We start from the raw sequence: 71,814 nt of genomic DNA, 5'->3' as shown, positions 1-71,814 counted from the left end.
AACATGTAAGTTGTTGTTTTTTTGAGGCCCACCTAGACTTAAACCTTGTTTATTTGGCCCTTGTTAGCATTTGAGTTTGACATGCTTGAGCTACAGTAATGCCGTCTGTGACCAGAGTGAAGAGGGGAGATGTATACACTGAAACAAAAAGAGACAGAAAAGAGGACGTAGCATGTCCACTGTTTATTTCACAATATAGCAAATCCAGCAGTCAAATAAATAAGATTGTGAATAAGCACTGGGAATTGTTACGGATGGATCCAATCTTAAAGAAATATACAGATAAGGGTCCAAAATTTGTCTACAGAAGAGCTAAGACATTGGCTACCTTTTTATCACCAAGTGTAGTATCAACATCAGTAAAGAGCTCAGAACATTTTGTGACAAAGGGATCTTTTAGATGTAATCAGTGCAACATGTGTCAGTTCATGAAACCAGCTCGGCATGTCTTTTCCCACAGTCCACATAAACGCTATACCATACATAATTTTATCAATTGTAACACTACATTTGTAGTGTATTTGATCACGTGTGGCTGTGGGAAGAGATATGTCGGTAGGACCACAAGGGCATTAAAAGTAAGGATGCAGGAACACTGCAGGTTGATACGCAAAAATGATAGGGAACACCCTGTTTCCAAACATTTTTCGGAATGTGGGCAGGGAGGCATCAGTAATTTCTCATTTGTAGGCATTGAAAAGATAATCAGAAAAGAAAGAGGGGGTAACACCGTGAAAACATTAGACTGTAGAGAATCCTATTGGATATTTACATTAAGAACAAGGTTCCCTGACGGAATAAATATAGAATGGAATAGTAACCATTTTCTCAAATGAGTATTATGTATTTTGGAACAATAATGTATACAGTATATTATATGCTATTTATAGAAATATACCAAAAGGTTTTATACATTGTGAATATGTCTACATAACATATAGTATGACTAGAGCATATGAATACGTATTTATATGAGAATATATATCAATGCTCTATTTTTACTCTTCAGTAAACGTAAAACAAGTAGACGTCATTTTTTCTATTTTTTGCATTCTTTGCATTTTTTTGAATTAACGAGATAACTAAAACAGTGGGTCTAACTTTCATTATGGTCACGACCTATTGTTAAAATTATCCTGATTTGATATATTACACTGATAACTGGAAGTCTCCATTATTCAGGTCAAGGTATTCCAAAATGAATGTATACATGCATGTAACTCCACATTAGATAGATGTTTATTATTTACATGATTATTATTCTCATCCAGCGGGGCATGCAATTTGCTGTAAAGTAGGGCACGAGACACATTTGTTGCTTTTTTTAAAAAGAATGTTTTTATTTATTTTTTGTATTTATCATTTAATCCTTTTTTGGATAAATACATATTTTTTAACAATAAACTGTCTTGTTTTATATGTTTTTTATATGTTTTTTCTGTTTAAGATATGCATATTATATCACTTGTTTATTATAAGTATTTGAGTCACTGTGTAATTATATACATATATCGCCTATAGGTTTTTATGTATACAGCTTACTGCCTATATACAATTTTACTCCTTTCATTGTTCCCCCAAATGATCCCCTATAACCCAATGTGGCAGGGATGTGATATATTATTTTACCCATCACAATAGGATACCTCACCGCTTGCGCGGAACATGGAGGAAGGGGGTGTTATCCTGCATGGGTCAGAGGCGTCCATTGCACTTAGAAGCGCCCCAAGGGGCGTTATATGCTGCATTACATGGCTGACAGCAGCAGTGTGCTCCCTGATACCTTGGCGCCGCGCGCATGCGCGGAGGTTTCATAATACACATAGAGCACCAACATGGAGGAAGGGGGCGTATTCTGTCTGGGTCAGAGGCATGCATTGCGCTTAGGACCGCCCCTAGGGGCGTATACATGCTGCAAACACATGGCTGACACCAGCATTATGCTCCCTGACACCCTGGCGCCGCGCGCATGCGCGGAGGTCTCAGAAAACCATAGAGACTATGATAGAGGAGCTGGCGCCGCGCGCATGCGCGAGTACAGCGATTTTTAGTGGTTTAGACACCATCCATGACGTCACGTTTGGCGCGAAAATAGGGCAGTCAGCTGTATATAAATTGTAGTTTTTAACCTAAACAGCACTTCTTGATAAAGTTCCTTGAACGAAACGCGTTGAAGGTTTGCTGTTGTCCCACACCATGAATTAAATAAAGGACTATTTTTTCTGCAAGACCTGCTCCTCCTTATTGCTGTGCGCTGCACACCCTGGCTTTGGATCTACACTCTAATACAGCTGCACGCTCTGGAGGGGAGACTGGGGAAGAAAGAAGACTCAGTGAGTACTTAACCTGGGGCTACCTAATGAGGAAAGAGAGGGCTGTCTTTGGCAACCCACTCCTACCTTCAGGGTACCTTATGCCCATTTAAAGGCACAGTACTATTGCAAAATACAATTATCACCCAGCACACTCCCCTCCTTTCACATAGTCCCAGCACTATTGAGCACCATTACAAATACACTATCACATCCACCACCAGTTTAAGTTCTTTCAAAACTAAGGCTGTCTCACATTTTAATCTAGTCTGTAACTGCTACATACGCCTATAATATACATCTCCTCTAGCTGTGCATGCAATGTATTGTATATAATGTATACCCTGTTCATTTATGTAACTGTATTTGTAGCCATGTATTATTTGTCATTAACTATGTCCAGGACCTACTTGAAAACGAGAGGTAACTCTCAATGTATTACTTCCTGGTAAAACATTTTTATAAATAAATAAACAAGGTGGCCAATTGGGCTGTTTCAGATGAAATTCCACAATTGCTTCAAATGGGAATTTTGACCAAAAACGGCCCAATTGGCTGCTTTAGCAGATATAGAACAAGACCCTAACTTACTCTGCTCCAATGATTTTCTATTCAAGACACCACAAACTTACAACCTCTGCACGTAGCAGCAAAGCTTAGTGTGGCCAGCCTCCTAGTAACTTTTTTTTTGTAAATTCCTCTTATGTTTTCTGTTCCTGTCTGTATGTGATTGTTTTGTTGTTTTGGCGCAGTCAGCTTTGGATTCCCTTGTGGTACGATGGTCAATGCGCAATCCCTGCTGGTGGAGTCCCTGTTAGGACATCGGACACCGGCCATCTGCTTGATTTATCTCTGTCCATGTTTATTGTGTTTGCACACGGTGCCTAGTTCATTCAGTGATTTTTGTTATGACCTTGTTTTTCATTTAAGTAAATATCTTATTTTGGCATATCTATTTTACATTGGCTCATGATTAACCCTTGAGTGCTGGGAATCTAGTTGGGTTTTTGATCAAATGGTATTTCTACCATCATGCAGTATCTAGCCCAGTATACCTTCAACTTCCTGCTAGTGCCTTACGGGTGAATCTTTTTTTGACCTGTCATTGTTTGCAAACTCACATAGATACGAGCAAACACGAGTTCTTAGATAATGAGTAGTTTATTGCCTTACAGCATAGGGTATGTTCATAAACGAAAGTCAAACAGTGACTCTGCAAGGGGAGGTCCCAAGCAGGCATTATCAATAACCACTTATCAATTTCATTGTCTGACATAGGTTGCTAGGCAGAATATAATAATACTCCGTTTTCTAAACCTATCATCGTAAAGGTCAGTAAAATAAGTAAAAAAATCTTAGTACAACAAGGTATGTTAGGATACATTTTATCTATAATTTTGTATAACTGAAGAATTGGTTATTATCACTATACTTTTGGACGTTGAGCCATAAGCCCTGGCCTTGAGTGTCTACTGCCAGTGAAACTCAACTTGCAACATGCATATTCTTTCTCACTGAAATGAATTCAGGAACACAGCATGAGACATAATAGGACAGACATGACAAGACAGACAAAAGGGATTTCTGAATACTGCTAACAATTAATCTCCAGAGACTCCCCCCCCCCAGTCCATTTAAGTAGTACTGTATATTCATTTCAGCATTATTATTTCAACAGCCCGTAGACCCTATACAGTACGTGGACTTATGCAGAATATGTTCAAGACTTGTGAAAAGTGTATCTCTCTCACCCAAGCTCTATATCTCTCTCAATCCAAATTAAGTTTGTTTCAATTGCTATTTTAGAGAATCGTGAGATAAACGAAGGCTTTTAAAGTGTCTTATATGAATCAACTCAAGAAACCTCAATCATTTCTATGTCTTGTCATTTTGTTCACACCGAAACACTACTTTATCTCTCAGTATCTGTAACACACACACACTTACTTCCTTCCTTAAAAATTTCTGTAGCACATTACACTAGGTTAACCAATAATTACTGTATGTCTTTTAAAGCAGTCATAATCAAAAGCATTTTTTCCTTCCCACACTAGAACAAAACATCTCTTTAAAGCATGATTGTCCTGGTTTGATCTCCAAAAAAAAATCTAGTTCTTAAGTCTTAAAACTTATTTGTATGACTTTACGGAGGATTAAAATGGCCAGCGACAACTTGCAGATGAGCCCCTCAAAACTGTTAACATCAAGGAGGGTGTGACAGGATGACCGTGGTTACTGAGGAGGCAACACAGTTCTTCTAGTGAAATGATCTGCTGGTGGTTTTATTTGTCCATAAACATAACAATGGGTGTGCTGTCCCTTTAAGTGAAACAAAAACATAAAAATACAAAAGCCTATCCCCGTTAGGGAAGCTAACTAAATAAGGGTAAGCCTATCTACCCGGCTGGTTTGCTAAACTAGACAGACTAACAATATTTGGTGATACCACTTGGCTCCTTACCTGGGAGCTTTATTCCATTTGGGACAGCATAAGTCTGAGCAACCTGAGTCTGTCTGTCCTCTCTCAGTGTCTGAGAGAGACTACTGCCCCAGAGGCATTTCCTCTTCCCCTTTTTAAAGCAGGTGAGTTCACTTAATTAGGATCACCTGTGGCCTGTCTAACTAGTGAAGTTAACTCATCACATACTGGAAAGCAGGCATAATGCAACCTCCTACTAACATATACAGAGTCTATGACTCTGTCACAAGGGGAACACATCATTTTTAAAAAGCAGTATAACAGTTGTCTGCTCTAAAACAAGAATTGCATCAGTCACTAACGCTTGTTAAAAAATGTTACCACTATTAGTTCACTTTGGTAAGGGAATGCACCTAATCTTTATTTACATGGGATCTCACAATGTTTAGTTAAATAAACCATTTTTTTTACACCATGGAACGTTTAGATAAACTAGTAACCCATATTATTTCAGTCACTCAATGTGCAATAGCAGCATGTTGGAAACATTGTGCACAAAAAGCAAATAATAAGACACTGGCCCATATATATAAACTTTGTTGTGAGCTCTTAACTATTCTCAGAATAATTGATCAACTCACAGTGGGCTACTGTTAGCATTCTTCCTGTAGGATAACCTTCTACAACTACTCATACTACAGTTCAAATGGTGGGACACAGAAGAAAACTGAAGATTAGGTTATTGCAGTGCTGTATCTCACATCTGTCTGACATTGTTAATTATTCTATGCACAATGTTTTTCTATCCTAAATAAATCCTGAACTAAAGATTTATCAGTCTGCATTTTAAAACTGCAATTTTTCTGTATTGCTGGTATGAAACTAACACTTCAGTTCAGATTCCAGTCAGTGAATATTATTAGTTAGAACCACAGATAAAATAGTGTAGCCAAGGTCCCCCCCGGTCCTCCGTTCCCCCCCCTTAGCTCCGCTGCCGTGGGGGGTGTTGCGAGGAGGCGACGGGCTCACCGGCGGCTCCCTCCACAGGGCGCCGCCATGCACAAGTGCTCGCGCATGCGCGGAGGCTCCCGCATGCGCAGAGCAGTCGCGGCGGCCATATTGAAATTGGCGCGGGAGGTCGCGCATGCGCAGTGGAGTGCCAGAAATGTGGCAGCCATTACAAAGTTGCGCATGCGCATCATGCTAGGCGCACGCGGTGCCAATGTTAATGACCCTAGCCGAGGACTACAAGACCCAGCAGCACCTGGGGCCACTTTATCACTTGACGCCAGGGAGCCAAGAGGGCTGCAGGATTCTCTGGAAGGAGAGATAAATTTGGTGTGCTGAGGAGAGTCAGTGAGGAGTTGAAGCTGGGACACAGACAGGGGAGGTTTTTTGTGCATGGGTCAGGGACCCAGAGCACTAGGTCCGTAATCCCTTAGGCCGCCAGCTAGGCCCCACTCATTGAAAAGTTGGAGCTGCTACAGGGATGTCCTAGCTAGGGAACGGGTCCTCTTATCAGTCAGGTGTATTCTAATATAGTCAGGGACACAGCTGTGTGCACGTGGCCTGAGAAGTTTGGTCTGGGAATAGACCTCTTCAGGAAAGAGACTGTCTTCATGGTGGGAGCATCCTGCGGGACATCACCCCACGCGGAGGTGGTTTCATCGTGGGATCAGCGGATCCTTTGTGAAGACTCATCATACCGGGTGTGGACACACCCGGCAGGTACCGTCACCAAGTGCACCACCATTACCGGTATCAAACAGACACTGATCACGCCTAAGGGGTGGGTTGCAGAACACTTGGGACTCTGGGAATAAGGTGTGGGGTACAGGGTGTGGGGTTATAGCCCTGTGAGGTGTGTGGGTAGTTGTGCCTTACGTTGGTAGAGTCAGAGTCATAAGATATTACAGTAGAGTTATAAGATGTTACATTAGAGATATGTTATACCACCCATTGTGGCCAAGCACACCAATCTACAGCACTTATTCCCTCACCTGCTGTCTCTAAGTTTCCCCTCAAACCTCTTAGATTGTAAGCTCTTCGGGCAGGGATTTCCTTTCCTATTGTCTGATTTTTGCTGCACTTATTGTATTTTTAAAATTCCCTGTACTGTATTCTTTGTGAAGCGCTGAGTACACTTTTGGCGCTATATAAATAAAGACATACAATACAATGTTCCAGTAAATCCCTTTCCTATTTTACCACACTGTGTGGTTCATTGTAAGAGTGTCCTGTGAGGGGCTGCTCCCACTCTGCTGGGATCTCTCACAGGTGGAGGCGCTGCTCCATATAGTAGTAAGTGGTAAGATTAATTCACCCCAGGCTCTCAGTGGCAGAGGCTTAGGCTCCTGTGAGCCAACGGGTAAAGGGCAGCACAGTAGCTATTTACAGTCACCCCTCCTGATCTCACTTAGGGGTGGGGGAAACAGGGCTACATTTGGAGGCGCTGCTGAGATTCAGACCTGGGGTGCCCGAATTCAGTTAAAGTATGTCGCTCACGCTATCATTACCGTCGCGCCAAGAGGTTTACAAATGGGCACTGGAGATGCAAGTACCGCCTTTCCACACGCTGGTTGTTGGGCAGGCTCCTGCTAACACCCCCTCCCGTTATATATACTTGATCATGAGTCAGTATCCACGACTAAAGGGTGCAGTAAAGGTTCTAGGCCGCAGCATAGATGCGGATGGACTATGGTGCTCCGTGTTAGTGAGTGTAGAACACGAGGTACCAGAAGGAGAAGGTCCATCCACCCTATTCGAATATGCAGAGCCCATTCCAGGAAGTCCAATTATTTACCCTGCTTTAGCAGTTTCTTCATGCCCCTAATCTTCTCAGTGTTCATCAATGATCTTCCCACAGGTTGTAAGGAAGCTTCAATACACATGTATGCAGATGACACAATCCTATATGCACACAGCCATAGCCTCTCTGACCTTCAACACATACTTCAGTCTGATTTTGAGACTCGAAAACTGGATTTCCCAAAACAAACTGTTTTTAAACAGTGACAAGACTGTAACAAGGGTATTTGGGACCAAGACTAAATTTTTAAAGCTTCCAGTGACTGAGCTCCAGATCAGAACCATCGCTAACACCACCCTAACTCCTGTTACTAGTTTTAAATACCTGGGCATATGACTTGACTCCCACTTAACATTCGGAATGCACATTGATACCCTGACATCCAAAACCTATGCCAAACTAGGTGCACTAAGAACTAGATTGGTCATCACTCGAGTCTAGGCGCAAAGTTCACCTTTCCTGTCTTGCCTTTAAATACTTTCTGGACAAGCTACCCACCTATTTGAACAAGCTCCTCACCCCTACCACATGCAGCACTTATCATCTGAGATCTGACTCCAAAAGACTGTTCATGGTCCCAAGGCTCAACAAAGTATCTGGCCGCTCCTCCTCTTACCGTGCACCCCAAAACTGGAACAACCTACCGGAGACTCTCACACCCACCACCAATTTAAGTTCTTTCAAATCTAAGGCTATCTCACATTTTAATCTGTTCTGTAACTGTTACATAAGCCTATAATATACATCTTCTTTAACTGTGCATGCAATGTCTTGTATATAATGTATACCCTGTTCATTTATGTAACTGTATTTGTAACCATGTATTATTTGTCATTTTAACTCTATGCCCAGGACATACTTGAAAACGAGAGGTAACTCAATGTATTACTTCCTGGTAAAACATTTTATAAATAAATAAATAAATAAATAATTATCTCAGGACATGCTTGTTATTTAAGTGTAGCAGTGTTTCCCCCACAGTATGGGAGATTCCCCGGCTACCAGGTGTGTAGTGATGCTGCATACCTGTGGCTCACAGAAGTCCTTAGATCCCGATGATGCTGGTGGGGAAACATGACAGGATTTAGGGGGTGATAGCTGGTTCCCCTGCATTCTGGTGTCAGCGCCTCCATCTGCTGCAGGCTCCAGGAGTGCTGGAAGGAGTCCTGCGGAAGAACTCTCACGTACTCCCCCAGATAGACTGCAAGCCCAGGCAAGAGTATATTTGATAACAGGAACATGTTTATTCTTCTCCATCATAGAGTACAGCACAGGTAGCACTGCATACTATAGCACTGGTCTCCAGCCTCAGGATTGTCCCTGAACTCAAACCACTAGCCATGGGCACCAAGGGCAATCCTAGCTCTTCCCCGACTCCCTGGTGGAGCAGAGGGTATGGTTCTCACTCCCACTCCCCTAGGGGAGGGAATAGAAGGTGACAGAGCCCTGTACACCTCTTCCGCGAGACCAGTCTCTCTCAGGGGAGAGACACACTGAAACAATTTGGGTGTGCAGCCCCTTAAGTACCCTGGGGGAGGATTCAAGGTCTGATACACTTATTGGGCAGAACACAGGCCTTAGCCTGCCTCCCCCCTTGTCACTCAATGGAGCTGCTTGCTGGTGGTGAAAACCCTGGATTGGGCCTAACACTGCCTGCACTGTACCAGGACTTACATGTCAGGCAGGGTAGATTAGTAGCCAAGCCAGGCATGGCTACATAAATAGAGATGGTACATACAGCAGAAATAGATGTGTCTGCGGTATTTAGACCTAGTAGCTATAATTCCCCTTGTTCACAAAACACAGTGGCCCTTATTGAGGGTGAGCTACTGTTAGTTGTAAATGATAGCACAACTTTAGGATAAGTTATCAAAATGCTAGCATGGAGGGAGGTCAGATACAAGTAAACTGAAGTAGTCAGCTTATTCCAAACAGTTTCTTATGAATGAGCAATATAATTGCAGACATATAGCTAATATGTAGCAATGACTTAGCATAACATCATCCTCTTTTATCATCTGGGTGCTAGTATGGCAACTGAACAGACCCTATGAGGCAGCTACCTTACAGTTAAAAAAGTAATGATGTAGCTCCAGCTAAATATAACTAGAATCATTATGAAGATAATTCAGGGCTAATTAAAACTTTATCAGCAGTCCTATCTCCGTACCTCATTGGAGCATCGGCTCTGGACTCATACCCACTGCCAAGTTATCCCTGATCATTAGCAGAGTTCTTTCATAAATTTTAGACAATGTGGAAATATGAAAAGAGAGCTTGTGTATCTGAAGATGAAGAGAAGAGTGCCGGTAATAATGTTGAAAGTGAGGGTAGTAAGAATATTGATCAGCCAAGTTCAATTACCGAAGGCCGGGAAAATACAAATACAAAGAAATATCGTCTCTATAGTGAAAGTTATATAGCAATGGGTTTTACATGGACTGGAGATGGCCACTATCTCACTCCGTTGTGTATTGTTTATGGGAAAAAGCTAACAAATACTGCTACATATGGCCCCGGCTAAATTAAATCGACATTTTTCTACTAATCGCAGTAATTTGTCAAATAGATCTGCTGACTACTTTAAATGGCTTTTGGACTCACAAGGAAAACAGATTAAGTTTTTTTGGGAAAAAAATAACTTTTAGTGAGAAAGCTCAAGAAGCCAGCTACTTATTAGCTGAGCTTGTTGCACAAAAAATGAAGTCATACTAACGTTGAGAATCTAATCATGTCTGCCTGGGAAATCATAGCAAAAACAATGCTAGGCAAAGAAGCTGTAACAGCTTCATGATACAGCTATTAAAATAGTTAACTTTATTAAGCAGGGTCCACTGCAGTCCCTCGTGTTTGCAAAAAGTTGTGAAAACATGGGAGAAGACCACGTGACTCTTGTTCTATACACCGAAGCTAGATGACTTTCAAGGACAAAAGTGCTGACACGCATATTTGAACTACGAGAGCAGCTCCAGATTTACTTCAGAGAAAAGAATAAAAGTTTTTTTCCAACTATCTTGAAGACGAATTGTGGCTGCTGAAACTAGCATACCTGGCAGATATTTATGAACACCTAAATATGTTGAACACCAACATGCAAGGTCCCAAGGAAAATATTTTGACGTGTACAGACAAATTTGTAGCATTAAAAAAATAAATTGGTGTTTGGAAAAAATATCTTTCAAAAGGAGATTTTGAAATGTCGCCCCACTTTTCTCGGCTACAGAGCAATACAACGGACCACCACCGTGAAGCCATTATGTCCCTGATTCACGGCCATATGGAATTTCTGGCTGAAAAGCTTGCCAAATACTTCCCTTCTTTGTCATCAGAAGAGTATGATTGGGTCAGGAACCCTTTCACGGACTATTCAAGCAGCTCAGAAAATATACCCAGCCTACAGGAAGAAGAACAATTGACTGAACTGAAGTGTGATCGCACACTAAAAATGTAATGTAATGAATTGTCATTAGATGTGTTTTGGAAATCAGTGAAAACAGAGTTTCCTGTCATCTCCCAGAAAGCTATAGACATATTGCTACAATTCTCAACGTCGTACTTGTGTGAGCAAGCATTTTCGTGTTTAACGAATATAGAACCCAAACAGAGGAATAAACTGTTGTCTGTGGAAGAATAACTGCATGTGTGCCTATCAAAGCTGCGACCACGGCTTAAGTTGTTGTGTTCAAAAAAAGCAAGTCCAAGTTTCACAATAAATTAGGAGACAATTGGAATCAATGTTATTCTATTGAAACTTGTATTATTTTCAATTGTGAATGTATCTTAAAATATTAAAATGTATCTTGTTTTTTTGTTAACGACTTTATAAAAAAAACAACTATATTAAAACAAAACCATTACAAAATATATACACATTGTTTATTCAAAAGTATGGATTCATTATTATTTTTTTAACTCTACTGCTTTACACGTCTATTTTGTGATGTACCCCTGTCGAACCTAATGTGTGTCAACCAGATTGAGGTTCCCCTAAATTTTACAAAATTCTTCAAGGGTTCCTCCAAACAAAAAAGGTTGGAAATCACTGACATATACAGTATCAGGAAATGGTAGTCAATACATGAATAATTCTAGAACCAGTTTCACTATGAGTGGATTGTACATTAGTTCCGTATTAGAGGACAGTCATGTCTAGGGTTATATCATACTGAGTGGCACATGGATCAACATGATTTCTTTTCTCTCCTTCACTGTCTCCTTTACCTGTGAGTACTTGGTCCCTTTACTCTGTTCACATGCTGTTTACTAACAGAAACTAACATATCACTAGCAGAGATGCTTCGAATTATAGAAAAGAAAGCTGTTATGTTTGCTGTGAATGCTTACAAGGGCTCACATTATTTTAATTTAAATACAACTAGCACACATTTAACAACTTCAAGCAATGTATAGACATAGAAGTTTATTTTGTTTACATATATGCATAACATACTGTACATAGTAGATAAGGTTGAAAAAATACATATTTTATCTATGCTAAATTTAATCAGCTGAGGTAGTCATCTAATATTTATATTTATGTTGATCTAGAGTAAAGCAAGTAAAATATCCCCAGTGAAACTTTTGCTACTTATGTGTTATAAGCGGGGGAAAAATGCATTCCTTTCCGACTCTATTAATTGCAATCAGATATTCCTCTGGGTCAACATCCTTCTTACAGTATGTTTAATAACTTATCCAGCTTATCCATGTATATAACGTTTCTTTCTATAAAAAAAAAAAGAAGATATTTCTAACCTTTTTAAAAAAGATGTCTACTATATCTGCCATATTCAATGAAAAAAGAAAGCACCCTTCTCAGTCTTGGAAAAGGTCCGAGGCAAAAGACCACAACGCCAAGCACTTTGATTAAAACACCGTTTTCACAAAGACCACGAGAGTGCTCTTTTTTCTCATTCTGTATGTACAGCCTGTGTACACAAAACAAATCTGGAGAATTGTATTCCAATCTGCACATTTATGTCAGATTTAATACTGTCAGGAAAATGGAAAAAATGTGTGGTGCTCTAAAAAAAAGCCTCAAAATGTTTTACAAAAATATCAAAGTTCAATAAATGCAAGTTATGTTTCCTGGCATTTTCTATGGATTGGCTATCCTTCAGTCATTATCAAGGAGGTTTCATTTCAGGAAACATTTTCCTTTTTGTTAATTGTTGCCTGCTTTTTCCTTTTTGTTCGTGTAGATTTAATACTGTCATCATTATTTCTGGGCAGTACTGTATGTGTCCTTCCTAAAAATGCCTTGCTCAAATCACAGATTTAACCGTGTTTCTTAAATGGTTCAAATCTGTAACCCTTGCAAAATGCTACATGTGGCAATAAATAAATGTTTTATATAAAAATGTTACAAAAACAAATTACAGTTACAAATTGTAGCGGGCTATGAAGGTCAACAGTAGCGAGAAAGAAAAAAAAGTACTTTCATAGATAATTGGTAAGAATTTTTTTTATTAGTAAATCAATACGCGTGTAATTTTTCCAAAAACGTAAATCATTATTCACTTCAAACGTGCTTGCTAAACTTCGCGAGTCCCATATAATTGGGAAATACTAATGCATAGTTCTTTCTTTCTAAAAAAATATATATATATATGTCTAACTTTTTTTTTTTTTTTAAAGATGTCAACTATATCTGCCATATGCAATGAAAAAAAGAAAGCACCTTTCTCAGTCTTGAAAAAGGTCAGAGGCAAAAGACCAAAAGCACCAACCACTTTGATTAAAACACTGTTTTCACAAATACCACGAGAGCGCTCTCTTTTTACATTTTGTATGTACAGCCCAGATGCCTCCGTGCCCCAGACGGCACCAGTGGCAGAATACCACATTTTGTGAGTGCTCCTTACATCTTCCTACTGTATCTGCCATCACAGTTTCCATGTGTAGTAAATTCGTAATTTGAATTGCCCATCCTGTAAAACTGAGGAGCGCAAACGTTTGGCGCTGCGCCCCCCCCCCCCCCCCCCGCCTCCTCCTCGTGTCAAATGACGCTGTGGGGTTTACGTGATGTAATGTCACGTGACCCCGTTACCATGGAGACCGCCGTGTGTGTCAATTCGCATGGCACCGCGGTGTCATTTGGGGGTCGCGTGAGGCCTCTACAACTCACTTACCAGGGTTCAGAAGCGTTGGTGTGAAGCGTCGTCATGGCAACGCGGCGTCAAATTACACCGCGGTGCCATGCGGAGTGACGTCACACGGTAGTCTCCATGGTAACGGGGTCATGTGACATTACATCACGTGACCCCGCAACATAATTTGTCGCCGCCGAGCGAGGTGAGGGGGCGCAAGGGCGAGGAGGAGCAGGCGGGGGGCGCAGCGCCAAACGTTCGCGCTCCCCAGTTTTACAGGAAGGGCAATTCAAATTAGGAATTTAGTACCCATGGAAACAGTGACGGGTAGAAAGATGTAAGGAGCACTCAAAATGTGGTATTCTGCCACTGGTGCCGTCTGGGGCACGGCGGCATCTGGGCTGTACATACAAAATGTAAAAAAAGAGAGCGCGCTCGTGGTATTTGTGAAAACGGTGTTTTAATCAAAGTGGTTGGTGTTTTTGGTCTTTTGCCTCTGACCTTTTTCAAGACTGAGAAAGGTGCTTTTTATTTTCAGTGTATACGGCAGATATAGTCGGACTACACTGGCCTCTGCCCGGCTGCAGTCACCATGGACTCAGCCTAACAGATATTTTGTGGTTTATAGCATACCCCTACAAAAAAAAACCTGAACACAAAACTACCCATTCATGAGTTTAATCCCACCATGTTTCATCAATGCTGATGACATAATATTGCTCATTTCTGGCTATTATTTTAAGCTCCCCCATTTTATTTACTAGGCTTCTTGCATTAGCAAGCATGCGCTTACGATTGTTTCACCAGCCTGTGCTTTTGTAACCGTATCCGCACCTGCATTTCTCCTCCCATTGATTTTAGCCTTTAGAAGTGTACTACATAGTATTACCTGTTTTTATTATGGGGTGCCTTGCTAAACACCCCCTCACCCTCACTTCACCACCATAACCCATAGCTATTTTCCCATTTCTATCTATTCTGTCAAGTCCATCACCTCTTGCTTGTCCCTCCCCCTCCCTCATAGTTTAAAATCTCCTTCAATCTTTTCAACATCATACTTTTGACCTTCTAGTGCTGCATTGGAATACTTATATTGGGTGCTGATTTATCGCTCTCTCTCCCCGCGCCCCCCTTCCTCCCCACCCCCTCCCTGCTGTTGAACTTTGGTAGAAACAGGGGCTGGAGACGACAACACTATAAAGAGAATAAGCAATCTAGTTGACATGGGAGTAATTTGGAGAACTACAGTGAAAATAGGCATTCATTATGTAAAAGCTGATGATTACTATGGGGAAAATATCAGTGAGTAAGACTTTTACATTAGTTAGTGACCCTACTTGCAAGATTTTTATTTTGCTGTTTTTTCTATAGTATATTTGTGTCAACTAGCACAGTATGAAGGATTGCATGTAAACACCATGCAGAAATTATATAATATATATTTGTATGACTTGCACCAATCACATAGAAAGCAGTATTTGGGTGGTTCATAGGTACAGATGGGCGAATTTTTGAGGGTCCAATTTGGATCCGCAGTGGATCGGCCAGTTTCTTTGGTCCGCGGATTTCAGCGGATCAATGTCAAAAAGAATGATTTATGGATTTTTTATTACAAATACCGGTTTGTAGAAATTTGTAGAATCCAATCCGCGGATTCCGCAATCGGTTGACGGATTGTTAAGAAATTCTTAAGAATCCCCCAACGAGTTCCTGAATCCGAGGATTGGATTCTGAAAATCCGTCCACAGCTTGCATCCAATGGCGGATGTTGATGAATCCAGGTGGATTGAAACTGCACAAATCCGTGTGCGGATTTTACACAGCAAAACGGATTTTGGGGGTAACATCAGCGATTCGCCCATCTCTATTCGTAAGCTCTGTGTTACTTCTCTTTTCTGAAAATCAAGCTCTGTGCTGAAATTACTGTACACTGTCAGGAAGCTGCTTCAATGGGAAAACTTGCATGTTCTCTATTTTAAGTGATGTTCATTACAAGAAATTACAACAGATTGATTTTTACTTCACCATGATTCACTTAGTTTCCATTTGAGTGACAAGTAAACACGTTCTCTTTGGCGTTGAAAGGCTGTATATTTTCTATTCAAACAAGATATTCTATTTCAATCAATGTATATTAAGTGTTTATTCTTTTAGCAGAAGTCCTTGTGGTGTGTATGTAGCCCCCATTCCCCCGTGTCTAGGGTGACTACGTGTGGTGCAGGGAGCCTGGGGTGTAACTGGTTCGTCCGGTGACAGCGCCTCCATTATATATATATATATATACATGTAGAGGTATCAGGATCGTGTTAGCCGAGCTTCAATAATCAAAAAATAAATAGACGATACCATTCTGTGGCTAACGAAATGCTTTTATTTGTGCGAGCTTTTGAGATACACTGATCTCTTCTTCCGGCGATGTTACAATGAATGAAGCAAGCAAAGGGTATTCTTAAATGGTTCCTGAAAGTTAGTGATGTAAGAGTGTACACCAATAAGAACCAGATAGTATCTACACACACCTTTAGTTATCAACAATCTCTCACATTTCCACATCTACCCACACCATTAATATTAACTCCCACTCCACACACACCTTTTGTAAAGCACTGTATACACTGTGGGCTCTCCATTCATTTATATTCACACACAGACACACACACACACACACTCTTACATCACTAACTTTCAGGAACCATTTAACACCTCTAGCCATAAATCACATCCACACACGGGGGAGGGACAAGCAAAGATAACATTCCAAGAGACACTGGGCCTCATGCAGTAAGCGACGATTATGTGAAATCGGCAAGCTTATCGATTAGTCATGTTATTGGCGTTTTTCCCTCTCCGTATGCAGTAAGTGCCGAATACATTCAAAATCAACCCGAAAACAAATCCGCCCACTCTCACGATGATGAGCCGATCACACACAGGTGTATCGGCGTGCGTGGCGGGGTGCTGTTAGGTTGCACAATCACAAATCTTGCTGAATCAGGCGAAACAAGCATGTTTTTGATTGCGCGCCATATTTAAAGGCAACGTGTACTGCTAATCATTCTCTGTGTTGTTGGGAGTGAGAGAGAGAGAGAGACGCACAGAGCTGGACGATTGAAGATTTGCATATTGACTGAGAGACTTGTTGTGTATTGGGTGAGCTTTGTCCTTTGTTGTTTTGTTTACATCTTTGTCTTGTTTTATATGTGGAAGTGGGTCGTGTGATTGCCTGTACATTTCTTGTCTGTTTTTTGTGAGTGCTGGAAGTATGCCCGCAAAGCGTGGGAAGAGTGATGCTGGTGGGAGTGGGAGTGCTACTCGTGCGAGTACGCGTCGGAGTGAACGTTCTGTTCAGGGGAGTGATGTTGCTGGTGCACCGAGTGGTGTTGCTGGGAGTGGGAGTGCTGGTGCTGGGAGTGGGAGTGCTGTTGTTGGGAGTGGGAGTGCTGGTGCTGCGAGTGGTGTTGCTGGGAGTGGGAGTGCTGTTGTTGGGAGTGGGAGTGCTGTTGCTGTGAGTGGGAGTGCTGGTGCTGGGAGTGGGAGTGCTGTTGCTGTGAGTGGGAGTGCTGGTGCTGGGAGTGCTGGTGCTAGGAGTGTGAGTGCTGGTGCTAGGAGTGTGAGTGCTGGTGCTAGGAGTGGGAGTGCTGGTGCTAGGAGTGGGAGTGCTGGTGCTGGGAGTGCTGCTGGTGGCGCAGTTGCTGATGGGGTGTCTGGTGGTGGCGTGCTTGCTGGTGGCCAGCTTTTGGAGGCTCTTCCATTGGAAGAAGGAGAGTCCAGTCAGCACCAGCCAAGCTCTGACCCTAAACCTGCTCGGAAAAAACGTGTGGAGAAGCCACGTAATCCTCGCTTCAATGACCAGGAAAATAGGGCTCTTGTCACTGGCATTCTGGAGCACTATGACAGTATATATGGACATTTAGTAGGTAAGTGTAACTTTACATTTATTATTCAAATACATGTGATCCTAGGTCATCTGAGTTTTGTTCATATGCAAATATGGGTACACAATATCTTTCTATGTTCATTAGTGTGGAAACACAGCTTTTTATCATGCCTTACAAGGACAAATAAACACAGGCGGTCAATTTGCCAGAACTGCATACAATATGAATGCAACCTTGCTTACATGTATAGGTTTAGTAGTGAATGCTCATGTGCTGCACATATTACACATAAAACAGCATGTTTGCTATCACTTGGAACAGCTAGCAGTGTAGGAAACTGGTGCTTATATTATTATTCATTTACCTCATATCTTTTATATGTTTTTCAAGGGCGGACAAGTGCAGCAAGCAAAAAAGAAATGTGGGACACAATAGTCATTGGTGTCAATGCCTGTGGGAATAGTGTCAGGGACAAGTATCATTGTCGGAAAAGATTTGATGATATTAGGTCCAAATTGAAAAAGAAAATACAAGACCAACGCGTGCATGCTACTGGCACTGGAGGTGGGCCCACACCACAACGTCTCATATTGACTCCATTGGAGGAGCTACTTCGGCCAAAATTACTTACCGTCGTCGTGGAAGGCTTGGCTGGTGACCGTGACATTGGAATTTATCCGTCACAATTTCCAGCAGGTGATAAATATTACTGTAGTAGGCGTGTCGTTGCTTACAGTTATTTTGCATAGTTACACTGCTTTTTATACTGTCTTCACAATATAAGCATACCTGCATCTATATATGTATATGTCTGATTCTGTATATATATATCTCAAAATAGACATATATGTAGTAGTCCTACTAAAAGCAGTAACTAATATAGCACGTGCCATTGCGTGCTCATTTACATGTGAATTCCCAAAATGCATAGCTGCAGTGGAAGCAATTGATGGTGGGCGAAGATGGGGAACAACAGGGTAGTACACGTGTAACACATGTTCATGAGAAATTATTAGTAGCTACAGGTACAGAACAGAAATATGTATCATATTATTGTGTATTTTATTGATTTTACTCCGACAAACATGACATTACTGCCTATTTTAAGCATGCATCAAAGAAATTGCATGTAACGGCCTACAAACATCACTGGCACTAACACATCTATAGTTGCTTAAGAAAAGGTCCATTTTTGCTTTATGTCATATACAGACAGCATAATGAGGCACACGTATCATATGTTATGTCATTGTTTTCATAACTTAAACACTGCAGATGACTACTTAGCTCATCTACCATTGTGTTAAAGCAGCTGCAATTAATATCTCATCACAGCATACACTTCAACAGAGGGGGTGGGGTTCAGCACACACACTAATTACAGCCTCATTTCACGGTCAACTTAGTTCACACCATTTGCACCTGTTTCAAGTCATTGAAAGGTGTGGCTGATTAGGCTTTTTGGGGAAGGGAATACCTTTCTTACAACCTGAATAGCACAACTGAAGTTAATCACACTCATTGGAAAGCTTAACTCTAGCTACTAAATGCCCCAACAACTCATTACTTATCAAAGCGTACGTCACACATTAGTTCACTCATATCTATAGTTGAACTACTATGAAAGACACATTATCACACACTGCATGTGTTGTCTTGTTGAGTCACAGCCACATTCAGGTGTGCCACATCTTCGATTAATGTACCACACATATCCTCTACCAAAAACAACACTTTTTGCAATATGACCACCTTCATGATAACCATTGTGAATGGTCATCTCATGATAGTTATGTACATTATGATACTGATATCACTACACAACATATGATTTTTATGTACTCATTTAATCTATTTATCCTCACGCATTACTGCAGAAACATAGTATGTTGTATGTTAGGGAACTCAAAAATTCTAAGTACACAGGCATGTACAGTGTTATTACAACTATTTATGTTCACTTTCACACACATTTTCGGTTAAGGAACTGATGTTGTTAGTTAATCATAAATACAGAACATACAATAAGTGTTTGTTCAATATTTACACATGTAAATGTAAAACTTATGTTATTGTTATATATAGTTGCCCCTGGAGGACATGTGTCACCTGAGATGGAACAAGTGTCTTCACCTGGGTCAGCCAGCTCAACACTACTAGAAGGTGAGTGTATCATTTGCTGGCCATATAATATGTGCTCTTCTATATGTTATGTTGTCATGTGCATTATTTGTTTTGCACATCTTCTTTAAATAGGATTACTTAGTGTCAGTGAAAATTAAGTGTAAGGCAACATGTATTGTGTTAGTGATATTAATTATCATGTAGGACTTCTGAGTTTAGAGCAACTTTTCATTCATTCATATTTCATACTGAGTCCAAACATTATTCGTAAGTCAAGGTAGTTTTTAATGAGGTTATAAAACGTATGCTAACATGTTAGGTGTTACTTAGGACACAGTACAATTACATAGTAACACAGCATACATTAACATGCCATTTAATAATGTGTACATTTCTTTTTAGAACATCATGGTGATGAGGATGATGAGTATGATGAGGATGACGCCACAGAAGAGACTGAAATACAATCATGTGACCATGAAGAGGTGCCAATAGAAACTGTTGTACCGCCAAATCGTCCATCAACTTCCACATACGATGCAATTGTAGCTTCAGAGGGAAAAATAGTGGACGCAGAAAATCGTCGCCATTCAGACATGATGACAGTGCTGGAAAGGATGATTGGACTGCAGGAAGAAACAGTATCACAATTGGCACATCTCCACAGAGTCTTCATTGAAGTGCCTAAACAGTTGCAAAAAATCAACACCTCATTCGAAGCATTAGTTGTTCAGCAAACACAAGCTAATTACTGGAGAATGACTAATGTACCACAATTCAACACCTCCCAGCCAGGATCTGTTCATGCAGGTCAGTTTTCACCACATTCATCTGAGATTCATTCACCAGGCCCAAATGTTACCGGTCAAGTAGCAGACATTGCTGTGCAGGTTCCTGATGACATCCTACCGCTGCCATCTCTACAAATTCAGCAGCAGACACCTACAAAGGAGGCGACAAAAACAAAACAAGACACACATGAAACAGACCAACCATCACTTGTGCAGTGTCTACCAACTTGCTCACATGTGTCACTGGGCACAAGCCCTGTCCGTGAACAGTCACTACCCAAAAGCCCTGTAGGTGAGTCGCTGCCCAAAAGCCCTGTAGGTGAATCACTGCCCACAAGCCCTGTAGGTGAGTCACTGGCCACAAGCCCTGTAGGTGAATCACTGCCCACAAGCCCTGTAGGTGAGTCACTGGCCACAAGCCCTGTAGGTGAGTCACTGGCCACAAGCCCTGTAGGTGAGTCACTGGCCACAAGCCCCGTAGGTGAACAGTCACTGGCCACAAGCCCTGCCCGTGAAGTGCCAGAGGCCACTCAAAGTGGCTCTGTTGTGCCTAAAGTTGGTGGCAAAAGAAAAAGGAAAATTCAAGAGACAACAAGCAGGCCTGTTACTCGCTCGCAAAAGGAACAAAAAAAATAAATGTTATAATTCAGAAAATATGTGTTTGGCCTTGTTTTGTTGACTTCAGATTATCTAATTACTATTGTATGTATGCTGAAGACTGTGTTGTTTCCAAACTTTCAACTATGTTCTTGTACACGTGAAGGTTTGGAAATGTTAACACTCATAATTAATTGTGTTATAAATATTTATGTTGTAATCGTCTGTTCAGTAATGGTCCACCAGGAGCCAGTTGCTAAGTTTAGAGAAGCTGCCATTGACTTTGCAGCAAAACATTGCATTTGGGTGTGTTAATTGATGTAAGAATTGCATATGCATATTAGTCACATGCAATTATTAAAACACCTAAGTAAGTGCAAACATCTTTCTTGTACGTGTACAGCAGGATTATGTGTAAATTATTACTTACCTTTGCCTTGCTTGGCCATTGTAATTTTGTCCTTTAATCAGTTGTGTGTTCGTTTCTATAACATCTCAGAATGTATAATAATATATATACACACACACACACACACACACACTGAGTGAGTGTGAGTGTGAGTGTGTGTATATATATATATATATGTATATATGTGTATATATATATGTATATATGTGTATATATATATATGTATATATGTGTATATATATATATGTATATATGTGTATATATATATATGTATATATGTGTATATATATATGTATATATGTGTATATATATATGTATATATGTGTATATATATATGTATATATGTGTATATATATATATGTATATATGTGTGTGTATATATATATATATATATATATATATATATATATATATATATATATATATATATATATAGTACTATATAAACTGGTATACACAAACTAATACACTTCATGCTTCCTTGTGAAAGCACACTATTTTAATAATACAGGCCTAATGTTTGAGAAATATCCTAAGTATGAGACTCTAACAGTATTGTGCTTAAACAAATGTTTATTACTTAATTCAATCATGTTTCTCACCATTTAAATAGGTTTCATACAAGGTATACTTAATGCCATCAATGTTGTGTGTACTCCTGCAATATAAAAAAAAAAAAAATATTATATATAAATATATATATTTTTATAAGAGATATATTTATATATATATATATATATATATATATATATATATATACACACGTATTTAAACTCATGCAGACAGGGAGTTAACCAGACTTTCACATACACACAGAAATGTAAGCGGGGAAAAAACATTTCTTTTTGCAGGTGTGTTTTTACTGATATGCCTGGCTAAGAAATATTTTCACACACTGGCCCTTGTTAGTTTTCAAAAAAACACTATGTGAACGCATTCACAGTCTAGGGATGTTTTTCACAAACGAGATAAAAGAAGGAGAAATGTTTCTCCCACAGTCCCATATCACGAACCACAACTGTTAACCCAATTAGACAACCAAATCCAATTGGCGTTTGAAATAAGGAGTCAAAGTAGTTACTTTTGTTGACCTTGACAAGGAAAAACAGGAGTTTGTTAGCCATTCAGCACATTCATTTTGATGAGCAAATAACACAGACCTGCACACAGCTTTTGTGCTACTCAGACATGGCTGATGAATTCGTTAACAATATTAATCCCCTTTTAGGGTATAAGTACATGATCTGTGAAGCCATCTTGAACAGTCGCGGACAGAAAGCAAGCACACGCCAAATCGATGATTTCATTCGAGCAAAATATCCTTATTACCAAGACCGTAAGCATGCACGGAATTTTAATTCCTCAATAAGATTCACTTTATCAAGTAATGACTTTTTTGAACGTGACCAGGATAAGCTACAACACACCTATGGTTTCTGGAAGATTGCCCCGGAAAAACAATTTATCCTGAAAGACGGCACTTATATTGTCGTGAAAGGCATATTTATTCCTAATGGCAATAGCAATGTATCCGCTACTACTGATCCGTTTGAATCGATACGTGCTGCAATATCTGCAGCCTCCATTCCTGAAACCCACATTGTACAAGAACAAAAGTACTATGATTATGTACCAAGCCTTTCAGCTGAAATTGCATTGGAATGGGAACCGGAAGAAATGAACCTACCTCCCGACCAATTATTTGAAGAAAGCAGTGGCGATTCCTATGAGCGCATCCTGGAGGAGATATGTGCCATACTGGATTCAGCGGTTGGGTTAAGCGTGGATGAAAATGGCTTGCATTTCTGGAGCGACCAGTTGCAGCCAGGCGAAGAGTTAATTCTAGAAGAATGGTAAATATAACAATCGTTATGCGTTGACTCTGCGTTTAAATTTTTTTTTTTTTGTAACCACCATTTTCACTTTCAATGCGTGGATACAGCGTAACATTGCAGACTGCATAACATGTAGCGATCACAAACAAATTGTTTCCTAATACAATATAGTAGGACCTGAAAGAGTAGTACACATTGCTGACGGAATAAATATACGTACTTTCCTATCCCTTTAAACATATTAGCAACATTTTACCATTACTCTAACACATACCTGTTTTGTTATCATGCAACATCTACAACATTGAAAACCGGGTCCACCACGTATGACGTGGGACCCTTGTCATGGGCCAAGGCGTCCTTAAAAAGGATTAGTGATGTAAGTCCCGCCCCCAAGCGACGTGCGCGCCTCAAAGCCTATTGGCTGTCATGTTTTGTTATAGTAACGGTAACTGCAGTGTGTGATGCGTGCGGCTCAGTGTTTGTAGGCGTACCCTGGGCGTTAGCCGAATGTTAATTGAGTGGGAGGAGTGTTAGCGTGCGTTTCACGCTGGCTTAACATGACGTCACACGTATTGCATTTGCGCATTGTGTTATCGGCCGTGCTTTCTGTTCAAACACGTCTGTTTAAAAAGAATACAGATGTACTCGTTTAGAACGAATGTAGTTTCGTCTTCATTGTATTTGAAATAAAGATGTTATGTTTACTGGTATTTTCAACATGTATTGAACGCACAACGTACGCTTTGTTTTGCGCATGCGCTAACAGTTAGTGGAGCCAAGCGTGAAGTGCGTGCGCACACAAAGATGTGCGCGCACATCTTTCAGTATACAGGCAACGTTCACTTCTTATACATAGTTATGCCTGCTACAAATTTAAAGAAACATTACATACTGATGAACAGTTTTACTTCTAACATATAAGTGACTGACGTGTGTATCTACACAATCATATAGAGCTGCGTAACGCGTTGTCACGGATGCATATCTAGTAAGGTGCCATCTTTGACCATCATGTGTTTGCTGTATTTCAGAGATGTCGGGGAAGATACAATCGGATCAATGTATGATTTCAGAAGAGTCTACCTTTATATGAGATGATTGTGAGGAGGAGCCACCGACTACTATACTACATATGGAACTAATTTTATATTGCTTGCAGCGCTTATTAACAAACAATTAAAAATGTGATACCCTTATGCCTATATTGCATAAGCACTTAATTAACATAATGATGTTGCAAAAGAGTGCCTCATGAATTTTTATTGAGTGTTCTTTAATGACTACTAACATTTTATGACATGGTGTGTTTTATATATAACAACCATTCCCACTCTGCTAACACATTTGTGTATTCTAATATGTAATGGAACGTATGACTGTCGAAACTATGTAACAATAATAATAATAATATGAGCATGTTCATGTATAGGGCTGCTAGTTGTACGCAGCGATTTACAGACACATGTTTCAGCCTGAGGTCCCTGGCCCGTGGAACGTACAAATGTTTTTTTTCCGCATGAGGCACAGGGAGATAAAGTGACTTGGCCAAGGTCACAAGGAGCCCACACCGGGAATTGAACCAGACTCCCCTGCTTCAAACTATCAGTGCCAGTGTGTGTCTTTACTCAGTGAGCCACTCCTTCTCCCAATGTAAAGGACACTTACAACCAAGTAGCCATTTATTTTTAAAATCTCTTGTTACATGGGTATGTAGATAAAATGGTTTGGGACTGTAGCAAATAATGTTAGTGGCCAGATGTTATGGTCCCCTCCAATGCATGATGTTCTGAATATGACATCACCATCATGTTATGAAGTACGTTTCTGTGTATATTTCATTAACCTAACTAACTATAGTTTACTGTGTTTATTAATCGTTTAGAAATACATAGTATAGTCAATATGATGATATAAGCTACCATAATAAAGCTGGTGTTATCATTTGTCGGTGTTATACATGGATCCTACACCAATTGATAGAGACACAAACAGTTGTCTTAAAAAGTGTGTCTATGCTAGTGATGAATGTGCTCCCGTAAGTAAACAAATAAGTACAGTTATCCCCTTTTCTCCAACCACCTCTATATTACATTAATGGAAATTATAAGGAAACATACATAAAATGTGATGAAATGTGAGTAATCATTTTGTAATACAATGCACATGAAAGCTCAAGAGTAGCTAAATGCATATACATGATACAGAAAGTACATATATGTAACATTTGTGTTTAAACCAATATGTTGGGTTTTTAGTTCCAATAATTATAGGAAGATTGAGGTAGCCACATCTTATGAGAGATGTCAGCAAATATACATACCATGATCAGTCATACTGGAGATATACCTATAATGCAAAGGAACAATATATAAATTGCAAACATTGACATGCCATCTTCAGTACCGTAAACAACACAGCAAAGTGTGTATTTGGTGTTAAATGTACAACACCATGTATATTTAATGACATTCAAAATGTAAATCAGCCTGGTGTACACATCATATGGATGTACATGTTACACTGCACCAATAACATTGTATGTAAGCATACTAGAAGCATGAATGATTATGGGCATAATATGTGTTTTGTCTTAGCATAAGGAATAACACAATGCTAAAATATTATTGCTTTGTTACCCAAGTTGTATTCACATACACACAACTAAAGTACAATTGAAGAGGGATTATATAACCTGTGCAACAATAACATACCGGTGCCACATCCCTTTGTGCACACAGCAGAGAAAAGAAAGGTGTGCAACCCATATTCATCTGTGTCCTAACAGAAGGTTATATAAAGAAACATTATTGTTAATATAACATAATTAAACTATAAAAGTAGTACTAGGAACATATGAGTTTGTACTTACAAGAAAAAAATGAATTGATGAGATTCTGTCGTGTCTGGCCACCACTGGCTGTTTGTTCATTTTCAGCAGCTACATGGGTGGGATGCTCGTCTACCAAAGCCTCAGCTAGGTCTGACTGTACATTGTGCCTGAGTGCAACATTGTGCAAAATGCAACAGGCAAGGATAATATCAGACACTTTTTGAGGCTTGTATAGAAGAGCCCCACCAGTTCTGTCCAGACACCTAAACCTGGTCTTGAGTAGGCCAAATGTCCTCTCTATAACAGATCTTGTAGATATATGGGCTGCATTGTACCTGTCCTCTGCTTCAGTTTGAGGGTTTAGCACCGGAGTCAAGAGCCACGGCCTAATTCCGTATCCTGAGTCACCTATAATGAATGGAGCACACATAAGCTGACATTAGTGATCAAATTGTACAATGCCAACATTCCTAAATCAACATGTGTTTTGTGTTAGAACATGTAAATATGTACTCACCCAGCAGCCAACCAGGTTCAAAATGTCCCTCTTCGAACGCATGGAAGACTGAAGAGTTCCTCAGGATAGAGGAATCGTGACTGGAACCAGGGAACTTGGGTACCACATGCATTATCCTCATCGTGGCATCACATACCACCTGTACATTGAGTGAATGGTAGTGCTTCCGATTGCGGTACACATGCTCACTCTGACTAGGTGCAATCAAAGCAACATGTGTGCAATCGATTGCACCCAGCACACATGGTATCCCTGCTATATTATAAAAGCCAGTCCTGACTTCCAGCCACTCTGTCGCCTCTGTAGGAAAATGAATATAATTCCTAGCGCGTCTATTGAGTGCATAGAGAAACTGGGTCAAGGCCCGCGAGAATGTAGATTGCGAGACCCCGCCCACTATGCCCACAGTTGTCTGGTATGACGCGGAAGCAAGATAATGTAATGAGCACAGCATTTTAACAAGCCCAGGGACTGCACGACCTCTGGCTGTGAAAAAATCTAAATCCCCCCTTATCTCCTCATAAAGAGCTAAGATTGCTGCTGAACTCAAACGATAGCGACTTACAATCTCCTCCTCACTCATCCCATCTAACAGGGTTCTCTCCCTGTACAGACGCGGACGAGGCACAAGTTGTCTCCTCTGTCTTCTCCTCTGATCTCCTGTCCCTCTACCTGTCCCTCGGCCTGTCCCTCTCCCTGTCCCTGTCGTATCCGCGTCACTGTCACTGTCCCTCGGTGTGTCCCTCCCTTGCCCTATATGATTGTCTTCATCATCAAGCATGTCATAGAAAAGAATGTTCCTCCGTCTCCTAAACATTCGCAACATTTTGAAATGAGTAGCTGTGAATGAGCAGGTAATGTGCGTCCTTTAAATAGGTATGTGATGATGTCAGGTGACATAGTAAAATGCAAGGTGTTACATTAACATAATAAAGTACTTCTGTGGCAAGCTGTGTGCACTTGTTGTTCTAAGTATTTGTTGTGTGTATTCTGCAGGGAATGATGATATTTGGCAATGATGTGACGTGAAGCTTTGTACAAAGATTGCTTGCAAATAAATAGTTGCATGTGCAATGCATGTAACACTTGTGAACGCAAGAGTCAGTCATGTAATGAGACAAAAAGGCTGAGATTGACGTGGGAAAAGTTTTGTGTAACATGTGTAATTATCCATGTTATTGTGACATGTTGGCAACAATGAATAGTCGTGTGCATATGCATGCATTTGTGTAAGGAGGATAGTTGGTATAGAATGAGTTTACAAGGTGTCCCAATGCTGAATTACTGTACATGTGTGTATAAGTTAGGTTGAAGTGCTTGTAATGCAACGGTTACAATGTAAACATGCAATGTGATTGAGCGTCCAATAAGTGACGTCATGAAAATAGGGAGGACCCAAAAGTATATGTAAACATGAGAAGACAGATGTACATGAACGTTTAAAGATGCGTGTCACATTACAAGCATTGTGTAATGTAAAGGAAGATGAATATACTGTGTATGAGTGACATGTGTGACATGTGTGACATCATGTAAATAATTGTCGCTGAGTTGAGTAAAATGTGTGATATGATGTGAGGTTCTCCTTTAAGAGTGTAGTATAGTATTTTCCCTTGCCACGTCATCACATGATGAGTAATGTGACCCGCAAATGCTGCAAACATGTAAAAGTCGAATGTTATGCAAATAAGACACATCAGCTGTGACACAATGCAGGGAATGCCCCCACACTGTAATGCAAATCCCCCTTGTATTGTGAGCAATGAAACGTAAACAGTACTATACTGTTATACGTCCCCGCTCCATTGACTTCCATTGATGTACAGAAGATGTTTTTTTTCTAAGTGCCGTTCCGGCAGCCTTAGCGATCGTTCTCCCGTCCAAACTGCCAACTTTAGTTGGCGGGAGAAATCGGCCATAACATCTCAATTTCGTAGTGCCGATCAGCCCCGATAAGCTGTTTTTTTTTGTTGAATCCAGCCGATTTAAAAAAGTGGCGATCAGTGTCGAAAACAGGCTTATCGGCAGGCGACTGGCCATAACCAAATAATCGGCTCCGAAACCTGGCGATATGAAGCACTTATCGGCGCTTACTGAATCTCAAACCCAATTTTGGCTATAACATGGCCATATTTCCCTTATCAACGCTTACTGCATGAGGCCCACTGTTTTTAAGTATACCCTTTGCTTGCTTCATTCATTGTAACATCGCCGGAAGAAGAGATTAGTGTATCTCAAAAGCTCGCACAAATAAAAGCATTTAGTTAGCCACAGAACGGTATCGTCTATTTATTTTTTGATTATATATATATATATACTGTATATATATATATATATATATATATATATATATATATATATATATATATATATATATATATATATATATATATACACACACACACACACACACACACACACACACACACACACACACACACACACAGTATATATGGTTTACTGAACACTAATCAGGACATAGATAACCGCACAACATGAATAACATAGACCTCTGACGGCCTTAAACCCACAATGTCCCAACCACCTTGTCCACACCCTGGTGGGGTTTTCCCCAAAGTTCTGCGGTGCCCTGGGTACCAAACCAACCGGTGTCCACAGGAGCCAACCCACCAACTGTATGTGTGATAGCGCTGCCCACAATAAGAGTGTTGTTGTTGTTGGTGGTGTACATGTTGAGGTACCTGCCCAGGTGCTCCAGCACCCGGGTATGGCCGAAGAGCAAACACGGATCCGCAGATACAGCGACATCGTCGTCAGCAAAGCCTCCGCCTCTGCATGGGGTGGACTCCCGCTGAAGTGTTCCACCATGAAGATAGTCTCTAACTCATTGGTGGTCTGGTCCCAGACCACAGGCCGCTGATGCTGTGCAATGTCTTCTTGCTGTGTCCCTCACACTGTTCACAATACAGGGGCAATGTCCCTATCTAGAGGGGCTGTCCTGTAGTATCCACAAACTAGTGTGAGCCAGGGCCTAGCTGGGGCCTATAAGGGGGTCTCTGGCCTAGTGCAGGGGCCACAGACACTCAGCACACACCATCACCTCTTTGTGTTCCAGCTCCGACTGGCGTGGCTAAGTGCGCCAAATGTATCCACTTGCTTGCAGGAGATCTCTGCAGCCCTATTGGCTGATGAGCGCCATGTGATAGGCAGCCCTATTGCCTTCTGGAGGTTGTACTACCCGCAGAGCCCTTTCCATTAGATGGATGCCGCTACCGGTCTCTACGGTGCATGCACGAAGGCCTGGAATGGCCGCCGCACCTCTGATCTTCCCTGCGCAAACTCACACTTCACATGCGCGGCCAGCTCTAACATGGCGGCACCCTGCAAAGGCTGCCGATGCGGACCTCGGTGACCCACTCGCCATTATAACCACCTGCACTCTCCACTGACCCCTGCACCAACCTCCGCTGCCAGCCACAGCCGCACCGGGAGGTGAGGGTACAGACGGGGGACCCAGGCAATATGTACATATGGGTCATAGCAAGGACTTCCTAAGTGGTTAGGGTTTAGCTATTGATTGGGGCACTATTTTTATCCATGTTCCTTTCCCCCCTTCAGTTCTCCCACTCCAGTCCCTTTATATCCCCATGTGGCTGCGTCAATAGTGGTTCCGACGGCGTGAGCGACAACGCTAGTACCAAATTGAAACCAATGGAGGCCTCTGCGCGTGTGCATAGTGCACATTTGCACCTGAGCGCCAAGGAGGCCAGTGTGCGGCAAGACAAAATTATTTTTCTGCCTTGCGATGGCTGGGTCACTTGAGCGGTTCGTCCAATGAGGGCGAACCAGCTCCGTGATATCACCGCTGCGCCTCCTGGCATGTGCCCCCATCGCCCATGTTTGCAGTTGAATATAGTCAAATCGTCGGAGAAGTAAGCTGGCGGGAGAAAAGACGGTCACGCACCCGCTCGCACTTACCATGGACGAAGCCTATGAGTTGTCTTTCAAGCATCGGCTTTGGGCTGCAGCATACAGATAGCCACTCCTAAGAGTAAAATGGTGCGTTAGCCTCGCCCCCTTCTCGGACTCTGTTGATTCTCGTTGATTGGTGCATTGTATATGTCCCGCCAGTGACACGTGATAATGATGGCTACATCTAGAGTATATGTAGCCATGAGTTGTGCCCATGCAGTAAATTCTGGGACCTGACTATCATGGGCATGTTGGTAATTGCCTGAAAAGCCACACTCCAGAATGCATTGCATCACTTTGCAACTCCTGGACACTGCACACTTAACTTTCAGGTGCTGGCTGGAAAAGCAGCGTAGGCCGAGGAAGTACGTATTGTTTGGGCTTGATTAAGTTTTTATTACACCTTGCCGTTCAATTCCTACCCTAGTTCTAAATTATTTCAAAACTAAAGCTGCCTCCCATTTTAATCTGGTCTGTAACTGTTACATACGCCTATAATACATATTATCTTACTGTGCATGCAATGTCTTGTATATAATGTATAAAACAAACAAACAAAAGATTCCCCCTTGAATGCACTCAGAATGATCTAATTGATATGATGTAGTATATTAAAATAATTTAATGTATATCAATAGTGAAATAAAATAGTAGTTGTACAGAGGGGTGTGGTAAGCAAGTCCAGGGCCACCCCCTAATTACATACCAAATAAATTTCCGTATTAAGTTAAATAAGGAAAAAGGGCTGAGAGAAACCCTACACCAAATCACACTGGTTAGAGACCATAGTAAATGTGGGTCAAATCCTGCAGAACAAAGTACTAGCCTATAATAAGGCGGCACTTATATCTAAAAAACCGGCAGTCTCACGGGGTATAAGACTGCAGATACTGAATCTGGAGGAGGTGTTTACACAAAGGTAATCGTAAAAAAACAAAAAGGACTGGCAGCAGTAAATAGCCAGACCAGTCAAGTGTGATGGTGTAGGTACTGAAGGCAGCGTGAGATCACAGTACCAACACGCGCAAATCAATCTGTATAGTAGACATAATGAAATGAGAGGAACAACTAGCAATGGTAAAGGTCCTAAGCTGGGCTAGCACAAAATGTGCATGTGTATTGCCCTGAGGCACGGTTCACTGACCGTATCAAGTTATAGCCTCATAACCAGAAAAAACTCCATTGAACATTCACTTTTGTATGAAAAGAAATGTGTCCGTGGTGATATTGTAAAGTCACTACACGTGTGATATCATAGCTAGTGTCCGTCAACACATTACACTTCTCGCAATTGAACATATAGTGAAAGTTTTATGGAGGTGTACATGCTGATGCTAAACAGAAGGATATGCTCCGATACTGCTCATGATTAGTCTAGAAACAGCACATATTGCAGCAATCTCTGTGAACAAGTAAAAACGCCACACATATTACATATGTATCAGTAAATAGCGACTGCCTATTAGACTTGTAAATACATTGAGATCCTGAGAAACCCCTCACAGTGCATAATAGCACGATTGTGGCAAGGAAGGGCTATAAAAACGATACACTTAGCTTGGTTAGTTGTATTCCATGCTGGATCGTGCAGCCCATAAGGAGGGGAACAGGAGCCTACGCTACAATGTAGCTGGAGCGTGTATCGGTAAGGTCCTTGCTGTAGGGTGACGTCACGCCGTATGGTCACCTGACGTACGTTTCGCGCGTAACCAATGTAACCATTGTAGAGGGAGAGGGGGATTGGCCCAGTATTAAAGGGGTTGCACCCCATATGGCCACCCCCTGACCTCACCAGGGAGGCAAGGGGTTAACTGGACTGCGGTCCAGGAATGTTGTTTTAACCTTTACATAACATGTAAATGTGTGTTCCCCTGTTCCAATGTAATATCATCATGTCAGTGTCTGCACCACACAAACACCGGGATCCATCTGAGAGGGCAAGGGTTAATAGTTGATTAGTGATTATAGCCCTTTGTTTAATTTTCCCGCCTTTTCAGGCACCATTTTGCAGAGTCCCATAGGCCGCCATTAGAGCTCCATGCGTTTCAATGGCGGATCTAGCTGTTTTGGACCTGTTTCCCTAGAAGACCAGCAGGTGGCGTCCGAGAGGAGGAGCGGCGGTTTCCCATTGTAAGTCAATGGGCTCATTGACTTCAATGGAGATTCCTCGACGGCGCTTTCCAGGAATGAGTTGGCAGCCGTCCAAACCACAAAACCGCAAAGCGGATACTTTATCTGAAAAAGAGCTTTCATCACTGATTAGTCAAGTTCAACGACAAGTGGCGTGGGAATCTTAGGTTCTAGGGCACCCAGAAATAAAATTATTTTTGCCCCTAGCTCCTAGGCCTCCCCTCACTTGACCACCACCAGGTCCAAGAGTCCAGGACCCCGAGAAAGGGTCGTGCTGACGGAGCGGGGTCGCGCCATAGGTTTCAATGGCGGCGGCAGAAGCAGCACGAAAAAACGGCTAAGTCCGAAACCCTGCAAATCATAAGTCATAACTCATAGTCCAAGTTCTGGAGGGTCCAGAGGGCCATGGTTTGGGGTGCCTATAGTCACTGTTCCGGCATGACCGCAGAACCATTCCTGACCCTCTATGACCAACCCGACGGAGTATGGACCACCATAAAGGTTCGTGAGTTTTTCCCATAGGCTTCAATGGTGGCCGTCCCCCCATTGAAAGGCTATGGCGGAGAAGCCCATTAGACTCCAACGGCGGCGGATTCCTCGTTGTAAGTCTATGGCGGCAGACTCCCATAGCCGCCAATGGCGGCGGAGCAGGTGGTTTCAATGGGGATTTAGTGAAAAACTGAGATTTCTTTTTAAAAAGCCAGGGTGTACAGCGCACAGCAATGAATGAAAAGAGCAGGTCTTGCAAAACGATCCTTTATTGACAAGTCATCATAAGTGGGGAGCAGCAGCAAACCTTCTACGCGTTTCGTTCCAAAGAACTTTATCAAGAAGTGCTGTACATGGTGAAACAATGATTTAAATACAGCTGACTGCCGTCATTTCGCGCCAAACGGTGACGTCACTGGGCATCACTGACCAATGAGAAACATGTTCATCGCGCATGCGTCCCGCGGCAAGGTACTCTGGGACTCTCTGCTCATACCAGCCGCGCTCAATCACGAGAGACACGCCCCTCAGGGCGGCTCAACCGATGAGGGCACACCTCTGGCAGTTGCAGGGGAACACCTCTTCCCCGCCGCTTGGCGCATGCGCAGATGGGCCACTGAGTAAATAAGTACCGGTATTAGATTCCCCCTGTTCTGTACAGCAACCATGGAGGAACACCAGTATACAGATAATAATAAAAAAAGGTATAATACTGGAATTCAAAAGGTTCTAATAAGCATACAAAGTAATCTACATGCATATATAAAGGAATCTACATTCATATACAGAACTGGGGAATCAACTAGGCAGTCAGTTACAAGATATAATTAAATATGAAAAAAATTACATATATCAAAACAATTTATTAATTAAAAAATGCTAAAAAAGCAATACTAAAACATAAGTAAAAAGGTGTAATTTTATCTTACTGTATACCTATATAAAAACAACAAAATGCATGCCCCCATTGATGAAGTGGAGGTCATGATTATATATATATATATATATATATATATATATATATATATATATATATATATATATATATATACATACAATTTGTTTTCATATGGCATATAATGTGAAGTGCCTTATAGAAGATGTATAGATTTTTATAAAACATTCATGATTAGTATTTCTATACCGTAGATGAAGAAGTGAGTGCATATAATCAAGCATAGGTTCCTTTTTGTCAAAAATAGATTGAGGCAATGTAACATTTTCTTCAAATATTTTAAGTACATTCAGTTAGACCAATGGTTCGTGAGTTTTTCCCATAGGCTTCAATGGCGGCCGTCCCCCCATTGAAAGGCTATGGCGGAGAAGCCCATTAGACTCCAACGGCGGCGGATTCCTCGTTGTAAGTCTATGGCGGCAGACTCCCATAGCCGCCAATGGCGGAGATTCCCTGTTGAAAGCCTGTGGCGGCGGAGCCCGTGGTTTCAATGGGGATTTAGTGAAAAACTGAGATTTCTTTTTAGCAGAGATTTTTATAATAAAATATAAAACGGTTTATGTGATATTTGTATATCTCCGGTTCCGAAGGTCGCAGCGGGCTGAAACTTGGACCCCATAGTGTACCACTTCCGGCATTAAGGTCTGGACAGTTTGGAACCGCTGGACCTAACAGAACCGGGTATTTTAATATGTGTGTATATTCAGAACCATACTATATTTCAAAGCGGGGGCAAATGACCGCGAAGAATCCTACCTACTAAGGAATGCAAATGGTCAGGGGAGAGACCAAATGTCTAGGAAACAGGCCCCTGATAAAAGACTCAGCCACTCCAAGTGTTTACAGGAGGGTGGAGAAGCGTGAAGCTGGAGTGGTTTGTGAGTGTCATAATTCACACTTACAAACAAAGCAAATCCTGCCAGATACACCGTTTGGTAGACTGGCCTGCGCCCCTGATTCAGATGTGGGGCTACAGAAATGAGACCCTCATGGTCCCAGTTCGCATGTGCCAACTAGCTGGGGGGCATGGGTTAAACTGTGTTCCCACGTTAGAGATTGGGTACAGACAATTGATCTCCAATGGCCTGTACTCAATGTTAAGTATAGGGTTACAAAGATATATAAACTGTTGTCAACCCTACAGTACTTGTCTTTTATTGCATCTTGATTGTTACCTGATCGCTGGAGAATTGCTATCTGATACTTCTTCATTTCCCAACTCAAAGTAAGTGTTACCTTCTTGTCTGTTAAATTGTGCTATATTGCTGTGTTCACCTTATTCAAGGAATAAACTACATTTTATTTATATCTAAGCCTCGTTCAGTTCAACCCAGTAATTTTTGGTGTATTATTATAGCCTGTCACAAAGTTACCGTCACAACCGTGTACTGTATTTGTAACCATGTATTTGTCATAACTCATAACACCCCAGGGCATGCTTGAAACCGAGAGTTAACTCTCAATCTATAACTTCCTCATAAAACAGTTTATAAATAAAATAAATAGTCAATATATGCCCTTACTCTTTTCTATTTTTATACTGTATACACTAGAGATATCAGATTGTAATTTGATGCACTGTGAGGATGTGAATATAAAGTAATGTTTTTGTCGTGTACAGTAGCGCCCCGCTTCTCGGCGTTTCGCTTCTCGGGGAAGGGTAGAAAGGAAAACCAAACTGGGGTGGGAAAGGGGTAGGGTAGGAGGGGAGAGGGAGGGAGGGGGTGCAAACAAAAGGTGATGCATGGGGAAGTGGGGCAACATTTTGCCAAAGGGCAATAGGGGTCTGTGGACGGACGTTCACAGAGGTACGCAATTAGGAGGCTTTATAATGTGAAATTATAATAAGGCTTTATTGTGCCTTTTCCTTTTTATCAGGAAAACATCCAAACAAGGCGGGGGGGGAAACAAAGCTTCCATTCACAAGGGAGTATTTCTAGTGAAAACACTATGCAATCAATTCACATCTCCTTAGTCAAGCATTTCTCCCCAGCCCCAAACACATAGCATGCAATAAGCAGATATAAGCAGTTTCTTAAGAATAAATGTCTTATCTGTTTGTAAGCTTCTCTGCTCTCCTGGAACCGCACGGAGCGTGCACAGAAAATCAGCATCCAGGTTTAGAAGTCTTATTTGGGCCTTGTGTCTTGAAAACAGCTCTGCTAACTTTTGGCAGAGCTCAAAACAAGTGTGTCTCCAAGTTCAGCTCAGGGGTCAGCTAAAGAGTTCTCACTTCCTGTTTCAAAAGACAGGCTTTCTAAACCATCTAATCAGGCAGGTGGTGTTTAGTAATTAACTACCAGAGGTTAACCACCACACTGCTGGATTAAAGGCACATTACTGAACAGGGATAATTCCCCTGTTACAGGGTCCAATGGTACTTCCCTTTAATCCCCATAAAAACTCCCTATTTGATAGTGATAAACATAAATAAAGCCAATCCAAACGGATAAGGTGAAAAAATGAGTCCAGCACCTCAGGGAGAAAATGCACATAAACCATGCTCTGTAAAAGCATAACCTGGTAAGAGGATAAGCTGCAAAGATCCCTAATAGAACTCCTGAGCTGAAGCACACTATGATAAGTGGAAACAGGGTATATGCCACAGGGAGATACTGATAATAGTCTGGATATCAAGTTTAAGAAAGTTATTCCACCGACCAGTTTTAGCCCAGAGATGCTCTTTACCCCCTACGGAGAGAGTGAGTAGGAGGTACGCAGCCCTACGGCCAGACCCAGCTTCTGCCAGACCCCCTCTTCCCCCCCACTGTACCTCCGTACCTCTGCCAGGGGGGGGAGTGAAGAGGGGGTTTGGCAGAAGCCACCAGCAGCAGGACATGGAGAATAACATACACACACCACACAGAGAGAGAGATATACACACACCACACAGAGAGACACACACACTGACTGTCACACACACACACACTGACTGACACACACACACACATACACACACACACACAGACACTGACACACACAGTGACCACACTCAAGGAAGTGCAAATAGCTAAAGCACACGTTCTAAGTCAACTTCTTTGCGTTGTGGCACTGAAACTGTGTTTTGATTTTTAATTAAAAACATCACACAAATACAATTTCTGTGACAAAAGACAAAGAAGTTTCACTTAAAATGTGCGTGCTTGGCACACACACACTTTTTTTTTCATTTGTCTTTTATGAGTGCTGGGAATATTCTTTTGTATCTATTGTTGTAGAGGAAGTAGGGTTCCTCCTTGTTCCACGTTGCACCATTTAATACACACGCTTGCTATTTTGAGTACTGTCTACAGTATTTTTGTTTTGCTAGATAGCAAATTCTATGTTCCACTTTTCTGCGATTTTCGCTTTCCGGCAACGGCCTAGAACGGAGCCCACCATATGAGCAGGGCCCTACTGTAATGACTACATGTATAGCTTATAAATTCTAGGAAATGAAAGCCCCTATTTTCTGTGTTTATCTGGAAATCTTTATTGAAAAGTTTTGCAGCCGTACATGAAATATGTTTTATAATCTAATCCTAACATTACACAAACTTTCTCTTTCAGGTTATCTTTTGGTCTTGGAACAAGCATCAGGTGGTGAGTACTGGTATAAAGTGACAAGTTAAATAAGTATTTAAGTTACTTTGTAGCTTAGTAATCACATTTCTAGACCTGTTAACTGTTATCTTAACAAGGTATGATTTTTGTCTCCATTTTGCAATCCAGGGCAAATTTCCAAACCTACATTAACAGTAAATTCAAGTGTGATCATGATCGGTGACACAATCCTAGTGTCCTGTAATTTGAAAGATGGTTCTGGGGCACATAACTTCTCTCTAAGTAATACAAACACGGATACGGTCAGAACAGAGAAAAAAGCAGAATTTACTTTCACCAACATCATGGAAAGTGAATCAGGATTATATACCTGCAGTTACTGTGTTCAGTCTGGATGCTCAGATCCTAGTAACCATGTGGAGATATATGTCCGAGGTAAGAAGAAAAATCAAGGATTGCTGATTTCACATGTGGTTGAATGATGATAATGTACCACTTTGGGGCCTATTCACCTAGCTTCCATAATTTAATTGCAACATCGAACGTGTTGGCATGTTCTTACCTCACGGTATGAAATTTGTGTAAAAACGGTATTCACTAAAGCAAATCACATTTTCTATACCGTTTGTTACAAAAATAACATACCGCACTAGTTTGTATTTGCTTAACAGGTGAAATGCCCGGAGCGTGCGATTTCGCTCCACGGGTCTGTAAGAGCTCAACAGAGAGAGCAGAGAGATGCTGCATCTCCCTGGACAGCACTTACATGTGTAGGCCTGGTAGGAAATGGGGCTATAGCTCTATCCTCCTCCTGTGTGTAAACTCTGCCAAGGGCAAATTGCCAGGAGTTGACATGGGTTTTCCCCACTTATGACACTGTGTTGTGTAAGTGAAGGTAGGTCATGTGACCCTGTGTCTAAGCAAGAGATGCAGGGGCGATGCCTACTGGAGGTTACATAAGGCAGTGTCACTTCCTATTTAGTCTGTGTCTGTGGCTGTTGGTTCTGTGTGAGTAGTTAGTGTTAGGAGAGGAGTGAGCAGCCTCTGAGTAGAGCTGCTAGAACCATAGTTAGTGAGGTGGACCAATGCCTCTCACCCTGCTTAGGGGGTGAGGGAAGAGTTAGCCCACTCTGGATGCCCTTGATCCAGAGTGGTGACAGGGAAGGACCATCCTGAGGGAGAACAGTCAGAGTAGACTGTGCATCCTGTACCTGTCTGCTGCTGCTGTGAATAAAGACTGCTGCTTTTAAGGAAGTCCTTGTGTGTGGGACTGGAATCTCTCATCCCTGTGTGGGAACTCTTTGGTAAGGATTCCGACCCGCATTCCTGGGGCTTACTAAAGATGGAGGTGCTGCACCACTGAATGAGAACGAAGGCATCCACCCCAGTAACCTGTTCCTGTTATCCCCCATACCATCGCGGGAGACTCAGGCCCTCCTGTTGCCAGCAGGTATGCACCACATACAGACATGTAGCCAGACCCCAGTACACCTTAGGGGGGCCGATCTGCGATTGGCCCGGGGAGAGTGGGTTACACATGCAATCACATGACAGGTGATTTTGACATGCTATCATGGCTTTGTGAATAGCTACACATGCATAATCGCTTGTAAAGTGCACTTTACAAGCGCTAAGTCACTTATCGAAGCTACAATAGGCCCCATTGAGTGGGTAAAGAGTGCATCCACACAACGTGCCTGTACCAGTCTCTCACTTAGCATAAATTGCAGAAATCTGTATTCTTGGAATGAACATTAAAGTAGGCAACTATGTAACTAGGCACACTTCTAAAGAGGGGTCTGCCTAGAACATTTACCTTCCTGAAGCTTGTACAGTCAGGGCTGTGCTCAGAAAATATAACACCAGCAAAACACTCAGGGGAAGCTATTTCCCATGAAGTCTGTCCTTCCTACAGGGATAAATAGGTAAAGTTTCTGAACTGCAAAGGCAAAAAATATATTTAAGGGTGCATCTGCATGTTCAAATCAGGTGACCCAAGCAAGTTCCAGTGTCTTAATCATCATATACATAATGTTTCACATGCAGCTATAAAGATTCTAGGTGTATTCTTTTTAGCCACCATCTTCATTTTATTAATGGCTACAAAACATGTTTGTGACATTAAACATGACAATTCATTATGGCACCATGATAAACAGAGATACCAATAACTCCATTTAAAAAATGACACTGTTGCTCCCTTATTACCTATGTGCCATTAGGGCCAAAACTTTACATTACTAAAAAAAAATCCCATTGAAACCAAGCCAAGGGCAGCAACACAATACATTGAACACACTACACCGAGCATGGCAATATATCTGCAAACTGGATCAAGATTCAGATTCTCGGCTCTATTGACAGGAGAATATGTACAGATGCAGCCAGATTCATCTCCAACCTGCCCTGCACTTGGTTCTGATCAACCGGGCCAAGTGTGGCCTGATCACAGCCAAGTATAGAGCAGAAGGGAATTTCCCTTTAGGATTAACACAGCGGGGTCCCTGCTTCTGAATGGGACCCCCGCTGTGTTAATCCTTATGAACAATTAGTCCACTGAGTTTTTTTATATATAAAATAATCAAAATGGGAAGGCCCTGATAATTTGTTGCTCACAATGTATTAATCTAAGCAAGACAGAGTGTGGAGGTAAACTAGAGCTCCACTGACGGATTCTTGCTTTGACTTTCTATTCAATTTGCAGACACCTTCCAACAGCCAACGATAACTGTTATACCTCGAAAGATTGTTCAGCCGGGAGCATCCATCACAATAAAATGCGAGGCTCGCTATGCAAACATGGCATTTACTCTTTATAAGGACAGAGCTATTGTGAAGCAGGAAACCACTGACGGAAAAGTATTTACATATCATATAAAAAATGCCGCAGAAAGTGACCGCGGTCAGTATATGTGCATGTACCAAACAAAACCAGACAACAACCGCCGGCAGATCAAGTCTGAATTGACTAATCCCATGATGATAGATATAAAAGGTACAAATCAAATGCATAAGTTCATAACACCGAAAATACCAAAGATTCAGAGGTGTGGGTAACTGTGGTTCGCAAAATGTTTCATAAAGTGTTTACAAAAGCTTCAATTGCTCCAAAGTGGAGGAAACGTGCCATTTTGGTTTGCAATTCCTAGTGACTTTTCAAATATCCAATCATCCTTCTAAATCTCATCAGCATTTCACATTCACTAGTAAAAATATGATAAAAGCAAGAAAAATGCTTAAAATAAGTGTACAGAACAAAAGAGAGGTAGAATTGGTACATTTAATGGCTTAGAAGTTTTCAGGACTACTAAGGTCTCTTCTTCAAGCAGGTTTTTACCTTATATGTCGAGAACACAAAGTTTTCAATAGGGATGGGAACTTGTGTTCTAGTTTTGGCTCTAAATACTTTTTGGGTTTCGATATTGGCTCTAAGGCTGAGATGTTCTAACAAAACTCTGTTAAGCTACTAAACGTGACTTTAACTTCACTTAAAAGCAATGCTGTATCCTCAAAGTTCAATAACAAAGTGAAGTCTTGGCAGCAGTGACAATGACATGCAAATGATATGCAAATCAAGCGTTATCATTGCATCACCTATCCCCTACAGTATGTCACGGTTAACATGCGGACATAATGTTACATTATACGAACTCCCATCCAGACCCTGAAATATAACTTTTACAGGGTCTAAATGGGTGTTAAACCACAGAGGCCGGATTTAACGTATTGTTCCGGTAGGTTCTGATCTCACCCACCTGGTTTTGTTTATCTCTACTTATCTCTTCATTACAATAGTGCTGTTGTTTAGGCTGTGGATTTGACTTAGAATTTAATACAATACTAAAACTAGAGTTTACATTCTAGAAACTCTGAAGCAACCGTTTGAGCCATTTTCAAACTAAAACAGCTCAATCGGCCACTTCAGAGTTCATAGAATTCACTCCTCAAACGAGCTGATTCTTGCCAAAGTAATATCACAGCCAAAAAAACGCTGGGTTTAATACACAAGTTTTCCTTGGGCATTTAAAAAAACCTACTGTAACTGCTTCCCCATTTTATATCATAGCACTATTAGCCAACAAAAAAAGTAATATAAAAAAACAATACATACAATACTATTAAAAATAATTAAATATACTATATACAATTAGTAGGAATATAAAAAATAACGCAATCCATTGAGTGGCAGTGGGGCTACCTAGGCCCTCTCAAACACAGTCTAGGAAGCCACATTGGCACTCAATAGAAATATTAAGTAAATGAGTATCACAAACCCTCCCCCCTCACCCCACCCCCCCCCCCCCCCCCCATGTTCAATGCTACCATCATCCTCATTGTCGGAGTCCCCGGAACTAATCCAAAAATGGGCTGCTGCCCAACTATTTTTAAAAAAATCCCGAAACCATAAAACATAGTCCATGGCTGATGGCTAAAACCCTCCCACAAAAAAATACTCCAGGGCCCAATAGGCCAAAACACAAAAACATAAAAATTAACCAAGGGCCCGATGGTTAATCCCCCAACTCCCCACCCCTAAAAGAATCTCAACGATAAATCCAGGCCCGATGTTCCCTCTGTAATTCAGAGTTCAACGGGGCAAGGGAGGAATTAATCCCTTGTATACTATAGTCATTTTAACCCCTTGGCTACCTTAGTGGCCATAAAGGTTACTAAGGGTTTATATAAAGCACTTTTCTTTTCCTACTAGTTCAAGGCATACACTTTGGTTTACTATATTTTGAAGGAAATATAGAATGCTGAAGTAGCCGGTTCGGCACCCTGGAGTAGATGGAAAGAAAACCCCCTGTTGGTTTCTCTGAAAAAAATGACTTTAGAGAATAAGAATATGGGGTTAAGATGAATGTAACCAAAGCAGTGCTCCTTAATGGACCTTTTTAGCCTTCGGACAAAATTCTATTGAATGTTTCCTTCGTGCCTGCTCCGGGTTTCTCTTTCCTCTTTATAGAATACAGGGAAGCTGATTCTTTGGAGTATATATGTAGAATTTGGGCCTTAAGAGCTTATGTATCAAGGCAAAAGTGGTGCAATTCTGGGGCAAAACAAACTGCTCTAAATGTATCAAAGAAAATTACCTATTAAATTTAATGGGACTTTTTTCTTTGATAGAAACGGTTAAGATTTTTTTTGTCCCGAATTGCACCACCTTCCCCTCGCTATGTACACCCCTTATTTGTTAACTCGTTCTCTGATAAATCTCATCAAATCTTTCAGATCTGCCAAAACCTAGCATCACTAAAGAAGATGACAATGTTACGATCTGGATCCATTGCACAGCGCCCGCAAAATACAGCGAGATCTGGTTTCAGCTATTGGGAGACCAAGATACACTTAACTTTGACATAAGAGAAGAACAAAATAACAAAGTGACATTCAACATAACCGAGCGTAGTAAGAAGACTTATTATTGCCTTTACCGCATCCGGGTGGTTGATGACTTCGCAGATTCTATACACAGCGACCAATTGTACATTGGCGAAGAAGGTGTTGGTAAGATTTACTTTGCTTAATGAGATTTAGCAGAGAGCCTATTGTGTTGATACAGTGCCTTACAGGTCTGAGTTGAATAATTTTCTGGTGTCAGAAGTTGTCTTGTGGAAAAGCATTGTTTAGTAAATATGGACCATAGACCCTAATTTACAAAGAAATGATACTCTGTGTTTTCTAGCACTTGATGTGGTCTTGCAACATATCACTGCTTAGTAAATATGTGCCATAGGCCCGTGAAATAGTGTCGATCAGGCACTATCAGGTTAATTGAAGTCAATGGGGCTTTCCATGTGCTAGTGCTGGATTGGTGCTAGCACACTTTTAACCCCCGTAACGCCAAAGGGTCCGTGCGTAAAACATCGATCACGTGACTGCTTCTCAGAGTGGTCACATGATAACAATGACCTCTAACATGGAAACGGAAGACAAGGAGTCCTCTTCCATTTCTCTGCACAACAGATATCAACAAGCAGTCCAAGAGCATGACGTAGTCCCTACGTCATGGGACCCCTGGAGTGACAGACCCAATGACGTAGGTGCTACATCTTGGGACACCCAAAGAGTTAAGAAAAAGGCCCAATAGTCCCACAGGAGCTGAAGGAAATGTTAGCTTTTCTCTTTTGTGCTTTCTTGTATGTATTTGACATCATTTTTCATATAGTGTTTTGCATTTTATGTTGTATTGCTATCCCGTAGGGAGAAGCGCAGGGATTCACTTTCTGTTTTTCACATTTGTATGCCCAATCCCTTTGCCAGCTGCGTGCTCCTTACATGGAGAAGCGCGGTAATTATATATTGTTTTACATTTTATATTGTACTAAACCCCTTATGCTGTTGACAGAAATTATTTGTTCCCCCAGCTGCCTACACAATATCAAACATCGTACGGCTTCTGATTGCAGCAGTCCTTCTTATTGCCGCTGGTTGCTTCTGTTTCAAACACTATTTCCCGCTGAAGACTGAAGAACGTCCACCTGAGCTTCCGCATGCTCGGGACAAACTTGTTAAAGGTGCTAAAGATAATCAACTGGTGTGTGAAAGTGGCGTGTGAAAGTGGCGGGTGAAAGTGGAATGTAGGAAGAAAGTTGGTCAATTCCAAATGAGCTAGCGGCAAGTAGCCCTGTCATTTAATTGCATGTTGACATATTTGTCTCCATATTGGTAAGTAACCTCTGCCACTGCTTTATCCTATACTGTATCTACCTTATTTTTATGTTTACTCTAGCAGAGAGCAGGAGAAAGCACCAATTATATATATATATATATATATATATAATACTGAGTTAAGTTATGGTGAGTAAAAAAAGTGACAAAAACCCTCCACAGGAAAGCAAATATGCAAATATAACTGTATGCTCATCTGCATGTCTTAGGCAGGTCTGCAACCCCGCCTTTCCCCATTATCACCCAGCATACAGCACTTCCACTGCAGCAAGGGATTCTGGGAAATGACATGCAAATGAGCACACAGTGTCACTTTTTGCCTCAATAACCATTTTTAACATGGTTCCCGATTGGCTTAAGCTTAACCCTGGCTGTGCTCAAAGCTGTGACCATGCAGCAAGCTTAAGCCTATAGGGAACCATGCTAAAAATGGTTATTGAGGCAAAAGTGACACTGTGTGCTCATTTGCATGTCATTTCCAAGAATCCCTTGCTGCAGTAGAAGGTGCTGTATGCTGGGTGATAATGGGGAAAGGCGGGGTTGCAGACCTGCCTAAGACATGCAGATGAGCATACAGTTATATTTGCATATATATATATATATATATATATATATATATATGTGACAGAAAATATAGACAGCGCCCTTCACACACTACACCTAAATTGCTGCAGCCCTGATAGATGTGGCAAGAAATTGCACCAGGCAAATATGCCCAATAAACAGTGGTGTAAAAATAACTAAATGTATTCTGGCAGGAAAAACTAAAAGTGACTATTAGATAAAAACACAAAAGCAAAAAAGAAGTGTGCATAACATATAAAAATAAAAATAAAAAAAAACAATAAAAAAGATATTGCCAATTAATGTGGGTAAAAATGACACTGAGTGTCACTGGGACTTAACTAAAAAATGCAAATATAAAAAATGGGTTCATGTGATAAGCAATGAAAAATTCAATACACGATTATGAACCCATAAATGCAGTGAATATTAAAAATACTTAAGTCCACATGTGTCCATGATAAGTTGATTTGCAAAAGGTCCAGGCTGCTTCTTCTTGGGCTCACCGAACTCCCACAGTACCTATTAGAGAAAAAGAGAAAAGAAGCGCCCGATCCTTGTGTAAAATCAGATGAACAAAGTTTTAATATCTCATGGACAAGACAAATGCACACTTACAATTTGTCTGATAAAATAAAGCATGTTATGGGACCTGCCCATGCACCAACTGAGAACTCCTCGGTCTCTTCTTTGTGTGTGAGTGTCAGTATTGGCTCCAAAAAGGATGTTGCTGTCAGCTGCTGTCTCCAGGGGAGTAATCCTTAGTGTTTGTGAGCACTCAATCTCCACATGCAGCCGCCATGTAGCCTTTCTTCTCACACTTGAAACCGGAACAAAATCTTCAGGCAAGTCCTTGCCTCCTCACGCTGGTGCTGGGAGCTGCCCTGTCACCGTAGGCTGGGGAACTGATGAAATCCGCAGAGTCGGAAGAAACGCGTAGGGATATCTGGCAGTGAGCCTACGGTGACAGGGCAGCTCCCAGCACCAGCGTGAGGAGGCAAGGACTTGCCTGAAGATTTTGTTTCGGTTTCAAGTGTGAGAAGAAAGGCTACATGGCGGCTGCATGTGGAGATTGAGTGCTCACAAACACTAAGGATTACTCCCCTGGAGACAGCAGCTGACAGCAACATCCTTTTTGGAGCCAATACTGACACTCACACACAAAGAAGAGACCGAGGAGTCCTCAGTTGGTGCATGGGCAGGTCCCATAACATGCTTTATTTTATCAGACAAATTGTAAGTGTGCATTTGTCTTGTCCATGAGATATTAAAACTTTGTTCATCTGATTTTACACAAGGATCGGGCGCTTCTTTTCTCTTTTTCTCTAATATATATATATATATATATATATATATATATTTATTATTTTTTTGAGATAATATTGGCAATATAGAAAGGGAATTACCAAATTCCGCTCTGGGTTTTTGGGAATGGGCCAGAAGGGACAAGAACCCCAAATATTGCCCCCTCCCCCTTACTAGTAGCCCCCCGTCCTTGAGATTTCCTGCATTAACACTGTCATACATGTTATTACATTACATTTTGTCTGCGCACACTCTATGCATTGTTTTTCCACATTTGAACATCAATCGGTCACAGTACTTTGACATTTTGTCTGATACATTTTTGGACTGTAATTATTTCTGTGTAATAGGTCTTGTGACCTAAAAATTACTGTCCACATTCAATATCGGTATTTAAAAGTACCGTTTGAAATAAGATAAGATTTTACATAACATACTGGTAGATATTTCCTGACAGGAAACGCATCATCGTCCATTCAGTTGCACTTGATTAAATAAATGTTTTACTGTTATCAATGAGAAATGCATGGCATTGTCAAAATTGCTTATTTTTGTTTTGGATTATATTGCCACATTTTAAATAAATTGCTATGCAATGTTTAAACGAAACAAGCTTCTTTTATTGTAAAAACCTTACATATATTTGCCTTGCATAGCAAATTAGATATAGCCAACAATAATGTAAATGTATTAGTGGGTGTACATTAAAATGATAATTATTTGACAATTTGTAACATTTTATATTTGAATGTGATACAGAATTTGATGATGGGGTTAATTTAGTCTTCCAGTTTTCATACCAGCTGTGAAGCCCCCCACGACATATGACTCCTGTTTATTTCATGGATACCCATATGACTTTCCTGAGCAGCTATGAAATCCTTCACTGTATTCAGCTCCATCACCTCTGGAAATGGGACATTGAGAACAAAAAACATAGAATGAGAGATGACTTTTCAGAGAGGTCACCTATCGATGGCTATCTGAAGGAACTGTGCAGGAAAGTTACGCACTCACGCCTGTTGAGCTGCAGGAACACCACCTGCCATTGTACCCAACATGTTTCTAAAAGGATTAGAAAAGAGAATGTATGACCCCTCAGTGTGAGATGGGCAAGCAAAGTATTGGTCATATGGAGGAGGCAGAGGTGATCAACAAATTATTTTTCTCTGTATATACCATGGAGGAGGTGATGGCAAAAATATTACAATGAGAAGGAAGCCACAACACATTTGGATAACACAGGAAGAAGTGTGAAGGTGACTTAATTAGATGTAGATAAATAAAGCATGTCTCCAGTCCAGTGGCACAGTGGTTAGCGCAGTGGCACAGTGGTGAGCGTAGTCGCACAGTGGTTACTGCAGTGGCACAGTGGTTATTGCAGTGGCACAGTAGTTATCACAGTGGCACAGTAGTTATCACAGTGGCACAGTAGTTATCACAGTGGCACAGTGGTTAGCACAGTAGCACAGTCGTTAGCACAGTGGTTAGCGCATTGGCACAGTGGTTAGTGCAGTGGCACACTGGTTAGCGCAGTGACAAAGTAGTTAGCACAGTGGCACAGTCGTTAGCACAGTGGTTAGCAGAGTGGCACAGTGGTTAGCGCATGGCACAGTGGTTAGCGCATGGCACAGTGGTTAGCGCATAGCACAGTGGTTAGCGCATAGCACAGTGGTTAGCGCATGGCACAGTGGTTAGCGCTGTGGCACAGTGGTTAGCGCTGTGGCACAGTGGTTAGTGCTGTGGTTAGCACAGTGGCACAGTGGCACAGTGGTTGGCACAGTGGTTAGCGCAGTGGCACAGTGGTTGGCACAGTGGTTAGCGCAGTGGCACAGTGGATAGTGTAGTGGTTAGCCCAGTGGCATGTGCAGTGGTTAGCGCAGTGGCACAGTGGTTAGCGCAGTGGGCCAACAGGTGTATTGACTCAAGTCCCACTTTTGTTTTTTTAAATAGATTCAAAATGAATTTAAATAAAAAATACGTTGTAAATTTGTCCTCTACTTTAGCATAAGTAGGAACCGTCCCCTTCAACTCGGAAGACCCTCTCGAGAGGCCTTTACCACTCCTAAGGTGGTGTACTGGAAAAGAATACGAGCACTCGGAGGAAAAACTAATTGAGTCAGACAACACAAATGTTCATTATCAAAAACCTCTCCTAGTTTATTCTTGGTTACATCAGGGGTTATATAGCTAAGCAAGCGAGCGAGTATACGTGCAGAAAACTTACTTCCCATATTCTGACATTAACTCCTTATCTAAAAGTCACAACAGTCTGTCTTTGAATGAACAACAATTGTAAAACATACAGAATGTGCACTGAGCTCTGTCTGTGTTTTATGTTCTGTCTCTGGTTTTAAATGTCTTTGAATGAAGTCAAACAAATATAATCACTGCGCTTCTCCATGTAAAGAGCATGCAGCTAGTGAAGGAAATGGCCATACAAATGTGCAAAACAGAAAGTGAATCCCTGCGCTTCTCCCATAGGGATAGCAATCAATGGGGAATATATATATATATGTATGGTGTAAATACCTATGAGAAAAAAGGAGACTTTTGGTATACATCCTTTGATCAAATAATGCCAAGCCTGCTAACCACGTCAAGGTAAGTCTCTTTAGCAGGTCCCTACGCTAAATGCATACTAGTGTTATGTGAAATAAGCCCAGAAGGGGTTAAAATATCAAAGCATATGCTTGTATAACCTAGTGCAATTAAAAACTGGTATATACCAGTACAGATACTCACATGTAAGTGAAGTGGAATAAGGGGACCTTGCTAGGAGATTATATACCTAGAAGAGGAGGGGCTGGCCTGCCACAAACTGCTCAATAAGCAGTTGCAGGTGATTGGCTAAATATATTCAATTACACCATAGTAGTGTTGCCCTCTAGGAGCGTGCTGCAAAGGATTAAAATCGGCCCAACAAATAATGTAAAACAAATATAATCACTGCGCTTCTCCATGTAAAGAGCATGCAGCTAGTGAAGGAAATGGCCATACAAATGTGCAAAACAGAAAGTGAATCCCTGCGCTTCTCCCATAGGGATAGCAATCAATGGGGAATATATATATATATGTATGGTGTAAATACCTATGAGTAAAAAGGAGACTTTTGGTATACATCCTTTGATCAAATAATGCCAAGCCTGCTAACCACGTCAAGGTAAGTCTCTTTAGCAGGTCCCTACGCTAAATGCATACTAGTGTTATGTGAAATAAGCCCAGAAGGGGTTAAAATATCAAAGCATATGCTTGTATAACCTAGTGCAATTAAAAACTGGTATATACCAGTACAGATACTCACATGTAAGTGAAGTGGAATAAGGGGACCTTGCTAGGAGATTATATACCTAGAAGAGGAGGGGCTGGCCTGCCACAAACTGCTCAATAAGCAGTTGCAGGTGATTGGCTAAATATATTCAATTACACCATAGTAGTGTTGCCCTCTAGGAGCGTGCTGCAAAGGATTAAAATAGGCCCAACAAATAATGTAAAACAAATATAATCACTGCGCTTCTCCATGTAAAGAGCATGCAGCTATGGGAGAAGCGCAGGGATTCACTTTCTGTTTTGCACATTTGAATGAAGTCATACATTCTGTCTCGAGACTTGAGAAACTGAATGTTGAGATAGCACAATGTGAAATTGCGTATGTGTCCAGACTTCCTGCTTTTACAGGAACTGCCATCTGAACACATACTTGGCATTCATCCAACATAGATGGGGCATATATGGGCAAAGGTGAACAACAGAAAAACAACTTAACTTTATAAATCGATATGGAGTACCCCCTATAAAATACACATTATCATACGTGATGGCATACACGCATATGGGTCTTAAGTAGCTCATTCATTCTCTTGATATTGGATGCATAAAGAGAAAACAATATGATAATACTTCTAATATATTAAAAAGTCTTGCGTCAATTTATCACTCACAAACGTAAGCCCAAGGAGAGCCTTAATCACAGTTTGTTGCCACAGTCCCCTACAATCACTACTGCCCCACTTCTGATTTTGCTGTGTCTGGCCATCATTAATTCTGGTTGCTACGGAGCTTTGTGGATATGTCTGTCTCTGTCCAGCAATTACCAATGATTGCTTAGCGCATTTCACCATAGGTCTGTCATAGTCCTCCTCCCCACCTCACTAATGTAGCCCCCCACTGCTGATGTCATCAGGGAAAATGCTATAAATAGAAACAATGACTGGGACTCATCAGAGCACGATCTAGGTTATGGCGCCCAAATCGGCGGTATCTGCCATGAACTTTAATGTTAGGTATTGCCGATTCTGCAGTGATACCACAGATCACATATCGCTGATGCCAGGCCACTGTATTAGGATTTAGGTAAGGGAGTAAAATCATAGCAGGATGTATTTCTCTACAGAAGGACTTTAAGATTGAAGAAGTAAATTACAGGTTTAGATTACATCAAGGAAACTAAATGGGACAGCATTAGGTCAATCCTTGATGAAAGAGGATTTAGGAGTGCTTGTAGATAGCAGGCATAGAAAAAGTGCTCATTCTTGCTGTCACGTAAAGGAGTTGTCTCATGACCAGAGGTCCCCGATTAGTGCCCAGGGAGCTGGTTGATTGCAGCTAAAAACAATTAACCAGTCTCCAGCTGGTTAATCAGACCAGTTAAAAAGCCTCCTGCTGTGAACAAACCAGGAGGTTCTTGTGAACTCAGGATTACTGAATGCTGATTGTGAGATACGAGGGGAACAGACCTTTCTTCCAGGGTGCAGCAAACCCAGAACCCGGGCAAAAGGCTGGCCCTCAACCAACACCCACCCGGAAACAGAGACTGACCTGAAGGGCCATCTGTTTTGATGTACCATTTGAGACCTAGGCTGGTAAGGGGCGTTCCCTCCCAGTCTTGCAGGATAGGGACTGGGAAAGTAAGTTTGCCCTTACAAGGGATAGGTGTCTGTTTCTTTTGTATATTTGTGTTTGCTGTGCATTGTTTAAATTTCCCAAGACTGTCTCCTTGTGTGTACGTCTGCCCCTTCCCCTCATACGCATATCATATAAAAATAAAACATGGAAATATACAGCAAAATAACAGCATAAACGAGAAGGATGATGATGTTAGAACACTTAAATCATATAATAGGCAGTGCAGCAATATGAATAACATGTAAATCTCATCATGATGTTGACATGAGGTCATGAAGTAAAGCACAAGAAACTCCAAACAGACAGGCTGTGGCCACGCTGCCGCGACGCACGCTCATGCTTGAGAGCGGTGATGTCACCAGCTCTCTAAGCATGAGCGCTGGGCTGTCCTTCAATTTGAGAGCGTGAGCGGGGGCGTGGCATTTAAGGCAGGGGGCGTGTAATTGGCTGGATCAGGGCGTGTTATTGAAGGAACTATTGTGACGTCACTTTGTTAGCGTAAAAATCAAAACAAACAGCTATGGAGCTCCTTCCCTCCTTTCTCTCCCTACCCCTACACATAATAATCATCCCACACACACACACACACACACACACACACACACACACACACACAGATATACACACACACACAGATATACACACACATACACAGATATATAAACACACACACACACACACACACAGATACAGTACACACAAACACACAGATACACACACACACAGATACACCCACACAGATACACACAGCCACAGATACACACAGACACAGATACACACACACACTCACTCTGACACACTCTCTCAGACACACACTCTCCCAGACTCACACACACTCTCCCAGACACACACACACTCTCCCAGACACACACACACTCTCCCAGACACACACACACTCTCCCAGACACACACACACACTCTCCCAGACACACACACACACTCTCCAGACACACACACACTCTCCCAGACACACACACACTCCCAGACACACACACACACTCTCCCAGACACACACACACTCTCCCAGACACACTCTCTCCCAGACACACTGTCTCCCAGACACAAACTCTCCCAGACTCTCACTGATACACACATAGTTACACACACACAGATAGACACAGACACAGATACACACACACAGATAGAGATACACACACACACACAGATACACACTCACTCTGACACACACTCACTCTCTCAGACACACACTCTCTCAGACACACTCACTCTCTCAGACACACTCACTCTCTCAGACACACTCACTATCTCAGACACACTCACTATCTCAGACACACTCACTCTCTCAGACACACCCACTCTCTCAGACACACTCACTCTCTCAGACACTCACTCTCCCAGACTCACACTCTCCCAGACTCACACTCTCCCAGACACACACACACTCTCCCAGACACACACACACTCTCCCAGACACACACACACACCCTCTCTCAGACACACACACACACATACACTCCCAGACACACACTCTCCCAGACACATACTCTCCCAGACACATACTCTCCCAGACACAAACTCTCCCAGACTCTCACTGATACACACACAGTCACTGATACACACACACACACACACACACAGTCACTAATACACACACAGTCACTGATACACACACACACACACAGTCACTGACACACACACACACACACTGATACACACACAGTGGAGAGCAGAGGCAGCGACGGATGTGAGTGACTGGGGGGAGGGGAGGAAAGGCAGGAGATCCGTGCAGGCGGCTCCCTGCACACAGTCACTGATACACAAAGATACACAGATACACACACACACACACACAAACACAGATAAACTGTAAGGTCCGGGGGAACACCTCTCTCTAAGGGGGTTCCCCCTGCGACTTTACCTACCCACGCTCCAGTCCTGCTCCCTCGCCGCCGCGGGCAGGATCTTCCTTCCGCTCCGCTTCCCACGGTGGCTACTGAACGCGCGCATGCGCGCGCACGATAGAGGACTTTTACGTCCTCCCTCAGGAGGAGTTCCCGCCCCCAGCTCAGGTCGCGAGTATCTCTCCTGCGTGGTGCACGTGCCTGATGCACAAGCCTCGCATCAAGCGCAGCTGTGGCAATTATCTCCCCACCAATTCCTATCTTCCCTGGGGACGCTCCCTTGTCACTCCCCCTCTTCCTATTGGTCCTTCCTCCTATTTATACCTTGCTCAGCCATTCCTTCTTTGGCTGAGCATAGCTTTGTGTGACCTGTGTTACCCACAGTCGTGCCTGCCTCAGTTCCTTGTCTCTTTGTCTTCCTTAGTGATCCCTTGTGTACCGAACCGGCTTGGCTGTGGACCTGCTCTGGACTTCGACCCTTGGCTTATACCCTGACCTCCTGAACTCTCTGACCCTTTACCTTGGCTTGCGGATTCGGACCTACCCTCCGGCTCTGGACCCCAGGCTCTCGGTACCAGCTATCTTCTGGAACCTCCCTTCTCGTCTGGCGAGTATCTTACTTTATCTTATACTCCCAGACGGTTCCAGACGCCTATTTTCCACTTTCCAGGCGTGTCCCCATAGCTGTGGGTGCAGTTGTTACCCATCTCACCTCAGTTTCGGGGTCCCTCCTTGTCCGTGGTGAGCACAGCGTAACATACACACACACACACAGATACACACACACACACAGATACACACACACACACAGATACACACACACACATTGGAGTGCAGTGGAGAGCAGAGGCAGCAACGGATGTGAGTGACTGGGGGGGGGGGAGGAAAGGCAGGAGATCCGTGCAGGCGGCTCCCTGCACACAGTCACAGATACACACACACACACACAGATACACAGATACACACACACAGATACACACACACACACACAGATACACACACAGATACACACACACACACATTGGAGAGCAGTGGAGAGCAGAGGCAGCGACGGATGTGAGTGACTGGGGGGAGAGGGCGGGGGGGGAGGAGGAAAGGCAGGAGATCTGTCCAGGACAGGCAAATGTATAACTAACTCACTCCTCCCCCTCCCCCCCCCTAGCACCCCCACTACCTTCTCATATCACCAGGGGCAGAAGGGGACGGGACACCGGGCAGCCACCAGCAGACAGAGGAACCAGGAGCGGGAAGGCAGACACACACACTCACCGTGTGCTCTGCACAAAGCGGAAGCCCCGCCCCCGGCTTCCTCTGACCTGCAGCCAAACCCCTACTGCCCAGCCGGCATTAAGGAGGGATGGTGGGGAGGGATAATCAGAGGGATGGTGGGGAGGGATAATCGTGGCGCCCCTCTAGGCAAGTCACGGCGCACCAGGGCGCCGCGGTGCACAGATTGGGAACCACTGGTATATACATTAAAGGTAAGGGGGCCAACGCTTCAGGGACATGCCCATTCTTATTGCCCGTTCCCCAAGATTAAATGAATCTTAAATTAAATGAAGGTACTTCCCTTATTGTCTCAAGGCTTGAAAAATCTAAGTGTTGCAAGAAACGCAGTTAAAACTTCCCATCCAGAAGCGCTGGTTCAATGGTAATGAGTTCTAAGCATGCAATGTACATATGCAAAATATATATATATATATATGTCCATTAGTACCATTTGCCACCTTTACCTTCATGTATATACAGTATGTCCCTTAGTAACAAAAAAAGAATAATTCCTCTTGTTTTTGTATTTGTTTCACCATAATAAAGCTCGTTTTTTTGTGTGTGTATTTTTGGCTGCATATTACGGTTTCTCTCAGCATACCAGTTTTCTTATCAAGTGCCTTCAAGATTGGGAGATAAATATTGCTGCTTTCATTTATATATAATATAAAAACTTGTTTTTTTTTTCAAATATAAGAACTACTGTTCTATATGATCAAAATGGTGTATGTAATAACCTTTTTAGTACATTGCATATGTTCTTAACCATCATTCAGTAATTTCCATATTTTCCTTATTTCCATTGAGTGCTGGATACCATTGTGTAGACTAAAATAATGAATGGGCTCTGAAGCAACACAAGTCTGTGACATCACCACATGGAGGAAGAAATTAAAATGGCAGTGGGCCGGACATATTGGAAGAAGGAATGACAATTGTTGGATAAAGATCGTATTCAACTGGATTCCAAAAGACAAAAAAGACGACCAAGAGTAAGATATGAGGATTAAATCAGAACATTTGTTGGAGCATCCTGGAACGTGTTACAATGCGCATTCACATACATTTTTTACACATTGTATTCGAAAACTACTTGTGATACTGAAAATGTTAAAAAAATAAACCCTTCGGTTTCAAGAGAAAATTCTAATTGTTTCCACCACTAATCTCAGCAAGTACTTGTTATCAGCAGAGTTTATCTGACACAGGCCATGTAGATGGCACTGCTACTTAATAAATATAGCACAGTCTTTTGAGAAGTGTCAGAAAAGAGAACGGGCGGTGGCTGAAATCTGGGAGCTGATCAGATAAGGACAAAGGAGGAAGTGCAGACTGCAGGAGGGGATGTGTGTAATCAGGATGTTGTGATATTAATCCTCTTCAGAAGATAAAATATGTATTAATACAGGACTGAGTTATTATTCAGAGGAACACTGATTGCTAACATAAACAGACAGACAAGTTCCTCCTTGAATGCACTCAGAAAGGTAAGTCAGAGCGATATGGTTGATAACATTAAAAACCTTTTAATCACCAAATAGTAAGAACATATTGTATAGAGGGAAATGGTAGAAGTAGTCCACGGCCAGTCCCTTAAAACAAACCAAGAAAAGATCTTCCTAAATAGGTGTATGGAAGATAGTGGGGACAATACACCACCTAGGTGTGGGCTACAGAAAACTGCAAAGTCTCGCCACAAAATAACTTCAGACTTGAGAACCTGTCCTGTTGGCAGGAATTCTATTATCAAAAACCAGCACACCTATAGAAAAAAGTATGCTGATACTAGATCTGAAGAAGGTGTGGGCTACAGAAAATATAGCCACCACCCGAAACACCTGATAAGGGGTATACCAACGGGCCAGTTCTTACGCCTGAGGAGGAACTTAGGGCAACATCACTCTGTGCAACACTCATTATGGACAACATCTTATGCACTGATTTATACTGCCAGGAGCACTCTGATTAAGTACAGTGCCTCTGTTGCCTGCTATCTGGGAGACTCCACTCAGTGAACCTCTGTATTTCCATCTAGCAGAGACCCTATTCAGTGACCTCTGCATTAACTGTGTTATATTATTCTGAGGCCATAACTGGATACGGTCACTGAACCGTGCCTCTGGGCACTAGCAGAGCACGCTTTGTGCTTGCCCTACGCAGAGGTTACTACTTACCAGCTACGTAGCTTTGTATGTGGTTTAATTTATGTTATATGTATTACTCTCCACATCATCTGTTGACTTCATTTGTGTTTTGGAGTTGACATACACCCCCATTCTTTGTGGTCTATGTATACGGATGTAAGGGCTTTATGACTCACGAACTGTATATGAACCGCCTCTTCAGATCTAGTATCAGCATACTTTTTTCTATAGGTGTGCCGGTTTTTTGATATTAGAATTCCTGCCAACAGGACAGGTTTTCAAGTCTGAAGTTACTTTGTGGCGAGACTTTGCAGTTTTCTGTAGCCCACACCTTCTTCAGATCTAGTATCAGCATACTTTTTTCTATAGGTGTGCTGGTTTTTGATAATAGAATTCCTGCCAACAGGACAGGTTCTCAAGTCTGAAGTTACTTTGTGGCGAGACTTTGCAGTTTTCTGTAGCCCACACCTAGGTGGTGTATTGTCCCCACTATCGTCCATACACCTGTTTGGGCAGTGACCTCTGCATTAACTGTGTTATATTATTCTGAGGCCATAACTGGATATGGTCACTGAACCGTGCCTCTGGGCACTAGCAGAGCACGCTTTGTGCTTGCCCTACGCAGAGGTTACTACTCACTAGCCACGTAGTTAATAGCTATGTATGTGGTTTAATTTATGTTATATGTATTACTCTCCACATCATTCGTTGACTTCATTTGTGTTCTGGAGTTGACATAAACCCCCATTCCTTGTGGTCTATGTATACGGATGTAAGGGCTTTATTACTCACGAACTGTATATGAACCGCCTCTTCAGATCTAGTATCAGCATACTTTTTTCTATAGGTGTGCCGGTTTTTTGATAATAGAATTCCTGCCAACAGGACAGGTTTTCAAGTCTGAAGTTACTTTGTGGCGAGACTTTGCAGTTTTCTGTAGCCCACACCTTCTTCAGATCTAGTATCAGCATACTTTTTTCTATAGGTGTGCTGGTTTTTGATAATAGAATTCCTGCCAACAGGACAGGTTCTCAAGTCTGAAGTTATTTTGTGGCGAGACTTTGCAGTTTTCTGTAGCCCACACCTAGGTGGTGTATTGTCCCCACTATCTTCCATACACCTATTTAGGAAGATCTTTTCTTGGTTTGTTTTAAGGGACTGGCCGTGGACTACTTCTACCATTTCCCTCTATACAATATGTTCTTACTATTTGGTGATTAAAAGGTTTTTAATGTTATCAACCATATCGCTCTGACTTACCTTTCTGAGTGCATTCAAGGAGGAACTTGTCTGTCTGTTTATGTTGTTATTATAGTTTATCCTCTATTGCACCAGTTTGTGTGTTTTTGATTTCATATACTATCCTCATTTTGCTGACGCGGGAGCTTCCCCTTCCCCTGTCCCCTTCCCTTCCCCCACCCCCAGATTAGAACACTGATTGCTACCATGTCTTCTTATTCCATCTCCCTGATCATCATCTGTGAGTGCTGCATATTATTTAAATACTTTAGATTACATATATAAGCAAAAAGGGAGCTGTAACATTAATGCTAATCTAAACATGGAAGAATGGAGGGTGCGGGGATGGAGATTCATAGAAAGCAAAGTTTCTCTTATAATAAAGTATCCTCAGCAATGTTACAATGTTTGTTATAAGCGAAACACAACACACATTGTGCCATAATTACTAATGAGCGGTAATTGTAGTGAAATCATTCTGTGGTGCTGGACAGTTGCAGGGTATTGCCCCTTAGGGTAGGATTGTATTTAACGTATACTGATGTACCTACCGCTCACCTAATAGTCTTAGGCCTCGGCTATGTTTGCTGCTTGCTTGCGGAAGCGTGCTGACGCGCGCTCCCGCTCAGCACTGAGCCCCTACAGCCGCAATTAGAGCGGCTTTAGTAGGGGCTCACCTGCGCTTCCGCGCGCTTGCGGAAGCGCAGGTCTTAGGGGAATTTCAAATTCCCCCGCTTACCGGCGAGACAGGCCAGTCACGTGAGGGGTTCGCCCAATGAGGGCCCGCCCCCTGACGGCCTGCTGAGAGCGCATGCGGTAAGCAACCGCAAGGCCAGGGAAAGCACCCACTTTCCCTGAGCCTCAGCGCGCCTCAGCGCGCCAAACAGACATCCACATCCTGCTAGTCTGCTCCCGACACTACTGTTCCACCAACGACGTCACCATTTTTTTTTATTATCTTACTTTTATGGTCTACTATTGAATAGAATGGTTTTAAGGGATTATTTGTAGCCTGGATAACGCTATCCCCTTATTTACCCACCCTGCTTGAGTGCAATGCAAAAGGGATTCTTTTGAATGTAGGATCTTTCTTATATTTTTCATCCATTTTGTATGTATATATAGGATTGTATTTACAAAGCTAATTGTGTGAAAATGCTGTGCAACAAGTGCATTAAAATAGTCTGTAAGTAAAACATGTGCGGAACATGTAAAACAAAATACAGATATTGCCAAGAAAAGCATGTATTAAAGGGCCAGAGAATATAGAAAAATATATTTAAGCTGTCATATAATACCATTACCCACCCATACCCATGGGATATGTTAGAAAGTTCTGTGTATGATTCCATATAAATTATAATTGTTTATACACTGGAATCTTTATTACTCAGATTTATATAATCTGAAATAACACATAGTTTTATTTCAACATTTATAAGGTAATATAACCTGTCACTTATACTGTATATACTGTAAAAGATATAATACGCCATATTATCTCAAATAATCAGTTACTCGAAATGTTTTATAAGAGTATCAGTATAGAGAGTATGATGTAGTATGGTACGTTACATGTTATTAGCATATTGTACTTATTTTCTATGATGGACAAGGTCTTTTATTCACGTTTTGCAGGGTGGCGCAACTGAATCACGAGTGCGCTGCGACCACAAATAATTGAGTTTTAGCGTCAATCGTAGTACTCTGCAGTAATTATAGGTGGCACTTGTGTGCTAGTGTGTTTTTAATCTGCATGTAAATGCAATGTAACCCATCCTTTATTCCCGTTGATTTCATATGATATCCCATTTATTAACATGTAACTGCTTAATCCCCTGAAAACTTCAGATCACTAAAGAGTATATTTAGAATATTACATTTTTTTATTAGTTATCTCTAACTGTCATTTACTGTAAGCTAACAAAGACTTTGTATTATTTCACTATTGTCTTCCAAATATACAATCTTTTTCACCCAACATCTCTTCAGGCTGGCTTTTGTGCAGTTTCATCTGTAAAATTTTGTGAGAATGTTATTTATTAAGAATCGGTAAGAAGAAATAGATGCATGAATTAAACATACTACCGATAAACTTGCATGGAACATATACGCGCGTCATTGAATTTCTGTGCATGCGTGTACTATAGAACTTGTATGTGTGCATTGAATTTCTGCACGTGTAGTACAGGTATTGACAATTGAATGGAACACATACAGTACCTTACAAGAAATAGATGCCTGAATTACATTACCTTAAAGCAGGTGTGCGCAAACAGGGGGGGGGCGCAAGATTTTCCTGGGGGGCACGGGCGGTTGCAGAGGCCCCGCACTCTTACCCAAGACATTTAATGCCGGGGGATCGTGTGAGGCCTCTGCAACTCTCAATTTACCGGGATTCAGAAGTGTGGTGACGCGTCGCCATGGCAACACGAAGTCAAATGACACAGCGGAACCATGTGATATGACGTCACATGACCCATCACCATGACAACACAGTTGCAAATGATGCCGCAGGGTCACGGCATGGCATCACATGACCCAACAGCGCATTTGACGCCAGGAAAAAAGGTAGTGGGGGTGCGAGCACGGAGGGAGCAGGCAGGGGGGCACTGTGTCAATTGTTTGTGCATCCCTGCCTTAAAGTATTGCAGGAATTGCTCCTACACTAACATGGTGTTGATGCTCATCAGCCTGCCAACCCTGCAAAGCAAGGATTACAATAATGCAAAGACTTTTATAGAATCTTCTTGCTGACTTTTTACAGGTTCAAACATAAAATAATTGTGAGATTGTTTAGAGAAGAAATAGATGCATGAACTACATTACATTACAGTATTGCTGGAATTGTTCCTGCATGAGCCTTGTGATGATGCTCATGAGCCTGCCAAACTGGCAAAACAAAGATCACAACAAGAATTAAACAATGACAAGAAATTACTAAACTAAAATCTTTTTAAAAACTGCATTTATTCAATCAATCCATGAACTCGTCTTCACTTGGATGACTCCGGCCCACAGTCCTCCGATGCTGTAAAAGTGCGTTGATTGTGTCTTTCATGCTCTTGAATTGTGCAGCAGTGATTTTAAATTGCTTCTTCAATTCTTCTAAAATGGCTGCCCTCAAATTGTGTGGAATAACCTTCTTACCTCTCGAGTCGTCATAGTTGACTTTGTTGCACCACTGGAAATATAGCTCAAAACTCACATGGCGTTTGAAAATTAGCAATGCATAGCGATTAGGTCTTCCTCCATTGTTTGTAAAGATATCATGCCAATGTTTCAGCTGAAATAACGAAACGATGGATGTCACCTACTGCAGTTTCATTCCCACGGATCATGTGCTCTTTGCCCCCGTGGTGCCACAGGTGTGCTTTGGAAAAAAAAGCACAGCTAACTGCTCTGGGATGACACTTTCCTGCAGGTCTGTGCCTGCATCACAGGGGCTCGTAGCCAAAATGTCCTCATCTGGGATGTTCTGTAACATCGGGGTATGGCATGGAGACACAGAGGGTGGTGAGTGTTTCTCCAGGTGACTTGCTCTCCTGCAGCTATGGGCCTAGAATAGAATACAGACCGGTGATGTCCCTCTCCATTTGGCCCATCCACTCCAAAATAAGGTCCAACTTTCCTTTCACTGTGTCCCTGTATGTCTATGGTGGCACAAGTTTAGATGCATCTTGTACAGGGGGATCATAATCAAAAGTTATAATTTTACCCGACACTGCAAAGCTGCGTCTGATCAAGTCGCCTTTTGCAGCTAGGCTGCTGGAGATCTTTGCTTTGGTGGAGGTTTGTCCATGTAGGGCTGAGCTGGATCCGGGGCTGGGTGAGCAGGGACAGAATTGGGCAGAGCTAGGTCTGGGGTAAGGTGAGCCGGGTCTGAGTGAGGCAGAGCTGCATCCGGGCAAGGTGTGTCAGGTCTGAATTGTGCTGAGGGTAACAGGTAATGTGAACTGAGAGCGATGGAGATTGGGGTACCTGGTGGATTTGCTGGGTTCAAATACTTGAATGGCAAGGGTTTGGGTCAGCTTCTTTGTCCACACCATTCCCAGATTCGTCACCTTAGGAGATTTGGGTACTGCTTTGTTCTCTTTCCCCACTTTAGCATTTTTGTTTTTGGGGGTCTCAGGTAGAGTTGGGTCAGCTGGCGTTCTTTGTTTTCTTAGGATATTTGCTGGAACAGCTGCATCAAACAGGTTCTTGCATCTGTAGCAGTTGAATCGATCCATCATTCAAGCACAAGATATCTGACAGCACAAGAGTACAAGAGTTAGTTCTGATGAAGATCAGCGAGTGGGGTAATGCAATTTCTGTGAACATTTAAAGTAGCTTTTAAAGCTCATACGGCGGGTTCCGTTCCAGGGTGCCGCCGGAAAGCGAAAAATCGCTGAAAAACGGAACATAGCATTTGCTATGTCCCCCGGAAATTTTTCGTGTCTCCTACCCCTTGTGCGCATGCGCAGACTCGGTCGTCCCCCTTCTGCACATGTCAAACTCGGCTGCTCCCGTTCTGCGCTTGCGTGAACTCGGCCATGCCCCTTCTGCGTCTGTGCAGACATGGCGGCCCTCTTCTCGGAACCGCCATATTGGCGGATCACCGAGAAACGAAATGCTGAGAAGCGGGTCCCTACTGTTTATACATTACATATACAGTGGCAACATTCAGTGTTGGGCGGGGCTAAGTTGGTGATTGGTTGGTGACTGTAGCAAGGTGTCAAAAGTAGGTGTAAACATGTACCTGTCGCTTTACCTGTATAATACAGCACAATAAAGATGCAATTCACATTGAATACACATTCATTAGTGATTCAGCACTTCTGAAAAGCAACAATGACCAAAATAGTTACCAAACAAACTAGAATTGCGGTAAGGCATATGTACAAGAAGGGATACACAACAAGGCATTTCCAACAGTGCCTATGGTAAGTGGCATTCAGGTGTCACTAGACTGTGTTTGGTATCATGTCTAAGGGAAGAAGAGAAAGATTAGTAAATCTGTCCACCGGGTAAGAACTGGGTAAGTACTGTACTGTATACACTTTTTCTTATCACAGTAATACAGTATGCTTGTGTTATTGTGGCTACATTGTGTGAGCAGCTAAAAAGTAGGATGTGATAGTAATCCTACCCATCAGCTGGTTTAGCTCACACTGCTAAAGCTGTGACCTTGAAAAGCAGTGGTTGTGGGTTCTAGTTCTGTTGGGTCTGACATCATTCCAGTCATTAGGTTGGTGCCTTAAGTTTATCATCAACTCTATATAGTTGGCATGGAACAAATTTAAATATACTTACAGTAGCATATCCATTAGTATATTTCCCAGGTGTGCTCCTTTTTGGCACAGCTATGTCTCCCTCATATGGAGGAACGTTTGAGGGGATAGATATACAAATGGCGACTGCTAATAAAATTAGAAAGGTGTCTTGATTCTAAAATATCCTTCTGGATTGTAGTCAATGACGATTTGAATGAATCCGCCCCGATTGTTACATTTCAGTCCGCATTTTAATGAGCAGAACAGATTTTGTCAAAATAATCTGTGGAATACCAGGAAACTGATTTTGACAAATTTGCCCATCCCTAGCAGACACTCTGGTGATGTGGGAGTTTTAAACTATGGGAGTTTCCACAACATCAGCATTCAATATATGTAGTGGCAAGAAAAAGTTTGTGAACCCGAGTGGTAATTACAGAAATGTTATAGTTTTTCCATAATAACCTTCTTCAATCAAACCAGTCTTTTCTGAAATATCCAATAGGATTTATACTAACCAATTTTATGTCATTAGACAAAATGAGTAATTAAGAGTCAGGGTATGTGCAAAAGGAAGTGGAATCCTGGTTTTATCAGCTACATTAAAATGGTATAATTAGAATCCGGTGTTTAAATAATTAGGCAGATTTTCAGGGGTGAGTTTGGGAGGCTTTACCCTACAGTATATAAAGCTCAGGGATTTGTGAGTTTGGTCTTCACCATACAGGATCAAAAGAAATCTGAGGACCTCAGAAAAGCATGTGAGTGTTCATTACTCAACTATCAGAAAAAGTCTGAACAAGAATGGGGTTCATGGAAGGATATCCAGGAGGAAACCACTGCTCTCTAAAAAGAACATTGCTGCCCATGTGAAGTTCACCAAAGAGCACATAGATGATCCACAAGAAAAATTACAACTTGTTTCCTTCTCCATCTTTAGAGTCTCCTGGAAGCTCAGTTACTAAAACCAACTAATAGGATCTCCCCAGCAGGGAAGGAATGGTGCTCAAATGTGTGGGATGCACTGATTAGAGAGAAAAACACGTCTGGACTGGATATTCTTCCAATATGTTCCCTCAGGTAATCAATAAATGCAATTTGGGGTACACCCTAAGCAAGTCTTATAATAAGTTCATTCTAGGGTATGTCTTGTGGAGGTTAAAGTTGGAATCCCACTCAGTATAGAGTGCAAAAAGCAATAAATGCCCCAATATCCAAGGGCAACCTCCTAGTATCAAGACAGTTCAGAAAAAGAAAACCTAATAGAAAAGTGTGTTTACAAAAGATTACTAATATCCCAATCCGTGTTGAGACCTTAGGGCGTCCTAGTGCGTAACATAAAAATCGAGTGCATCTCTCTTCTATCAAGTTTCTTGGCACAATCCTCCCCCTCTAATATGGGTGGGATGTGTTCGATACCCTTGAATAAAAATAACTGTGGTTTACCCATGGGACAAGTAGCAGCATGTTTGGAAACAGGGTGATTGAGATCTCCTTTCTTAATTAATCTGAGGTGTTCCTGAATGCGTTGTTTTAGAAATTTGATAGTTCTGCCCACATATTGCTTACCACAGCCACAGGTCAGGAGATAGATGACAAACTTGGTTTCACAATCAATAAATAATTGGATACCATAACTCCTGCCCGTGACTGTGGAAGCAAAACGTGAAGATACGTGCATCGCAGGACATGTGATGCAGTGATTACACCAGAAGGTCCCTTTCTGTTTGTTAACAGCTGTCAGCTCGCTTTGGAACAGACTGGGGGACAAATGATTGACCAATGTCTTGGCCTTGCGGAAGACAAACGTAGGGCCCTCACTGACAAGAGAACTAATAGAGGGATCAAGTTGGAGAACCCTCCAATGCTTTCTCACAATTGATTTTATTTGTTCACTGAACTGCATGATGAAAAGAGGGAGATCTCCAACCTGATCCCTCTTCTTTTTCAATATACTTGCTCTATCAATAGATAGTACTTCCCCTAGAGCTTTGTCAAGATAAGGTGAATTATTTCCTCTAGCCAAAAACCTATCATAGAGTTCGCGGGATTGAATAAGGAAATCTTCTTATATGTAACCTTAGGGAAATATAATCATTCTTCTTTTCTATGAGGTTATGGTGTATTGGCTGATAGCCTGGGTCATTGGTGCACTGCACAAATTGTTACAAGTCAATTATGGGATTAATGGGGTATGATAAAAGAACCCCTTTGGGGTTACACTGCATTTTTTTATGCAGATTTTGCTTCCCTTATGGATCCTTTAAGTTATAGAGGACATAAACATTGTGTGCATTTCATTATATTGGACACATCTATTTGAGACATCTTATGAATTAAAAATTATACTTTTAATTATTAATGAATAACACAAACATAATCAATTGAAAACTAGCTATTTATATGTCTTTCTAATATACATATTGTCCCCTATGTTAGGTAATGCTCAGTTTGGGTATGCAGTATGGATATATACAGTACACATACACTAATATATATTTATCTAATGGTGTAGATTATTATGGATATATGTCAGTAAATATATATTTTACTTGTTCAATATTATAAAGATAGAATGTATACCCAAGCTTTGGTTTGGCATGAAATATGGGTATTTTTTTTGTTGGTATATTTATGTAACCCAAAAAGTGAATGTAACCCTGCTTCCCCTCTTCCCCCAGACTCTACGGTGGTGTCTAGGGTACATGAGGGCGGATTACATGCGGTGTGGTGCATACCTGTGGTAAACAGGAGGGCCTGAGCTTCCCGCGATGTTATTGGGGAGCCAGGACCGGGCTTCTGGGGTGGTAGCCTCCATGTTCTCCTAGTGGTGCAGCGCCTCCATCTTCTATACTCCCAGGATATGGGACAGGACCTGTATAGAAGAACCGCTTGGGTCCCAGGGTAATAGCTTCCAATTCACACACAGTCTTTGGGTAACAAAGGATAGTCTCTTTTATTGGCAGATCGGCAACTCCAAACGATAGTGGCTTCCAGTAGCCGCAACAACAACAGCCAAGCTGTACTTATTACTCCGCTCTCCTCCCACACAGATAATTCCTCCTCTCCTTCCCTCCAAGTCTCTCCTCCAACAGGATGGTCTGTGCTAGGGCTTCAATACCCCGTGGCCCACCCCCGAGGTTATCCTCGCGGTGGGGCTTAGATTCTCCCCATCACCCCAGGCGTTGGGGTGAGGGCATTGGTCCACCAGATCTATAGCTCTATCAGCTCTACTCAGGAAAGCTGAGTCTCTCCTCCCCTCTCTCTGCTCCTGCACTCTGCGCAAGGAAGACCGCGGTCTCCTCCAACTCCTGATCTGCAGGATTCTTCGACTCATGGCATAACTACTTGCCATGCAGGCTCTCGCATAAGCAGCATAACAGAACTCTCGGTATCACTCCCCCAACTCGCCGGAGTTGGCTGCTAAATATAGAGCTAGCCCCACCTCTCGTGACGTCAGCAGAACCTCCCTTCTTGCTCACGCCTGCAGCAGAGTCCAGGCCTGCATCTACCACTCAGGGCAGGGCTATGAAGGGGGGGAAACCCAGGATTATTACTGGTGCCTGATCTTAACAGGGCTTACCACAGTAGAAGGGAGATAGGTATAGCCTGTGATGTTTACAGGGGGCTACATGAATAATAACAACACATACCAGACCTTTAACATGAGCATATAACGTCCAAGTTGGTACAGAAAATAAATGAATCTTCAATAACAACTTTCTTTTAATTTAATATATGTTTTATTTAGTGTTATTATGGATGTGTGGACAACATAAGTATTCCTTTTTTGTATATATTGATGTTGGGATACGCATTCATTATTGTTAATGCTGTTTGTATAATGTCAATGTTTGCGAGCACAATAAAGTTTGTTTTGTTGCACGGGTTGACGCGATGACTATTTTGATGTCATCGCGTTAGTTTGTATGTCGCAAATCTGTAGAGTTACTTCCGGGTTCGGCGATGATACAAAAAACAGTGCAGGAGGTAAGATTCTTATACATTTTGATAAAGCTCCACGGAGCGAAACATGTCCATGTAATTTTCTCTCGTTTTTTGCTTTAAAAAAAATCGTTTTATTTTTCACCCTCTTCACTGATTTATTCAAGTACTAAAACCAATTCGCCATCTTCTGGGACCTAACTGGCCCTATAATCCATGTGCTTAAAAATATTGTACAGTAGCTCGTAAATTGCATTGGTCACTAGATTCGAGATCGAGATCTTAATGGAGAGCTGATACTTTAAATAGACTAAAATAACATCTTCCAGGTAAACAGGGAACACCTACGTGTTAAGCGGATATCGCTCTTATGCGTTAAATAGCACTGATATCCAAATTGAACACAACTTAAAATGTTATGCATACATGTAATCCATAGATGGAGCCCCATTTTGCATCTTAATGTGGCCATCATTGCAGAACAAGCCTCTTTAGTTGATCCTGGCAAAAAGGAAGCACAATAAGTAGAAAGTGAATCAATGCTCAATAGTGTAGTAGATATATATATATGCAAAACACTTTGGGGAGTTTTTTTTAACTCCCACCACGGATAGAAATGAACTATACAACCGATTGAGAAAAGGTTCACTAACACAAAAATAAAATATACAAACAAATATAAGCATGCAATGCAAACTGAGAAGACAGGAAGAGGTCCTGCACATGAGCTAATCCTCACAACATGTGCGCAGTGCATGATGGAGGTGATCAGCTCAAGTATTTGGAGAGTAAGGGCTGGTGAACACAGGAGACCCGAGCGAAGAAAAAGCTGGTGGAAACACATGGATGTGAACACACCTGAGATACCTGGGAGATATGCTAATTTAAATTATTTGAATATACTTTGCAGATTCATATTAGCCTGTATCCCAGGTATGTTCACAGATATAGCTCCACATGCTGCATAGAAGAGTGTTTTGGGAGCTATATGAGTCTATCTTTCGCCATAATGCCATTGCACTTCCAACTCTTTGGGAATTTTTAATCAATCTTGATTTAAATTGGATTGCTTTTCTTTAGTTTACATACTGCAGTTTTTTTCACCACTTAAGCAGCTTTGAATAAATTGGCCTGTTTATCTTAATGATTGTAATGAAATATTTTTACTTGCAGGTTGTTTGCTAGATGGCGTTAATTGGACCTGGGGTAAGTAGTAATCCTAACTTATTTGAAACACTACAGTACAAACTGGCACTCATCTCAATTGTAGAGACATAGGTGTTACTTGTCTGGTAGATCAGGGCGAATCAGGGCATACTACCCCACCGCAAAGGCGGTAACAAAAATTCGGAGCTGTAGATCTTGCTTAGTAAAAATGTTTATTATGACATTGGGTTTTGGGGTCCCATATATTGGAGACGAACGCTTGCCTATTAACAATAATCAATCGCTAATCTGGATGCCAACACATCCAGTCCACTAGGGGTTTAGTAAAAGTAATCCGCTTCCAGTGTAACTAAAGTCTCGACTAACAAAATCCAAGTAAATAAAGTTTTACTACTGCAATAAAAAGTACAGGGTAACTGTTAGATTATAGATCCATTACAAAGAAATGTATGAAAAGAATGAAACATATACACTATTCTTTACTGCATGAGTAACGTCATATCAGTCATTCAGATTGACAACACCCCTAATCAATATTAAGAATTTAAGTAGTTCCCTAAAGTTCACTCTCTCAAAACTGTATTTTTTCTGTTCTAAAATAATTGGTCTATTGTACTGTACGTACCAGGTCTCTATCCCTATCAGTACTTACCAGAATATATTACTCATCCTGTCACTAGCCTCCCATCCCTGTATCAGCCTTATCTTTGCTGTTTTTCATATCCCAATGTCCTACTGAAGCACGTCAACACAAATTAGGAGAGGCCAAGAGAAATAGAATTAGAAAATAGCGCCTCAGCTGTTTTAGCAAATAGAAATAACTAATAACTAGCACGGTGAGTGTGTGCGCTTATTTACGTCTTCTATCCACACCATACCCCTTCTTCAGGCCTCCTGTGTACAAATATTTATAATAACAAGAAGTTATATTTTGGATGCCCGAGTGCTCTATTTGGGCTATTTTTCTTCTAGTATGGGGTGTGTGCGTATAGGATGCATATATATGGGATGCATGTTTATGGGGGGGTATATAGGATGCATGTGTATAGGGGTATATATGGAATGCATGTTTATGGGGAGGTGTTTATGGGATGCATGTGCATGGGGGGTATATATGAGATGAATGTGTATAAGGGTGTATATGGGATGCCTATGTATGGGGTATATATGAGAAGCATGTGTATGGGGGTGTATATGGGATGCATATGTATGGGGGGTGTATATGAGATGCATGTGTATAAGGGTGTATATGGGATGCATCTGTATGGGGGGTGTATATGGGATGCATGTCTATGGGTGGGGGTGTACTGTATATGGGCTGCATGTGTATGGGGGGGTGTATATGGGATGCATGTCTATGGGTAGGGGGGTATATATGGGATACATGTGTATGGGGGGTGTATAATATTTATAATACATTGAATTTATATTATGAATGTCAGAGCGCTCCCTTTGGGTTCTTTTTTCTTCTCATTGTCATGTATTTTCTACCTTTGAGCACCATCAAAGGCTTTACTTATATGCTTTATTATGATTTTTGGCACTATTAGTATTGAGTTAAACTTGAGCAGGTTATTGGTGTTGGATACATACAAAAACACACCATACACCTATACACAAACACACACACACATGCTATATATATATATATATATATATATATATATATATATATATATATATATATATATATATATATATATATATATATATATATATATACTGTATCTATCTATCAGAAATACAAATAATCATTGCCAATCTAAACCTCTATTATTTTTCAGCTATGAATGTTGAATGTGAAAAATAATAATCAAATAGCCTATGTGATTATTAAAATAACAATAAAATGTGAATTGGATAATCTATGAATAAATGATGAAAATGTGTAATAATCTGATATAATAAATGGTCTAGAAAAATTGACTAATATTAACAAAAAATGTGAAGATCCTGGAAACAATGGCTTCTCCTTAAAGGATGAACCACATCTTACAAAAATAAATAAAAACCAAATTGCGCACGTTCCCGGAATGGGTGAATAGTATTATTCATAAACACAGATTGGAACCCACAGGATAAAAAACAAACACAATGATATACTGTATGTATTTTTTTTATATATCAGTAGCAATATTAAACATCAATATAGTCAATTTAGAAAACCCAGTCCTGTTGGCATACGGCAGGGTAGCCTGTGAAGGAATGAACTGAATATTATTTGGGAGTGCTGTGTCCTTGATAAGCCTGGCAAGAGGTCAACAGATCTTCTTGCAGTAGGGAGACAAAAGGTATATTAATCTGACATTAATCTGATATTAACACATAGATTTGCTATTGCTGCTATTATGTTTATGTAACAGTGTTACCCCCCCCCCCCCCCCGCCCCAATCCCAGATAGGGGCCATTACTCGGTGTGTGTGGTGCATGCCTGCTGGCAACAAGAGGGCTGAGTCGTCCACGATGACCTTGGGACAGAGGAACAGGCTTCTGGGGTCCATAAAGGAAAAAACTGGGGCGCTCCCTATTTGTTATGGCATATAATTACGCCTGTAGGATAATATGTAACCAAAAAGAAAGGGGAAGTGTATACTGGCTCTTGTTGTTTTCTGCTGCTGGACCAGTGAGAAGACGAAGCCCGGAGTCTTCTTATAGCGGCAGTGGATATGGTGGATTGGTCAGCGCAAGGAGTTGTTCTCAGAAATTGAAAGAGAATAAAATACACAGAATCAATGTATTATACAGACATATGTAATCAATAAATGAGCAGATGCATAAACATTATATATGATAAAAATATAAAATACAAATAATAAGTGTATTGGAGCTGTGGGGAAGGGGGAGGTGAGGGCAGGGAAGGAGGAAAAATAGGTAATGATATATATCAAATATAATAAAGAAACAGTAAGCTCCTGTTTCATTGACTCACACGGCCTGGTGTGAGACTAATCCCTCAGAGAAGGATTGATGAAGTGATAGAGGTCCTCTATATATAAATGAGAAAAACTCACACGGCCTTGTGTGAGCTTCCTCCCTCAGAGAATGTTTCCAGACTGTGGCCAATCAGTCACGTCTTGCTTTCTATTCCTCTCAATGGAGGCGGTATGCGAGTGACTCCTCTCCCAGGTGCCCAAATTACAAAAAATGGGCAAAGCCTGGGTAAGTAACAAGTCAGAGTTTATTACATCAAAAGTAAAAAAGTTAGAACACTCACACAGGAATAAAAACAGCCCAGTGGCAGCCGTCGATCAGTCCGGTGGAGCCTTTTCCTCCAGTGGGGCTCCCGCTCGCGTGTCCGACAGCGGGACCGGAAGAGAGGGTCTTCCCGGATGTCCGGCGGCTGCCAGGGTCCCTCACTCAATGGGCTCCGGCAGGGAACTACGCGTTTCGCAGTGATGCTTCGTCAGGTTCCTGCCGGATGCCCTCTGTACTCTCTCTTTATAGGCAAAGCAATTATCTATTTCAATTGCCCTGCCTTCTTACACCACATATAATAAAAACATCAACAATCATGTTGGCATACGGCAGGGTAGCCTGTGAAGGAATGAACTGAATATTATTTGGGAGTGCTGTGTCCTTGATAAGCCTGGCAAGAGGTCAACAGATCTTCTTGCAGTAGGGAGACAAAAGGTATATTAATCTGACATTAATCTGATATTAACACATAGATTTGCTATTGCTGCTATTATGTTTATGTAACAGTGTTACCCCCACCCCCCCAATCGCAGATAGGGGCCATTACTCGGTGTGTGTGGTGCATACCTACTGGCAACAAGAGGGCTGAGTCGTCCGCGATGACCTTGGGACAGAGGAACAGGCTTCTG

The 71,814-nt window shown here is 41.7% G+C and overlaps 1 protein-coding gene across 1 annotated transcript; it reads left to right on the top strand.

Annotated features, from left to right (window-relative positions):
- Window positions 1-11,641: 11,641 nt before the first annotated feature.
- LOC142496528 (immunoglobulin superfamily member 1-like) lies at window positions 11,642-44,434 on the top strand. Its single transcript, XM_075603204.1, has 6 exons — window positions 11,642-11,763; window positions 37,670-37,702; window positions 37,832-38,098; window positions 40,368-40,658; window positions 42,896-43,171; window positions 44,032-44,434. Exons 1-6 carry the CDS (start codon window positions 11,727-11,729, stop codon window positions 44,220-44,222), a joined length of 1,095 nt encoding a protein of 364 aa, XP_075459319.1. The 5' UTR covers window positions 11,642-11,726; the 3' UTR covers window positions 44,223-44,434.
- Window positions 44,435-71,814: the final 27,380 nt, after the last annotated feature.

The sequence above is a fragment of the Ascaphus truei genome, chromosome 6 (genome assembly GCF_040206685.1).
Source record: "Ascaphus truei isolate aAscTru1 chromosome 6, aAscTru1.hap1, whole genome shotgun sequence".
Taxonomy (NCBI): Eukaryota; Metazoa; Chordata; class Amphibia; order Anura; family Ascaphidae; genus Ascaphus; species Ascaphus truei.
Note: the sequence above shows the minus strand (reverse complement) of the source record. Positions and strands in the feature narration are given on the sequence as shown.

What these genes read in the sequence shown, in the direction of transcription:
- LOC142496528 (XM_075603204.1), top strand. Translation starts at nt 11,727, where the DNA reads ATGATTTCTTTTCTCTCCTTCACTGTCTCCTTTACCT. An exon ending in CTTGGAACAAGCATCAGGTG is followed by an intron (nt 37,703 to 37,831) that starts GTGAGTACTGGT and finishes TTTGCAATCCAG; the next exon opens with GGCAAATTTCCAAACCTACA. An exon ending in CATGATGATAGATATAAAAG is followed by an intron (nt 40,659 to 42,895) that starts GTACAAATCAAA and finishes CAAATCTTTCAG; the next exon opens with ATCTGCCAAAACCTAGCATC.